This window comes from Poecilia reticulata, chromosome 12 (genome assembly GCF_904066995.2).
Source record: "Poecilia reticulata chromosome 12, P_reticulata-male-v2, whole genome shotgun sequence".
Lineage (NCBI taxonomy): Eukaryota > Metazoa > Chordata > Actinopteri > Cyprinodontiformes > Poeciliidae > Poecilia > Poecilia reticulata.
The window spans coordinates 9422811-9494899 of record NC_088841.1 but is presented as its reverse complement, the minus strand read 5'-3'; the positions used below and the strand labels follow the sequence as shown (position 1 = coordinate 9494899).

General features: G+C 40.1%; 1 protein-coding gene across 2 annotated transcripts; it reads right to left on the bottom strand.

Moving 5' to 3' along the window:
- Positions 1 to 18866: 18866 nt before the first annotated feature.
- On the bottom strand, positions 18867 to 71118 carry LOC103473406 (carboxyl-terminal PDZ ligand of neuronal nitric oxide synthase protein). 2 transcript variants are annotated; one of them, XR_001777173.2, is made up of 12 exons: positions 70478 to 71118; positions 67802 to 67873; positions 43297 to 43389; positions 43155 to 43213; positions 42503 to 42611; positions 41374 to 41521; positions 39601 to 39776; positions 34620 to 34781; positions 33199 to 33403; positions 30638 to 30950; positions 23648 to 23875; positions 20038 to 20132 (listed from the first exon to the last, which is right to left on the bottom strand). XR_001777173.2 is itself a non-coding variant. In XM_008423637.3 (11 exons), exons 1-11 carry the CDS (start codon positions 70580 to 70582, stop codon positions 19583 to 19585), a joined length of 1992 nt encoding a protein of 663 aa, XP_008421859.2. In that variant the 5' UTR covers positions 70583 to 71118; the 3' UTR covers positions 18867 to 19582. The 2 variants fall into 2 exon arrangements, 1 of the variants encoding a protein (XP_008421859.2); XM_008423637.3 differs by lacking the exon at positions 23648 to 23875 and having other exon boundaries at positions 18867 to 20132.
- Positions 71119 to 72089: the final 971 nt, after the last annotated feature.

Here is a 72089-nt window from a genome sequence, read left to right as displayed (position 1 = left end):
TTATCACAGTTCTAGGTCTGCAGATCAGGCTAAAATCTGTGCCAGATTCTGCACCGATGTACAGCGCTGCAACGAGAGACGGCCGCGCGTCACCCACAGTAGTCAGGAGAAACCGCTGTACCTCTCAGTCAGCGCTGCCAGAGAAAATATTATGCTGTAATTCCATCGTCCTTACTTTCTCTGCAGACTATCAATTATCATATCCCAGAGAGGCCCGCTGGATATTTTGCTTTCAAAAAAATAATGTTTGCATTGTTATTCATTTGGCGGTAAATCTGTGCTGGTTTTTTGGGGCCTGCCCATAGCAATGCAGTGACTTCGCAAGGCAGTTGCAAGGCAAATCAGTTACTGCCTCCATGCACTGAATGGCAGGCACCTATTGTTCTACACCCAATAGAATGTCTCTTTCTTTATTGGGGCCTGCCCATAGCAATGCATAGGGAGAGCAGTGACTATGTAATGCATGGAGGGTAAACAAAACCTTTTTTTATTCACAAAGACAACTCCGAATGTCATCTGTGCCAGAGCCCAGCAACACAAAGATATAACTTTTAAATCAACTGCCAACCTAGATAATATTTTATTAAAAAATAAAACTATTTTAAACACATGGCTACAAAGAGACCTTTCAATATTTGGAAGAATTTTACTCTCAAAAATGGAAAGTCTATCAAGACTCATTTATCCGTCTTACTCCTTAGACATTTCCGATAACATAATGAAAAAAGTTAATCAAAATAATATTAATGCCATTTGGAAAAACAAACATCACTACATTAGAAAAGATGATATTATAAAATCACTGGAAGAAGGAGGCCTCAATGCACTTGATTTTGACTCTGAGTCTAAGCGGTTGCTTAAAACTTTGACAAAACTTTCGGAAACATGACAAGAGCTTTCGGTTTGATCTTTTTAGTCTTTGGTGGGGTAGAATTCCTTTTAAAATGTGACTTTGAAATTAATAAACTTCCAGTTGAACTTCACCAAATTTCACCAACAAGTCCTTCAATATTGGAAATTAATCTATAAGCATAACCTTTCTCCTATAACATTCCTATTTGGAAGAATAGATGCAGAAAAAAAAGGAAAATGATGTCTGAAATCACAGCATACAAAGCAAAGGTTAAACATCAAGGTGAATTGAAGAAACTTGAGTCTGAGACGACCCGAAAGATCAATGACATCATCATGAAGAATGAGATTATGAGAGAAAAAGACAAGTACAGCATTCTTGGGGGGAAGGTAGAAGCTCTGGAAAAGCAGTTGAAAGAGGCAGTGTTATGCCCATTAATTTTATGTTAAGAATAATAAGGCTTTTATTTTGAAGGTCAATGTAGGTCTAGGACAGGAAGTCAACCGTTTCGTTAGGTTTCGTTTTGTTTTTAACTCAGTCACACGTGAGGAGGTGAATCTGTTGCAATCAGCTTTTTGTTTACGCCATCGACATCACCGTCTGTAAGTTTTCATTTAATAGTAGATTTTAGTTAGTGTCTTATTTGTTAAGAATGTGTATTTTGTTTTAACTCTTTTGTACTCATAGTAAATGCAGCTGTTTTATTTATGTTACAGTTTACTCCATGTTGTATGAGTGCTTGGGTCACCGGAATAAAACTGAAGTAAAGAACCTGTATCCTGATTCAAGTGTTCATTCCAGTGGAGTTAAGCTTACTGCTGAATTTTGTTGTAAACACACAAGGAGAGCAGAATAGGCGCGCAGTTGGCTGAACAGCATTAAGGCAGCTACATTAACAAATATGGAGGAAGCACACCTCGAAGGAGCAAGACCAAAAGACATGAAGTCTTTTCAAGATGGAGCGTCAGTTAAAAGCAGTAAAAGTGCTGGTTCCATTTCAAAACGCTCAAGTACGTCATCAGTTGGTGCTGCAGCAGCACGCGCTAGGGCCAAAGCCGAAGCAGCTCGTGCACGTGTTTCATTGTCCAGAGAGAGAGATCAGCATTAAAGTTGACAAAGCTAGACTAGAAGCTAGTCTCTTAGCTATTAATCTTGAAAAAGAAGCTGCAGCTGCAATTGCTCAAGCCGAAGTTTTGGAAGCGGCAGCAGATTTAGAGAACGAAGAACACCGTAGTTGGAAAAGTCTTCCCAACGTGGTCCAGACACATGAACGTGTAAGAGACATCAAAGATCAATCTATGCAGCTTAACCAACACAGTGAATTTGTCAATATGTTGCTGATATCAGAGTATCCCATTGAAAATGACCCTCAACCACCAACCAAGGACATCAATAAAGAGGAGAATGCTGGCCTCCAACATTTCAACCACAAAATAGTTCAGAAGCTTCTAACCGATTTTGGACTGCTCACATTTGGACTACACCGGTTCAGCTAGTCGGAGAAGATGACTTTCCAGTTCAAAGTGAGGTACAGTTACAAGAATCAAAGTCCAATATACTTCGGACAAATACCAAGTTAGTTTTTCCACAGTACTCTGACACTTCTCACACCAACCCGCCAGAGTCTTCAGTGGGTGAAGACTCTGGCACGCAAAGAGCTTGTGAGCACTGGTTTAATACACTTTAACGATCGTCCAGAGTCCTATAGAGCATGGAAATCTGCTTTCTCAAACACCATCAAAGATTTGGATCTCACTGCCAGTGAACAGTTGGATTTAACCTCAAAATGGCTTGGTAAGGAGTCTTCTGCATATGTCAGACGCTTAAGAGCTGTTCATATCGACAACCCAAACATTGCACTAAAAATGACCTGGGAAAGGCTGGATGAATATTATGGCGCTCCAGAAGTCATAGAAAGTGCTCTTTTCAAGAAGTTAGACAACTTTCCTAAAATCACAAACAAAGATAATTGCAAGTTAAGAGAGCTCGGGGATATGCTGATGGAGCTACTCTCAGCAAAAGAGGATGGCTACTTACCCAGCTTGGCATACTTGGACACAGCTCGTGGCATCAAACCCATTCTGGAAAAGTTGCCATACAACCTGCAAGAAAAATGGGTCACTCAGGGGTTAAAGTATAAAGAGGATTACAAGGTTGGTTACCCACCCTTCTCCTTTTTCACCTCTTTCATTTGCCACCAAGCCAAAACAAGAAACGATCCCAGCTTTGCCCTTTCTGGAAGTAGTTCTGCTACAGAAAATCCTATCTCCCGTCAGTAATTTCAGAACCCCAGTCTTAGTGCACAAGACCAATGTCTTCTCTGGAGTGATACAAAAAGATGTACCACTTAAAGGTGATGTGGCCAAGCATTGCCCCATCCATAACAAACCTCATCCGTTAAAGAAGTGTCGTGGCTTCAGGCTAAAAACCATAGAAGGACGCAAGGCTTACATGAAGGATCAAGGAATCTGTTTTAAATGCTGCTCGTCCACTACTCATCTCGCTCGTGACTGCAAGGTCACACTGAAATGTGATGAATGCGACAGTGACAAGCACATTGCGGCTCTTCACCCTGGGATAGATGACGGCTGGGAGCCTGAAAAGGAGGACACTATGCCAGGACCAGTCGCAAGTCCTCTGTGCACTGAAGTTTGTGGCGACCGCTTCACTTCAAAATCCTGTTCAAAGATCTGTCTAGTCAAGGTCTACTCAGTAGAGCAACCGCAACAAGCTATCAAAATGTATGCCATGATCGATGACCAGAGCAACAAATCTCTGGCCAGGTCGGAGTTTTTCAACTTATTTAAAATCAAAGCAGACTCATATCCCTACACCCTGAAGACTTGTGCTGGCTTAGTGTCAACCTCTGGCAGGAGAGCAAATGGCTACTAAATTGAGGCAGTGAATGACAGAACTAGTTTTCCACTCCCAACACTGATCGAATGTGATGATTTACCAGAAAATTGCGATGAAATACCAATGCCAGAGGCTGCTTTTCATCATCCGCATCTAAAGAGCCTTGTCAGTGAAATTCTGCCATTGGACAACGACGCAAAGATTCTTCTCCTGCTTGGTAGGGACGTTCTCCGGGTCCTCAAGGTGAGGGAGCAGATCAATAGTCGAGGCAATGCTCCTTTTGCACAAAAGCTTGACCTCATTGCTAATGGATGATGTGTGTTTGGGAAAGGTCCATAAGCCTACTGTCCGGTGTTAATGGATGATGTGTGTTTGGGAAAGGTCCATAAGCCTATTGTCCGTAACTGTAAGACAAACATTCTTGAAGATGGAAGACCCTCACTGTTCAGACCCTGTGAGAAACACATCACGCAGAGCCCCACTATCAAAAGGAAAAGAGTGCTGGCACTTGCCGATGTTTGGAGTCTACCATCCTAGGAAACCTGACCAAATCAGGGTTGTCTTCAACTCAAGTTCTCAATACAATGGCATCTCCCTAAACAACGTGCTGTGCTGGTCAGCAGACCAGATTTGAGTAACAAGTCTATTGGAAATTCTCATTCGTTTCAGAAGAGAACTAGTAGCAGTCGTGGCCGACATCAAACAAATGTTTCATTGTTTTGTTGTAAAAGAAGATTACCAAGACTATTTCCGCTTCCTTTGGTACCGAGATAATGACCCCAGTAAGGACATCATTGAGTACAGGATGAGGGCTCATGTATTCGGAAACAGCCCTTCTCCAGCCGTGGCAACGTATTGTCTCAGGAAAGCTGCAATGAAGGGAGAGCAACAGTATGGGCCAGACACCAAACGCTTCGTAGAGTGGGAGTTCTACGTCGACGACGGTCTTGTTTCCACACCAACAGAAGAAGAGGCAATTTCTCTGTATTAAGAGAGGAAAAATTATTTAAAAACCATTTGACTCGTTATATCCTCTCTAAGCCCGGATTCAGAAGATGGTGTGCGCAAGGACTGAGATCACACAGAGATGACAGCGTCACAATAATCAGCATTTATTCAAGACAGATTCATACTATCACCAGAAAAGCACATCACAAAGCATCAGAAACCTCAGAGCACAAACAACACATGAATTTACCCGAGAAAAGGAAAAAGACAAACAGACAGCAAAGACGTCTTTGGAGAATTGCAAGCGCAAATCTGATTTGTTACTCTGTGTGGAAAGTTTTATCTCCCTTTCTTTAATTTATTCAAATAAGGCGTATCTCTGCTCATCCAACCAGGACCTGTCTCTGACCCTCTCTCTAAAGCTATTTGCTCCCATTGTCTAAGCAGAGGTCTCTGAACTCCTGCTGGTTTATGGCCTTCACAGATCAGTGTGAAGAGCTAGAACTTCCTACTGATTGTTTTCCAGACAGACAAATGGCAGATCAGAGATATTGGCAAACAATCTGCTTTAACTACAGGTCAATAGGCTAAAATAAGTTCTAATTTCAAAACTATAATTAGGCTATTTCAATCAAGTCATGTTAAATTTTAAAACTAGCTTATTTTAAATATATTTTCTTAACATCTGTTACAGAAAACACAAGCATCTCTTTCAGAGTCAAACCTAAGACTTCACAAGATCACATCCAACAGCATCAAAGTCTTAGGAGCCTTTCCAGCTGAAGATCATGCTAAGGGTATTAAAGACCTCTGTTTGGATAAAGATGTAGTACCCACACAGCGAAGCCTTGGCTTGAGTTGGGATGTCAAAAGGGATGTATTCACCTTCCAAGTATCCATCAGCGACAAACCATTTACCAGACACGGCGTCCTTTCCACCATAAACAGTCTCTTCGATCCTCTTGGCTTTGTTGCTCCTGTGAGCATTCAAGGCAAGTCGTTGCTGAGGGGGCTCACCATGGATGGAACAGAATGGGACAGCCCACTCCCACAGGACAAAGCTGAGGTTTGGGAGTCATGGAGAAATTCGCTACAGGAACTGCAGCATCTTCACATTCCTCGAGCTTATGCTACTACTTCTTGCTCCAATGCCAGTCGGAAAGAGCTATGTGTGTTTTCAGACGCTTCGACCAAAGCAATCAGTGCCGTAGTATACCTGAAGACTACAGATGAAAATGGCCAGATAGATGTGGGTTTTGTCTTTGGAAAAGCTAAACTTGCACCTCCAACTGAACCAACCATACCCAGATTGGAACTCTGTGCGGCAGTGCTAGCCGTAGAAATGGCCGAACTCATCGTTCAAGAAATCGACAATCAAGTTGATGCGGTTACTTTCTACTGCGACAGCAAAGTGGTGCTGGGTTACATTCATAATCAGTCAAAACGCTTTTATGTGTACGTCCACAACAGGGTACAGAGAATCCGTCAGTCTACAGAACCAAACCAATGGAAGTATGTGCCTACAGAGCATAATCCAACTGACCATGCTTCTAGGTCAGTGCAAGCCTCAAAGCTCACTAAGATAAGCTGGCTCACAGGTCCAGCGTTCTTCCGCAAACCACAGACAACCATTGAACAGCAAGAGACCTTTGAGCTCATCAATCCAAATTCTGATGTGGAAATCCGACCACAAGTAACAAGCTGTGTTACAAGTCAAAAGGTCAACCAACTGGATCCTCAGATCTTTACAAAGTTCTCTTCTTGGAAGTCTTTACAAAGAGCAGTTACAACACTCATTCATGTTAAGGATTCATTTAAGAAGGAAAGAAGAACCACAGAATGTAGTGGTTGGCATTGGTGTCCAAAACCTTTCACCATTGATGAGTTGTCAAAGGCCACAACAGCGATTGCTCTTGCTGTGCAGCGAGCCTCCTTCTCTAAAGAGCTAGACATTCTCTGAAAGGGAGAATGTCTAGCCCACTGACTAAGCTAAATCGACTGTTGATTCCGAAGGCCTGCTAAGGATTGGAGGAAGGCTTAAACTTTCTGATTTAAGCGACAGAGAAAAGCATCCAGTCATTCTTTTAGGAAAACACCATGTGTCCACGTTGCTTATCAGACACTACCATGAACAGGTTGAGCATCAAGGTCGGACATTCATAGAAGGTCCCATTCGAGCTGCTGGCATATGGTTAGTTGGTGGAACGGCTGAGCAGTTCACCACCTTTCACCTACACTGGTCTGGATGTTTTCAGTCCTGTATTGCATTATAAACACACAAGGAGAGCAGAATAGGCAGAGAAGAAAAATGAAATTCTTAAACTTTCAAAAATTCCAATGGAGGAAGCCATAGGTAAAACTGAGCAAGAGTTTAAAGCAAGGATTGATTTAACTGAGGAAAACATATTAGCTGAGGAAAAACAGCTAAACAGGATATTAGTACAACATCTGATGAGAAAAGAACGGCAGGTGAGTAAACTCGCGGAGCAGCAGAGAGAGGCTGTGGCTGTGAGAGAAAGTTTGGACCACACAAAATCTGAGTGCAGAGACCTGAAGAAAGAAAATGAATCCTTAAATTTTCAGATAAAGGTTCTAACCGAAAACAGGCAGAGGGAAGAAAATCACATTAAAGTCGCCGACCAAGGTGACAGAATTGTACATCAGTGAGAAGATGAAACACGGGAATTTGAAGGACTCCATAGAGAGCAAAAAGGCTTTGGAAGGACCAACGGAAAAAAGCAAAGTCAAAACACAAATCTTCAATCAACAATTCAGACCTCTACCACCGATCCAGGGAAAAAAAAATTCAGCTACCCAAAATACAGTCAGTTCGTAATCGAAGATTTCTGCCTTTGGGTGAAGGCAAGTCAGAACCAGAGTTTAAAGAACACAACCTCACAACACAAGAAAATTTAAAACAGCTTAAACCAAGACCCCCTAGCAAAAGGAAGCCTGAAAGTCCGCCTTTTAAACCGGCAGGCAGGAGGGTTTTTGTCACAGAAATTGAGAAAAAAATAGTCTAAAGTAATTAGTTCTAATTGGTCTCTTTTAAATTGACCTTTGTCTCTCGCTCACTAACTGTTGAAGACGCTCTTTAAATGGACGCACTCTAAACTAAATGCATAGGTTTTCTCCAGGTGCTCTGGTTTTCCCTTCGGGAAAATAAGTGATTATGTTAATTGATCTCTTAATTTTACCTCTGTGTTTCACTGAGACTGACTCACTGACTGTTAGAGATACGAAGAATATGAACTTATCTAGTTCAGATTCTTAATGTGTTTCTTTTTAGGACACACTCCTTAAATAGACTCATACAATGTCTTCCAGCCATAGTGTTTCTGTATTTTCGGTCTCCTTAGTCGTCTTAATTTTTAACTGGTCATAGAATATGACCAGTTCCACTTGCTCCACTTGACTGCTCAGGATTAGGTAACAATTATCAATTGGATGGATGGATGCAAAGTTTTTCTTGGGCACTCCGTTTTTTTCGACTATTCGGGAAAATAGCTGTTTAGGCTAATTGGTCTGTTTTACCTCTGTCTCTCACTCACTAACTTTTGGACATACAAAAAAATCTGAACTGAACAAAACTGTTTCTTTCTAGCACACACTCATTAATGGCCTTATATGAGGTCCTCCAGCCCTCCATTTCTATTTGAAGTAGGCTTCTTCAGGATGCCATTAACTAAACAAAAAATTTTGATTATATCACCAAGCTGAACACAGCAACTGCATTTAATCATATTTTCACTTTTACTGATATTTATTGGCGCTCTCGTGGAAAACACGGTGGTGAAAATAGAAAAAAATAATGTTCAGTAATACTATTACTTTTGTGTGGGAGGGGGTTTTACCATCAATGACAAAAATTGTTCAAAATTCTTACGATGAATTTTTCACAATAAATTATAAACAATATGATAAATGTCCACCCCTAGGCTTTACTCACAGTGGCACATGTCCTGTACAAACATGAGCAGAAAGGCCACTCAGGAAGAAGCCATTCCTCCAAAAGAATCATAAAAAAGTAAGATTGCAATTTGCAAATGCACACAGACAGTGGCATGTAAGGTATCGCTAACATCTTGTCTTACATTGACTTCTTCAATTTAGTGTGCTAAACAAGTCTAATAAATAAGAAAAACTGCTAAAAGCTTATTTTAGGGAAAAGGCTACTTCTAATCCACTGCTAAGGCTAATGCTAAAACTAATGCTAAGGCTTATGATAGCACTAATTAGCAACTGTTAATTAGCACTTAGCTAAAGCTAATGCTAAAATTAATGCTAATGCACTGCCTTGCTTCCTATGCATTGCTATGTTAAGTAGCACTTGAAAAGAGCAGAAGAAATCTTATGTTTTTTGAACAATAACAATATTTGTTGTTAATCAGTTGCTAAGAGATGAACATGTTTTCTGGAGGCAAAGTGCCACAAAGTAAACATCTGACTTTTACTTTTGCAAAATTTACCAACTAAATTTCTTGTGTCTAAACAGATCAACAGTATTTTAAAGGAGCTTATGTTTTATTAACAATAATTAATTTGGTGTTGGATGATTGCTTTTTTCTGGTGACGAACTGCTGACGAAATAGTAGTATAAATCAGACTTTTGCTTTTGTATTTTATAATATATTTACCACCAATGACAAAAAAAGAAAAACTTTCACCTTTCAGAAAAAACATAACTTTACAATTCTTGTTGAGTAGTGTAATCCAGGGTAAAAACTGCCCTTAATCCTGCCTTTGCTGCTCCATTGGTTAGAGTGACAGTAGGTAACAGTGCATTCAGCCAATCAATGCACCTGAGGTGGTTATCCAGGTCTGCTCCAGCTTTCCCAGTCAGGTTTGAGGGGGAGAGCTGGAGACAAAGGAGCTACAGGTTTGTACTTCCAAACAATTAGTTCATCTCTTTGTTTATTATGCACTTTTAAAACGCACAATATAAAAATCATCAAGATCTGAATACTCAGTGAGCCAAGCTCACTCATTCTTGGGTCAAGAAGAATGAGCCAAGAATGAGTACTCGAATTCAGCATTTGAGTACTCGAATTCGAGTACTCGAATTATTTCTGTATATAACTGAGAAAAGTCTAGTTAACTAGCAGGTTGGTAATTCACTGGTCCTGTTAATTTCAATACAGGCCAGGTGACCCTTTTAGGGTTAAAGGATGGTGAGCTTTTGACAACTGGCTGGGTCCAGGAGAACCTGAAATACACTCCATACTGGTCCTATAGGAGGCTGATGGTCTGTACTATTTCCCCCTCCATCTCACCATACAGACACACAATCCATTATCCGTCTCTTCTCCATTGGAAACAAACTGCACATGGACATTTTCACACCAAATATCTGGACAATTAAACCATGAACTTTTCAAATGTGTGTCAGTCAGACACTGTGCTGACTGGTGGGGAAATTTAGGACTTTTGTGCACATTTATATGGAAGATTTGCTGCAGTACTGTGCTGTGTATATATTTTGTTTTTGTTTTTTTCCTTTGGGGTTCTATGTTTTGTGTGTTGTGATGTTCACTTTAGTTTTCTCTTCTTTAAAATACATGGTATTGAAAGCAGTTATTCTTTTGTATTGTTTTTTACTGATTACTGACAACAGCTCCAGTAGATGAATTTAGTCTTCTGAATATCATATGCCATCTAGTTCCTTAGTACATTAAGTAGTGCTACAGTAGTACTTATTGTAAGTTAAGTAGTATTCCAAAAGAGCAGAAGAAATCTTGTGATTTTTGAACAACAATTAGCATTTTGGCTAATTTTAGATTATACACTAATTTTAAGATATTGAACGGAGTAAGTCCATATTACTCAACATGCTCGTGACTCTCCACATGCTATGAGTACATTGTAGCTTACTTTAGCATTGATGCTAATTTTTAGCATCAGAATGCTGTGTTCAACCGACAGGCACTTTGGCAGGCTCCATTTAAATTTCTTCAGAAATTTTCTAGTTTATTTTTGTTCCGTTACTGTTAATGAGGCTCGTACTGCTGCATGCCCGCCCACCCACTAAAAAGGTATCAAAACGTGGGGTTCGATGTCGAGGTGAGATTTATAACTTTTATTGGGGTTTCGAGTAAAAATGGCGACGTAATTAGTGAAAAACGAGCTAAATTTCCAACTGCCGAAACGCAGAGTGTAACTGACACCAACTGCTCCTTCGTTAGAGTGAGAAATGGAGTGGACTTTTGACCCCCAAATAATCTTGAAATCGTTACAGATATCGGTCCATCACTATGAAAGTCGGTCATGACATCGTCTGCTCCCGTAAAATGTTTTTGAAATTTCTCTAGGGCTGACTGTTTTCTGTCAAGGTGCTTTAGAGCAAAATCATGTGACGGGGTAAACTCAGGCTCTCAGCCATTCATTTTCAGCATTTTCTTAAAAATTTCAGTGAGTGAGGTACAGATATGAATTGTGGTACCAAGGGCGTGAATCCCATCTCATTATTGGGGGGGACCATAAACAAGAAAATTTAATAGCAATTTGTTAGTGAAGTTCCATTGAAATGTAACGTAAAATGTGGTTTAAAAAGTTTTTAAACCACATTGAAGCTGTACGACCAAAAATGACCAGTAAGCACATCAAGCATGTTTTATTCTCAGTAAGCAGACTGCAGAGAAGTAAAACTAAAATTCAAATGTTGCTTAGAAAGCAGTGTAAGTTTTGCTAATAAGGCAGCTTATCATGATTCAAAGTAATGAAATAAACTGCAGTCTGATTTTTATTGTTAATGTGTTTCTCCCCACTGAGCAGTGAAAGTAAATAAAATATTTACACGTCTTTCGACGCAAGTATTAACTTGCTGGAGGGGTTTTTATTTGTGATGCAGAGCTACAACTAACAGCTAGCTCCTCAGTTCAGCTGCTCTAACGGAACCTGTGCCGTTCGCAGGACTACTGTTGCTGTTCCTATACTTCGGACTGAACCATTGTTCTAAGAACAGTAGGGGGGGGGATAACCTAAAAATTAATTCTTATTTATTTCGTTTTGGGTTTTTTACTTTTTCATATTGATATTATTTAAATGCAAACGTTTCTTCAATGATTTTAAATGCAAACGTTTCTTCAATGATTTTTTTGGGGGGAACAATTCTAGACTTTTCTAAGAATGGGGAGGTCCGGACGCCCCCCACCCCCTCCCACCCCTCCGGGATTTATGCCTACTATCGGAGACGACAAATAACCTTCCCATAGCTTCAAATGGTTTTTAAATACGTCTCATGGTTCCTGAATGGGAAGCAGTTGTACTTTGGACTGCCTTTTTCAGAAAGAGATTGATTTTCAGAGTTGGCAGAAGAGGGCTGAGTTGGCAGTTAAGAACTACAATGATGGTGGGACTCTTAGATACCACAGGGCTGAGCTGGTATTTATAACTACTTGCTGTTTTGGGCATTATATAGCTGGATTAACCAAACCACTGTTACACACTGTTAGCGATTAGTGTGGCCATTTAAAATGAAGCTTACTGAAAGTTTCAAAATAAAAGCCTTAGGCGGTGCAATAATGTTAGCCTTTATTATGTTTTTTTCTCAGGTTAGTGAACATTAGCACAAACATTAGCATTTCACTGCTGCCCATTAGCATTACTCTTTTCCCTAAAGTTAGCTATTAGCTAATTTTCTAATTAATTAGACATGTTTAGTATACTGGATGGAGCAAGTCAAATTAAAGCATGCTAGTGATGCTCCACATGCTACTGCCAGCATTTAGGCTAACATTAACATTTTGGCTAATTTTAGCTTGTACACTAATTTTAACATACAGAATGGCGTAAGTCAATGTTACTCAACATGCTTGTGATTCTTCACATGCTGTTGAGTACATTGCAGCTTTCTTTAGCATTGATGCTAGGTTTTAGCATCAGAATGCTGGGTTTCATCCGACGGGCACACTTTGGCAGGCCCCGGTTAAATTTCTTCAGAAATGTTCTTGTTTTTTGTTGTTGCATTTTCTCTGTGTTGAACTAGGAGCTTGATCTCTACAATACCATCAACAAAAACTTGTTTTGAAACAACAAAAAAGTTCTGTTTTCCTGCTTTTTTTCTTTTTCATCAACATAAATAAGATGAAGAGTCAAGAAGTGTGAGTCACTTCTTGACTCTTCATGTTTTCCGTTAGTTGGTAAAAAAAAAAAAAACTTTATTTTTTATTTGATTTGGTATTGTGTGAAAAAGCAGCACACAATTTTTTTTAAGTCAGCCCTCTTTCCTCTGACACCCCTTAATAAATAAAATGATCTTCTCAAGTTGTAAAAAGTTTCCTTGTGTGTTATTTAATTGTAATATAAATACTAGCCTTTATGGAAAAGTGACAAGAAGAAAGTCGGTGTCAAGTTAAGTTAAGCGTACAACAAACATGCAAATAAAAAGTTGCTATGGATCAGCTTAAAGAGAATTTGAACTTCTGGATCCACATACCAGAAAACTTAATTTAACTCTGCACATTATCCTGAACATGTCATCCCCATGGTGAAACACAATGGCAGAAGCATCATGCTGTGGGGAGAGGGTTGCTGGTTGAAGGATGGACAGGATTGATGTGCCCACTTTGGAAGCATTTTTTATTTTCTCAGGAAGGTGCATGACTTGCCAGCATGGATATGGTACCCTTCAATTAACCTTCTTCAGCTCTGACCCTTCCTGGATGACTCTGTTTGCTAAAACATCATGAAAGAAACACCCCGTCTCAGTCACTGCAAATTGTAGAAAATTGTGTAGCTGTGTCGAATATCGGAGAGCAAGCAGAGAGAGATGGGTGGCTTTCGGAGGGCATAGATGACCTTTTTTTCCCCCCATCGGGTTCTAATAGTAGAGGGAGGAAACGTTATTACTTCTTCTCCTGACCTCAAAAAGAAACGTTTCTGTGAGAAGAAATATCTTGAACCCGAGGTTATTGTTTCTGCTACAGGGTCAGATGAGAAATAAAGCTTTACGTTCAAGTCACTTCAAAAGGTTCCCAGCAGCACAACGATGCCAGAGGAAAAGCCTGATAGAAATTCAGCTAAGAATATTATCTATGACACTCTCATTCGGCTACAGGTAGACAGGAAAAGTGTATGTAAATAGAAGACAAACTTAAGATGTAGGAGAAGCTTAATCCTCTGATTTGTGCGTTTTTGTTTTAGTAAATTCCTCTTTCTGGTTAGTTTGGTTTCTGGTTATGTTCTTGTTACGTTCTCAGTCGTCTGTTGAACTAGTTTTCCTGCTGCTTAGACCGACTGTCGATCTATATTCAGTTCCATCTGTTCCTCATCAATAATCAGTCTCCAAGTATTGGCTTTACACTACACGGCTCACTTTTCTATTTTTGTTTAAAACCATGTACATAAAAACATATGTACATGTGTACATATGTTGCTACGCTGACAGATGTACATAAAAAAACCCCCAAAAAACAATTAATCAAAGTCTGAGATATCTAGCAGCCAAACCCACATGGAAATGCCATTTAAACACATAGAACTTTTCCATATATTTATTATGCAGACCTGTAGTTAAACCAAATATGTAAGTCCAGAAAAAATAACAGTGGCAAGGGTGAACTAAACCGGACTTGTTGGTTTCAAAATAAAGGTCTTATTCTAAATGTTAATTTGCCTGGAAGTAGCAACAGACTAGTTCTAAATAATCACAAAATTACATTTAAAAAACCCCCTAAGCTTAAAGCATAGCACCTTTTGAATTTGCTATGTATTATATTAATTTATTGTAACTACTGCTTATCTCACCCTTCACTATAAAAAAGTGAAGGATTAACGTTTTATCTGACCATTAAGGCCTTTTCCAGTCATTAAAAAAACTACACCCTGTTTACGTTCTTTAGTCTTGACATTCCTCTGATGTAGGTAACAGAATGTAATTTCAGAGCACAAGCATTCTTGAATAATTAAAGTAAAAAGCAACAATAAAGTCAGCCCCGTTTGCTTTATCTGCAGCCCTGCTGGTAGCAGTTAGAAGCTTGTTGAGTTCGCCCGTGATCACCGGCCTAGCATTAGCTTTGATCACTGGCAGGCTCGCCCCGGTCCGCTCACACAGGCGGCTAATGACTCTTCTGCAGCATTAATGACTGCACAAAGTGCGACGGCCTTGTGTTTTAAGCGTCTGTGTAAAACCTCAGAGCCGAGGTTTCAGAGCCGGAGCTGCCATGTGGCTCTTAAGAGCTGCATCGCATTGATCGCAGATCAAAAAGCAGTCCCGGTATTGATCGGGCAAGCTACCGCTGGAGGAGGAGGAGAGAGTGCAGGCGAGACGGCCTGACAGCATCATCGATTGTCCGGCTGGGGAATACCATGTTGGAAGGTGGCACGAAGAGAGAACTGGTGGTTATAAATAGAGATGCATCGAGGCTTTTCCTCGCTATTACCGATTTCTAGTGTTCTCTTAGGTCTGAGTTGAATATGTTGACCTTTTTTTTGATGACATTTTGCTTTTTAAAGGACTATGACATAAAAGTAAAAAAGAAAAAAAAAATACATGTAAAGATTTTTTTTTCATACAGCTGTTTAGAATCTGACAGAAAATTAAGCTTTTTTAAATTAAACTCAAAATAAGGTACCTCATACGGTGTTGTGTTTACAAGCTGCTGCGAAATAGTACAGATCTAATCTGAATTCTTTTTAATCACAAATACATATTTTGAATCATCAAAAAAAAAAAAGTAACCTGTCGCTTTTAGATTTGAGTGTGTGTGAATGGTTGCTATTCCTGTGTGTCTGTGTTGACCTGCAATAGACTGGCAATCTGTCCCTGGTGTCTCCTGCCAGACACCAAACCCCAACAACCCTGCAAGGATAAGAGACTCTAGACCGGAGGTTCCCAAACTGTGGGGCGCGCCCCGGGAAGCTGGATTTTTACCTTAGAATGGCCAACTCTTATTCCTCTGTCAATTTGATACAGTAGGGGTTTCCGCACTTCCCATTTCTGTGTCCTCTCACTTTTATCAGCAGTTGAAACTGTTTAATCCGTTGTCAACATGTCGTAACCTGTTTTTCCGAGCCGCCTTTAAACGCAATATGAGCGCTACGACGCTCACACTGGGTTTACACACCAGTGCGGCAGTGAAGGAGACCTGCTGCTGCTGTGCAGAGCTACGCAGGTGTTTGTTAGAATCATGGCAGCAAAACGCAAAGAACTTTTCATAGTTTTTCCCCCAAATTAACCGACTGAGTTGAGTAAAGCTGTTGGATGCAGGTAATGCTAGCTAAAAGATGACTAGCTAATATCAATACAGCACCTTAAGCTTGTCAACAAGTAGCTTGTAGGCTACTGGTATTGTTGTCTTTGTTCAGCTACGAGTCATTTTGCCCCCCAAAAAGTTGATTCCTCCTCCTTGTCCGTCTGGATGAAACGGAGACTCTAAGAAGTCTCCGTTAGAGACTTCTTAGAGACTCTAAGAATCCACCCCCTTCGCTCACACACATCGTTCAACCAGACAGCTATTTGTAAGTCATAGGGGGGCCCAGAAATGGTTTGGAAACCACTGCTCAATGGATGGATAAAGATAACATGAACAAATATAAGATGTTTTTGGGTTTTTTTTTAACAATGATTTTATGTATTACGGAGAAACAACGTATCCAAATCACCTAACTGAATGTGAGAATAAATTCTCCCTTGTCAAACCAGCAATAACTGATTTCCACCTTTATTGGTTCAGTTTCACTCACCTCACGTTGGGGTAATTACTGCCTGAGTCTTAAAAACAAACAAACAAACAAACAAACAAAAAAAAACACTTAAATCCTGCTTGGCAACATGAAAGGATCTCAGAAGGTGAAATATTGCCTTTTGATCATTGGATAAATGATCATTGGATCACTTATCCAATGATCATTGGATCACTTATCCAATGATCATTGGGCAAATTGGATAAATTGGTCATTTATCCAACTTAAATGACCAACATGACTCCAACAGTGCATCAACAACTCGCTCATGGAGTCACAAACAGAACATCCAGAGCCTGAAGTCTCTGCTTCTCTCAGCTGCCGTCAGTGTTCAAATTCTCGACTGCAGTTGTCACCAAAATTCGAAGATGACATTTGTTTTCTCACATAGTCTGGTGTGAATATGTTTGCCTCCTTTAATAAATGGAATCCTCATTTTGTATTTACTCCAGTTATATAATTAGTTGGATGGTTTGAAAATTTTAAGCGTCATGAAAACATACTTTTGCACAGCAGTAGTAGACTGGAAATGGGAGCTCATTATTGCCTTTAATGTAGTCAATACTGATCTCTGGCAGATTGATTGGTGCATTTCTTGCTACAAAACATGCAACTCTATCCATAATTTATGCTTGCTGTGCCAAGAGATGCTGCTGTCAACTTCTGAGATCCTAGCTGCTCTGGGACAAATTACAGCTTTAATACCTCGTAGCAAAGGGAATTCCTATTTGCCTAATTTCTAATGAGTGCATTGCGCAGAGGCCCTGAGGGCAATAAGCCGTTCAGCCTCGTCTTAATGCCTGGCGGTGACGGCATGTGCTGTGAATGCATGCTTTTCGGCTTTCGCGTGGCAGAGAGAAGCGCTAAGCTTGAAGACAGCACCTCTGAAAAAAGTGACACAAAGCCTTAATAAGACTTGTGTGGAAAACTAGGAGAATTATAAACAAGGAGATCCGATTCAAATGTTAACAAACCGAGGAGGACTTCTCTGCTGCTAACTCAGCTAATTCTCTAAAACTTTGCTATACGTAAGCTCCTTGGTGCTTTCAGCTCCGTCTGCGGGTCCAATGTACTGCGGTTACAGGAAATTATATAGAAGACTGTCAACAAAGCTGACTTGCAGAATCAAGTACGTGCACAGACAGGTAATTTCAGCAGTACAGTGAACGTAGGCGTCATACACGGCACATTAACCTTTCTATCATTCCGTGTGCAGGGTAATGTAAAGCCCAGACCAACCTAAAGGTTCCCTGAGAATAAATAATGGAGACAAAAAAAAGAGAATAAAGTGCCATAGTTTTCAGCTACACCTCTTTATTGTGTTTTATTTTCAGCCATGTTAGTTTTGTAAAACTCCCTGCTGAATGTGATGTTGGGGAAAAGCCTCATCTTTTGGTGTAAAACGTTTCCCTTCAGGACATTTTACTTCCGCACCCATCGCCTCCATCCCTCCGCAGCTGCTTCGCCTCGCATCTCCCCTTTTATTGCGTTTCTCCGTCTACTAATCAAAGTTCACAACAGAGTACTTTCAGTGAAGTCGTTAAGAATAGCAAAGCAGCAAAGTGAACGCATAAACTTCTCAGCCGTTTATTGCTGAGCTGCAGAAGTTTTTAAACTTTTTTTACTTTAACCCACACTAAGAAAAATAGTCAACCCAATTTTACCGCGATATTATTTTTTACACTTCCGAGTATAAAATCCACGAAATGTTACACCTGAAGTATAATAAAGTGTCGTTGCATTATGTAGGTCTACTACAAGGGAAATTGTTTGTTTTTTTTCAGAAATATTGGTTATTGGCCGTAATGGCAACATTATGGACATTCATTTTTATATTGGTACATTGCTAGTGCTGTGCTGTAAGAAATTCAAAACAAATAAATTTGGCTGGGTTTTTGTTCTATCCATCTTATCCCCGCCAGCATCTGCAAGATGCAGATTTAATCAGCTCCTAGTGATTTAAAAAGCATAAAAAATGGCAGATATGTAATAATCAACATGCTGGATTTATATTTTAAAAAATGAAACCGTTATCTCAATGAGGTCCAGGTTTGAAGGTGAGAGCTTTAATCTCTTTGAATTCTTGTTTTAAGGTATAAAAGGAAGTCGTTCTTGAGTTGTTGCCCTGACATCGTCCGTCGGACAACAGAGACGTCTCCACCACTTTTACATCACATATCTGGCAGCATTTCAGGTACCTTGTAAAAAAAAAAAAAGAAACGGCAGACTGACAGATAACACAATAAAGGATTTATAAACACTGAAAAGACAGCAGCCAACTAAGTTAGCTGCTGTTGTTGGCAAAATAAAAGGCATGTTTCAGATTTATTATTTTAAATTCACAATTTAACAACCATTTTCATGATTTTTGATTGTTTATGAAATCACGGCTGCTTGTGACAACATAAAAATGGAAATTTGCTTTTCGTAGTTTTGATATCGCATGTTGTCTCCTTTTAAGACTTGTATGTATTGCTACACTCCTAGTATTTGCTTTTAGTTTTATATAAAAACCATTTAGATCAAGTTTCAATATCATGATACTGTGGTATTTTACTCATGCATGAATGTTTCATACCAGCGTATCTCTAGACTCGACATAACCAAATTCCACTTGCTATTGACAAAAAAAGAAACTGCGAATGTGAGCCTAACCATAGCCCCAAGAACAACCATAACTACTAAACTGACTGACTTTTATCTCTCCTCTGTCCAATCACTGACTTCCTTGTTTCTTTCTTCCTGTCCGTCATCCTATCAGGTGCAGTTGAGGAGATGAAACTTTTTCCCAACATCACCTCCGTCCCCCGCTCTTGTCTTAACTGTGAATTTTACAAATGATCGTCCTTTTCCACTTCTTTGCACCTAGGTGAAACATCGTACAAAATAACGGCTCCACGTCGACGGCTAGCAAAAATAAAATGTGTTTCCTTTGTTAGTGTTGAATTCTACAGTGAATTCAGTACGACTTCGACAGTGCAATATATTGCTACATGTACTCTGCTTAACATTCTAGGCCCTAAAAAGTAAATTAGATCAGAAATTTCATTACAAAAATACTAAATCTATTCATTGGCTAATTACTGATACAATAGCAAGCGTTTTAGCAACACGTGCACTGTGTCACAGGTGAGTGGAACGACTTAAGATCCTGAAATTGACACCCTGTGCAAACATAGTCGGGTCTGAAAGCAAATCCTGGATTTCTTTTTTTTATGTCGACTGAATAACATTTAAGTCATCCTAACTCCGCTGGGCCGTATTGGTGTCCTCCTGGCTGCTCTCCAGAAGCTCATCCTCCGAAAAACTGATATGAAGGCAGGTGTCGTTCATAGGAGATGAAAAGCACAGCGGCTGATCACAGCCGTCAGAACACGAGGCCATAGTGTTCGACTCCGTGGTCGATGAATCAGAGGACGAAGCAACCGCCCCGCCGTGCTGCTCCAGGGGGCTTCCGCAGCTGCTGGACGCTGTCAAAAATGCCCCGCGGTCAGCAAAAAGGTCATCGTCGTCGCGAAGGGGCGACAGCAGGGACTTGGTCTCGGAGCGGACGCCCGAGTCCTCGCTGGCCGAAGACGAGGAGGAGCTGCTCTCGCCGTTGCTGAGCGAATGGAAATCGGTGGACGACAGGGAGCTGGGGGTGATGTCTGGGAAAGAGAGGCTGCTGCTGCGGCTCGGGGCCGCCGGCGTGGGCACAGCTGGGACCTCTGACCCCGGAGAGAACGTCCTGCTGGATCGCTTGCGGTTTGTGGAAGGTGGAGGAGGGTCAAGTTTGGGTATTATCTGTTTATACCTACAAGTAGAAAAGAGAGAAAAACCCTGTTAATAATAATACTGGTTATTGGTTTAGGGTGCATTCACACCAGCGATGCTTAGTCCACTTTTATTAAACTATAGCTCATTTAAATTTGTCCAGAAAGTTCAGTAAATTTGGGTAGGTGTGAATGTGTAATTGAACTCTAATGTGGACCAAAAGAGTGAACTCTGGTCTGCCTAAAAACCCACATATTGGTTCCATCAAAGTGAACTCTGGCACGGTTCGAATGCATATGTGGATGCAAGCTGACCGGAGACTGCTCCAAAAACAGGAAGCAAACCAAAGGTCATGGGATTCCTGGTAAATGCAACCAAAACAAAGGCGAGAGTCTAGCATTAAAGGGAGAAATGGCTTGTGGTCTTTTACTAAAGACAAAAGAGAAATCTTACAGAATCTGAGGCCTATCCTAAAAAGGAAAGTTGCTCTCAGTGTTCTCTTTGGGTCGATCCCTCAGTACAGGTGAGGGATGAACATGTTTTTTCACTTTGGGTAATATGACAGTGCAGCGTGAAAGCAAACTACACCTTCTGAAAATCTAACAACTTTGGGCCTCACTCGAATCGAGTCTACCAGGCCATCAGATGAGAAAACACCCGTAATTTCCTTTTTTAGCCAATTCCAAGTCAGCATCACTTCCCACTAAAAGGCCTCAAGCCACTTTTACTCTCCATTATTCACATTATACCTCATTAACCTAAGTGCGTGGGACATAAGCTATTCCTTCACGAGACACTGACTCCTCTGGTTCGCCGTTGTTCTGTCTGTCAAGGAACTTATCTACAGCTCACAGGCTCACTGTTGTGAAAATAGAAAGCCTCTGGGGAAGAACAAGAGCCAAAGCCTGGGGGATGCGGCTAAGGAAGCGAAAAGAAACAGGACTAGCTGATTTCACCACAATAAAGCCTTGACAAGCACCAGCGCACGCATCCGCACACAATTATCGTCCTCCTCTTGGAAAAATGACTCCCGATAACAAGGCCCGCTTCCTCTGAGGATCCTCGCGGTTATAAGTCTAACTTTGTTCCCCCGACAGATCCGGTCTGTGGTTAAGTTCATTTCTGAGTAATGAAATCACAGAACTTGATGATGCCTTCAGTGTCTGATTCAACAAGACGGCGACCAAAGCTGGGGGAAATCGTCTTTAGACGCGTTTAACATTTATTTTCTGAACTGAAAAAGGGACACCGCACTTTCTAGATTTTTCTTTTTTTCACATTTTGAAAACATGTCGTGTTATTTCCATTGGCCAAATATGTTTCTCTTTGTGTTGGTCACATAAGATCCAAATACAAGACAGTTGTACTTGTCACTATACTGATTACTTTTTACTTTTGGTGGAGACTACATTTTGTCAGCCATGCAACATATTTTACTCAAGTAGGAAGCGTGGTACAGTAAATCTACTTATAGAAATACATTTTGTTCAAAATGTTGCTCAAGTAATCTTAAACTTCCCCACCTGAGTTGATGAAATATAATCACAGCAAATGTCTACACAGCTGCTAAATTAAGCAGCACCAACATTTGTTTGAAAAGAAGAGGTTTCCCCGAGTCGAGGCGGATGATTGCCCGGCGTTGACGGATAATTCATGACAGTGACGTTTTTCAAAACAAGTTGACATGTGGTAATTTGGATCAATGCTGTTGACAGTGTTGCTGGTGAGCTATATTTATCATTTGGTGACTGAAAAGCATCATTTTTGTCAGAAAACTGTCGCTCCAGACAATGGCACAATTCTTAATCTATTAAACAAGTGGACCTGCTTTTACACTTAGTGCCTTTATGAGGAGAAGTAATAATAAAAAAAGTTTGCTTGACTTTCTATTCCAACAGGAAATTGCCAGGAAATGTAACTTGGTGAAGGAATGCTTCATACGTAGGTCTGCCAAAGTGAAATGATACTCAGGCATACCTAAAACGGTCTGTTGTGGTTCCAGCAGTGAAAATAGCTTTTGATGTCTTACAAAACAATTACCAAGGTAATATTGTTTTATTAAAATCATAAGCTCATAGCAGTGGAGCGAAGGAGTAAATCGCTTCTTTTTGTTCACCGTCTTTGTTCATTGCCAAGTCGAAATGAAGTCAGTTTCTGCCTCACTAACCTGCTTCTCTTCCCAAAATGCTTCATTCCCTCCTTCATTCTGCCTCCAGAATGAAAAGCAAAATGTGTTTGCATGCATCAAGTCTGCCTGGATAAGTGCAGGTGCAGCAGGGAACCTCTGTTTATTGTCTGAGAGTGATAGTTAATTCATCTGTTAGTGCGGCAGCATTATTTGACAGGTTCTTTTATTTTCTATTTTATTTCCGCCAACTCAATCAGCGGAGAATCAGCGGAGAAAATACTTAGAAAATTGGTACATTTAACATAAAACAACTGTAACCTGCATTATTTACTTGTTTAAGTTGATCAGAGGTTTGATAAATATTTCATTAGTAATTCCTGTTTCTTTAAGGTGTAAAGAAAACAGAGTGGATCTGTTGACCACTCTTTAAAAATGTGAAAAACAAGAAAGCATCTTGAACTAAGATGGATTTAAAAAATGTGGGTGTCTTTGGTCCATAATCCACATGAACACAGGGTAAAAGAATCTGAGATTATTGCAAAAAATAAAAATCTGCAAAGGATGAGCTTCAAATATGAAATCTACAGAAGTGAATGGATGGATGGGTTGGACATTTACATAACCGGCTCTGCTTTTACAGATAGACAAAAATAACAAGTAAATCTAATTTATTTTAACAGGCAATTTCACTTGACAGAACCTAACATAATATGTTATGTAATCTAATTTCTATGTCTTCCCATCTGTGTTTTGCATGACAGCAAATATCTCAGACATACATTTCAGAGAAAAGTATGGGATTATTCTTTTAGCCAGCTGTATGGCAGTGTGCAGGAGGAAATAGGGGGCAATAGTTGTTACTCTGCTTCTCATTTAAATAACATTACAATCCTCAAAAGAGTTTGTATTCATGTACATCTTTCAAACTGTGTGTGTCGTTGACCCCCGATGCAGGGCAGGCTTGACATAATCCATCTGAAAGGGCGCAGAGTCAGCAAAAGCTAAGCATGCAAGTGACAAAGACCCATTTTAAATTGGATCATAAAAAGTGCGAGGGTAAAGCTCGCACACGAAGACGCGCCGCTGCCTCTGCTACGACAGCTTCACCCCTGGGCCTGACAAGAAACCTGGACAAGAGCATTTATTGTTTGCAAGCGAGTCCGTGAAAGAGGAAACCCCCACCCCGAGTGTTGAAGAAGGAGCCGCCATGCACCAAATAGCACCGCAGTGACTGATTATCCCCATGCTAATGTGGTTATTAATCTGCAGGCGCAACGTCTGCGTGTAAATGGAAGTCATCATGCATTGGTTAGCAGAAAAATGTCTGGTGAGTCCCACACTCGAGCCCACAGACACCCAAACCCACCACATGCCCGGTCCCATGCCTGTGCCACAGACACATGCTGCTTATGATGAGTAATACTCACACAGAGGGAGGAGAAGGGAAAAAGAGGAGGAAGGGGAGGAAGAGGAAGAGGTGGCAGAGAGCTCCCCAGACTCCTGGGGGGAGAGGCAGCAAACGATGAGAGAGGCGATAGTGGGGACAGAGCGATGGAACGCATGAGGTTTTGAGGCAGCGGCTGCTGGCCGGGTGGGTTTTTGTGGGGGCGGGGGGTTAGAGGAGGAGGAGGATGAGCAGGAGTGGGTCCTCACACCTGTACCAAAGAAAGGCAAGAGTTAGACTATGGCTGATCAGGGGAGGAAGGAGTTTTAAGGCCAGTGAGCGTCCAACCATCTGTGACTTCAGAGCCTCTTTTGTGTTGGACATTTAAAACCCTGGCTCCCTCTCTGGCAGAATCTAAAAAGGACACAGTGGGAGACGGGAATGTAATTAAGTAAGTGGGCAGAGCTGCTGGTTTGGTCGGTATTTCTCGCTAATATGAATTCATGCCTTTAGTGTTACACAACGCTAAAAGGACTCTCCAGTTAGCACTGCTGATTTGACCAAACTGGAAATATTCCCACTGTGACCAGTTTAAGATTATCTGCTTGTTCAGTCCTCCATTTTCTTTAAAGTTGATTAGAACATTTAGTAGTGTTATAATTATTAATCCACGCTATGTTTCAGTGTGGTATGAATGAAATGCGAGAAATAAATCTATTTTTGGATGATGAACCATGTTTATCTTGTCACTATGCACAATGAGCTGGACACTTAGAGACATAACAAAATCCCTAAAGGAAACTGCAGCAAAGAGAGGTGGCTATAACAATTATTAGACAGACTCTTATCCAATGCTCCCATTGGAAAAGAGTCTGTCCCAATCAAGTACTGTTTGGGAGGAAAGCTTGCAAAAGAAGCTTTTTCTATCGTAACATCGCAAATGCAAACTTGCAAAAAATGTCTTTGGCTGCTGTGTGCTTTGGCCAGACAAAAGTCAAGTAGGACCAGGCATCAAGCGGTCCAGGAAGGTACCCTCTGTACAGTATGGTCCGAGCTATGATCTAGTTAGGAATATGGTAAATGGATTGAAATAGTACAAAGATCCCTTTCTCTGTATATGAAATGCTGCAGAAAAACAGAACGACAAACTTTCCAATGACCAAAAAGTATTATCAGAAAGGTGCTAGCGAGAGTGCTGTAGCTGCATATTGTTCTACTGTTTGTAAAATTGTGCAGAAACTTGCAAGAGAGACTGATCAGTCATACGGCGAACGTGCTGCGATGGTGGAAGAGAGACGTGCAGAAGATGGCAGCAGCCGGTATGCGGGAACCAGCAGCAGTGCGCAACATGCAGCGGCGTGCAGCTATACAACAGAAATAAATCGGCCAAATCAATAAGCTACGGCTGAAATAGTCTACAAAACATTTGTGAATATTTAACCTTTGTTGTTCAGTTCTTGGCGGGTGTTTGCGGTGGCACGATTATTTCTCAAGTTTGAACATGTCACGAGTGTTCCTTCAACTTAGATATTATAAATATGCAAACGAAGAGCTGACCTAATCCCAGACCTGTTGTGTTTCTTGTGCTATTGCCAGTAAAGATTTGTTCATGACTGGAAGCTCACAGGACCTCTGGCAGGACCCCGTAAACCAGCGTCATTTCAGGCTCGTCACTGTGGGGAAACTGTTTATTTTTGGACTAATTAAATGCCACCGAAAAGTCAATGAGGAAACCAGAGCAGCAAAGGTGCTACAGAAGCTCAGACGAGTCTCCCCTCCCCCCCACGGCGTCTGAAGTCAAAATGACACAGAGGCACAGCGTGTTTGTCTTTCCCCGCTCAATAAGCAGGAGCAAAGCGGGCAATCAAGAGGGGAGTGTGAATGCTTCCTGTTAGGAAAAGAATCGGCAGGAGCTCCGCATTTCAACAGGTAGATGGGAGGAGATGCCGCTGGGCTTCTAAAAAGATGTGGTGCATTGTCCCTTTTTTACTCAAGTTTTAGACACACACAAAAAAAGAAACAGAATTATGGAGGCAACTGAAAAGCAGACAGCAGGTGGTGGATTCGACTCCAGATAAGGGACCGTGGGTTTTTTGGCTTCGTGAAGAATTGATCACACTTGTGCTTTATTTTGAATGTACGTGGGTGATCAGGACACTCAGCAGAAGAATGACAAAACTTCCATCAGTGATTTTCTAAAAAAAATCCTAACAATGCCTGAGTCCCTTTCAAACATTATCCTAACAAACCCTCCAGCTTCCTATAGAAGATAATTTTCAGACCAGCAGCAAGTCCAAAGGCACAACTGATAGTATCTATTTCCGAGCGAGCTCCACATAACTGTGTGTAAATCTAGCTGACGGTACCGGCTCTGCCTAAACGCCAGGAAGCATCATCCATTACACTCCCATCGAACCCGTGCAATTGGGTTATCGGCCGACGAGATCTGCTGGTGCAGCTCCGGCCGCGACGTTAAAGATGAGGGGGTAGGACAAAAGTGACAGAGGGAAAGCGAATATCACAGCTAATTTCAGGAAATGCGATTGTGCACCGTACGACCCGGCTGGAGCGAAAGGGGAAGGGGGGAGCGGTTCTTATCGCACACGAAGAGCTCATTTGTGAGTGAGATTGTTAGGGATTCTCTGGACTCAAATGGTGAGATAGGCAAAGCTTGTGTTCATATTTGCTAAGTGTGGGCAGGGTGCAGTTTTTAGCTCAGTTGGCTCAAGGGATTGCAAACTTTAGACGGTGAAACATCACTTTGTTTCGCGTTAATGTTTAAATAAAATGTCTTGGAAGGATAGACGTTTGGTACAGGCAGTCATGATCCTCGGAGAATATACTGACTTTAGTCGTCATCCTACGACTTAGTGGAACCTCTGGCAACAGAAGTATTTTCTGACTACTACAACATCCTTATTTGATGTTCCCGTGCTACATATAACTCATCCATCTGTTGTGCAAAGTGTGACTCACTGCATGCTAGGCTATAGCTATTAGTAACTGAACATATGGTAGCCAGGATCGACTGGATCGTCAAGTGTTAAGTCATTTTTTGCAGATTTTGCATAACAACAAGCCTGTGACGATAAATTTTGCTGAATGACAGATTGTCCTAGAAGTTATTGTGATAAAATATAGTATTGTTATTTTGAGATCACTTTGAAGTAATATAATGATATAATGGTAATGGCATAATAATATGATGACGCATTTTCAAAGATCAACTAACTTTCAATTCTAATGAACGTTTAACACTGGAACTGGAAGACATTTTAAATATCCAAAAATAAATAAACAAAAAACATAGAGCCAACACCTTAAATGAATCATTAAATCTCTGTGAACAAAATTATTCTTCAAAAAAAAAAGAAAAAAAAGAGCTATTTGAGGTCAAAACACCAGACTGAAGACTTTTACCATACAGATTTTGGTTGAAAAAGAAATCATGTTATTATTTGATTTTCTGCTTATTTTGACAGGCCTATATAGTAATTGATTTTGAGCATTGAAGATGAATATAAGTCTCCGTCTTCCACACGTTGGCTATGTACCCTATGTGGTTTGTAGCAACCATTAAATTTGACGTCTTACGACAGGTAAGTCTTGACTCAAGGGGTAGCTGTACAAGTCAAGATTTTGCAGAAACTACCTTTACTAGTTTTGTAGCTTCACAATTGGAAAAGGGAAAAAGTAATATTTTTCTGAATGTTTCTCTTATAAAGCAGATGACTGCACGATGTTGAGATTGCATGCTTTTGCTTTAAACTGACAGACTTGGATTATTTTCTAAGTAAGAGAAAAGACCAAAGAGAGGTAATTTGGTTTTTGATGCAGGCATGTTTGGCTAGAAGCAAACACTTAATTTCAACTGACAAACATGGTGGGAGAAGAACGATGGTGATGCGGCGCTAAGAAACCTGTCCAGGTGACGCTTTGCTGAGACGGGATAGGTCACCCATCAGCTCAGTATAATTTATTCAGCAGTAGTAACGCTCCAAAATAGAACAAAACTTAAAAGAAGTCAAACAGCACAAACGTGATTAACTTCTTAAGAGTCGTCTGTCACATATTTTATGTGCGACACCATATTGACCCCACTGAGCTCCACTCCGTGCCGCTTTTGGCTCTGTAAAGCTGGAGTCTATTTGCGATGCGAGTACAACCAGGGTGGAGCCCAGAGAGGTCAGCATCACAGGTTTACGACTGAACTGCATTTTGATGTCAACTTAACCACACACTTTATCTGTATGACAAAGCAGACACCGGTCACACACGGCTGTTTGAGTTCTTCGAGAGGACGCATGTAGATCACAATGGGAGACGAGTTCGTAAAAGTGAAACGAATGATTCATGCGAAGTCTAGATCCACTGCTTGACAAAGAGGGGCTGGGTGAGAAAGGAGACTAGAGCAGTATTAGTCTGCCGGTTTGCAGAACATAAAATCTGGCCACTCAAGCTGTAAACAGTAATCCACTGGGGGAATCAAGGAAACAAAAGAAAATAAAAGCAATAAAATATGCGGTGGGGGGAGAGGGCGGTCTGACTGCAGCAGACGTGATGCAAAGGAGTCAGGCAAGGCAGCAGAGTAACATATTGGATTTTCCCCAAACATTTTTCAACCCAACTTCTTTTTTTTTTTATTATTATTATTTTTTAGCTGTTGAGTCACTGCTCTACATTACTTCTAAAAGGTCACCTAAGTTCAGCTGTTTTCTTTTTTTTCAAAGCTGAAAATATAGTTCTCCATTTTTCACTCTTTTTTCTTTTAGTGCAAACTAAACACAATGTTTTATGAGTAAAATCTGCATAAAGGTGATATAACTCGGGGGATGAGGCAAGCAGACGTAGACATGGGGAAAAAAGGGAGTAAGGCTACTTTATAATCTCTCCAGTGAAAAATGCGACTTCCTCGTGAGTTTTTTTTTTTTTTTTTGCAGCTTTTGTAAAACACTAAATGGAAATATGGTAACATACAAAGAGACGAGAAAACGTAGCTGGTTACATAATTTTAAATCGTTTGTAGCTCCCGCTTTGACTTTCCTTTGTGCACAAAGCAAAAGAAAAAAACAAAAACACAGAGACGCATGCTGTTGCAGGAAAGAGGTTCAGCTTGTAAAGGAATGAGAGCCATAACTGCCTGGGAGTCAGTGCAGTAGGAAAACCACAGCATGGGAGTCGGGCTCGGCTGCAGACTGACAAACACACACACACACCTACGCAGAGGAGACATATGGAATTACAGCATGCAGATGACAGTAACACACACAGCTCTGATAAGTCAATCCCAGATCTTTTCTCCTTTCTCAGCTCTGAAATCAACTTTACTACGCTGCCCTCTGAGACGTCTGCAGAGAATTTTCTGAGTAGAGCAAACCCTGGGAGTGAGAATGAAAACGGAGTGAAGAAAAAAAAAAAGAACCTTTGTGTCCAATAAAGTTTTCATAATTTCATGTTGTGCATGCTTTTTTAAGAGGATTAAAAACTCGTTAAAATGTGATTATGAGCCTTGGCTCCATAGTTACAGTACGAGTCACGTATTCCACACATATTCCCAAAAGTACAGACGTGGAGGTGCTTCAAGTGCAAAACAAACAAAAAAAAAGTTCCCATATCCCTTAAAAGCTAGATGCATTCATTATTAATCACCCCCATGAATAAAGAGGCTGTTTTTCTCTTTAAATGTGCTTTAAAAGCTGTTTAGAGTGAATTATTAGATACAAAAGACACACAGGAACAGGAGTTAAAGCTGACAGCGTAACAATGTCTTTCTTAAATCTTCTACTCTTACAAGCTGTTCTGATCCCTGCTTTTAAGCTCAAATCTCATCCCCTCTTTGTTCGTCTTTTTTCTTTTTCTTCCCAAAATAATCCATTGATTACACTTGTTCTTTCATTAACTGCAGGCGATTTCTGCTGAGCTGTGCCGCTCTCCAGCAATAACAGTAAAAGCGACTGGATGTTTTTTGTCGCTGTCACCTGGTTACCCCCGAACACAAACCGACACGATTCACACATTCGAACGGCTTAACGTATATATTTGGACACTAAACCGTTCCAACACTCTTCCAGAACTCCGTATGCGTTTGGGTTGACTTGAAGATACGCGAGAATTAGCCCAGCTTTGCTCCAAATAGTGATATTGAGAGGAAAATGGCTGATGTCCTTCAGTGCAAAGGTAACAGAGTTGACCTATTAGAATTTTCTAAGTGCTACGGATCAAGTTCAGCCTGGTTCAGGCCTTACAATAAAGGGAAATAGGTGCATTATACAGTATTAACTTAAGTAAAAAGAGCTACAACAATACCTCTATAGCACATCTCACAGGATGTGCTATAGAGGAGTGTGGAAGATGGCTTGTCGCGAGGATATGTTGCGATTTATCCAGTTACACAACAATTTACAACAAAATTATAAAACAAACTGAGAAATTGATTTTATAATGTATGCCAAACTCACAAACTACTGTTGTAAATCTCAAGTTTTGTTTGATTGTTCAGGGACGTCTGCTGGGTATTTTTAGCTGTTGGTGATGGTAACCTTTCTGTCTGTCAGTAAAGTAGAAGTAGGAGACATTTAGTTTTTAGCCTATTTGCTAAGCTACTTAGCTATACAGCTCCTTGCAGTAATTTTGACACCATAGTTATTGTAATGAACACAAACGTAAAACAAATGACACTTCTTAAATGTATCCCACATTCTAGGGTAGCATATCTTTTTAGATTTTAACTATTATTTACGTTGATCGTATCTTTTTAAAAGTACAATCCTAGACATGCGAAAGGAGTACAATTGCCCCTCTCCTAGCTCAGAGTACTTAATTTATGCTAGTCAAACATAATACTCCAAAATAAGCAGGATGCTTAATGTAAGGCTGTTTAGTGCTGGGTCTCACATAAAACAACTAAAAACTCACACTGTGGTAACATTTAAAGTTGCTGCGTCATCCTCCTGCATTTCTACACCAGATTAACGATAAGATCCAAATCTGCATGGACCTGTGTGTGTTATTAGCGTGAGATCTGAAGTCTTACTTTTCATCCAGGTTGGTAGAGTTTCTAGATGAGAACTGGACAATCTCGCTGTTGGAGCTTTCCTCGTTATCCGCTGTGCCACTGGCTCTGATGAAGGGGTCCCGCTCAGCAAACGAGGCTGCTGGTTTACTGCTGTTCTCCAGGTTCAGCAGGTTCAGGAAGGACTCGGCGCAGTCCACCTGGTTTGGGGAGAGGGGCCACGCGGCCGTGGAGGAGAGGAGCTGCTCCAGGTTCTGATTGTACTGATTCTTCAGATTCAGGGATAATGATTTCGCTGATGACGACTGCGAACTTTGTGCCGTCTGTGGAGCATCTGGAGAGAGACAGAGAGTACAACATGCTGCCCTCAGACTCAACGGGAAACACAAAAGGAGGAAGTTGACTATAAATTGAATGTAGGTTTTTTTTTATTATTATTTGCTTTGTAATGATCCCCCAAGGAGCTGAATCAGCCCAGAGGAGAAGCTGGCAGGGTGCCGCCCACCCCACTCAGGTCGTTTTCTATCAGAGGGGATGACATGATTAATACAAGCATGAAACACGACGTGACAAATTAAACTGCACACACACACGCACACAGAAAGAAAATGTGCACAGACACATCCATGCACACTGCACAGAGTGAAACGGTGGTTATTTCTGGCAAGATCAGCCATTTTCTTTCAATCTGGTGTAAACACAGATGTATAAAAGAAAAAGTTATGAGGGCCAGAGAACAAGGTCTTAAATCTTACAAAACTCTCCCTTAGGCAGTACAAATTTACTCTACACAGTTTGAAATGTTTGAAATGTGAAATCGTGTGAGAAAAGATTGGCATATAAAACGAAGAGCGAGTCCAGGAACAGTTCTTCTCGCACTCGGTTATTAGACCTTAAAAAAAACGGCAACGTTGCAAAGTAAAACTCGGCTTTAAAGCAACGCCTTCTCAGCAGATCATTTTGCTTGTGGATGACATCAGCCTGAGCAGCAATCTGTGTTTACTGCTTAATTGATGGATGTCATCTTGCTAACATTCAACTAGCACCGTGTTCTCTGTGGCTTCAATTACAGCCTTTCTGTTGCTATTATGGTGCACCAGCTACCAAAATCATAAGCTAGTGTAAAAATTTCGAGACCTTGATTCAGTTCAGACTATTGGAAACCTTAGTGTCAAAGATGCAAGGGATATATGAGACTTCTACATGCCCAACGGGGACGTTGCCGCTCACCTTGCCAGATATCATCTACATTAGAGCTGTGGCTTTGTGCCAATCTGAAGCATGGTTTCTATCAAGAAGTCTCTGTTCTCGCTTAAAAATAAGACCACCAAAAAACTGGGTTAAGCAGCTCACTGCCTCAACTAGATCTTGTGTGTTTTACAGCAGGACGTAGTTGTTGTGATTTATGGTTTCCCCAGAAATAAAAATCAATTGAAGCGACCTTTAAAGTCAAGTTGGAGCCGATCTCAAGATTTTGTTACCTTCTGTTCCATCAAGCCATGCTTTTTGTTGGTAAAAGAGATTCTATCCGTTCTTCTTTTTACAGAAAACAACTGAACTGATTTATTTTCAGTATTGTCTTTTAGTTATGTTGATTTTTTTTTTAGAAAAATATGTTTTTCATCATATTCCTTTTGCATTTTAAATGTGAAACCTTGCCAGCTTTTTATTTTAAGATGCTGACTGGTTTCAATAATATGCTACCCTGTTAAAGATCAGTCAATTTCTTGGAAAGTGAAACAAATTAATTTGAAACCATTGACAAAAATCCAACATGACAGACACCATAGACCAGCCTCCACCATTAAGCCATATTTGAATGGTATTTGCATTATTGCTTATTGGGATTTTTCTGTCAAACACTGGATTAATGTTTCTTTTTGTCTAAAATGCATCTTATGAACATGGCTTCCCTAAAACGCTGGGTCAGGATGAATCCAACATTTGGCTTGCATCAAAATATTTTGAAAAAAAAAAAGTTCAATTAATAAATGCAATTGGAAGGTTTATGGAAGCATATGAGACAGAAGTCTATCCAATAGTACAAACGTGAATTTAAAAATCTAATCTGCCAATTCAAACAACGCCTCTGCTCGGCTTGAAGCTATAATCATCTTCTGTTTCATTTTTATTATACACTAAAGACCCGCTTTTATTCTTTTTGTTTACTTATGAGAAAAATGAAAGACTGTGCCACCTCTGAAGAGATATTTTTAGCAAAAATAATAGTAATAAAAAAAGCCCAGACCGTCATCAAGGATTTATGGGATTGCTCTTTACTTGTACCTGGAGGACAGTTTCTTTCTCTTCTGAACTGATAAGTGGAATCCTGAAAGTAGCACTAAGGGAAAAGCCTTTGGAAGGGTGGACTCCTAAAACAGCCCTTGCGCCAAGAAAACCCTTCCTTCAAATCGGCAGGCGGCCACAGAAAGCAAGTGAGGCTTGTGTTGCTGCTGTCTGCTTCACTTGCAGGCGAAGACGGGAGCGAGCAACGACGACAGCAGCACCTGAAGAAGCTGACCTGACAGTGTTTGCGTGACAGACTCCCACAGTCCCTTCCAGTCGTCCGTCAGGTCACTTACTGTGTCCGTTAGCCTGAGTGTCCTGTAGCGACGGCTCTTCTTGCGCTCTCGTCGGGGAGCGGCCCTCCATCTCTTTCAGCTGCTGCACGAGCAGCGCCAGGTGCTGCAGTAGGTCCCTGTTCTGCAGCAGCAGCTGGTGGATGCGGGCCTGGGCCTCCATGCGAGCTGCAGTCTCTGCTGCCATCTGGTCCTTCAGCAGCTGCACCTGGAGCCGCAGCAAAAGGCAGAACGAATGTGCTTGTGTGTGAAGGTTATCCATCGAAAATGGCCAGTTTGATGATCTTCCCTGATCTCCTGTTGCGTCTCACCTCCCACCGCATCCACAGAAGAGCTGTATGGCTCTAGAATTGGAATGTTGTAAATATCTGACAATTCTGACTGACTTAAATTTGGTACTTTGACATACAAATTAATTTATTGCAGCTTTCAAAGATTCCATTACTTGGCATTAATTATTTTCTGTACTTATTCTTGTTTCAGTGCTGCCCCCTAGGGGTATAAAATCAACATCTGCTTGTTTTATAATTGCAGGTGAAATAAAACCTGAAAGATTTCAAGTGGTAAAACAGATTCAACTGGCAGAATCTTGACAAAAAAATTTAAGTCTTTACTGATGATGCACATAAACAACTTCTCAAAAGATTCTGATGTTTTAAAGTTACCGGCACAGAGATCCCACTGGGCATGTTTTCTACACAAAAAGTGGAGGAGGATGCATCAGGCCCTTATTTCTTATTGCTGTTCAGATTATTGTTATATTGTTCAGCACTTTATGCCCTTCCAGTTTTTTTAAGGGCTCTTGGATTGGACCAAATCTTGGAGCTACAGGTTCTGCAGGAGCATCAAAAATATTGCTACTCTTTCAGAGATGCATGCATCCCTCTTGACTCAAGGCCACATAATTAGTCAATATCAATAATTATTGATTCATTCTTCTGTTTTAAACATCTGAAATACTGCCAAACTGGTGACTTGACATTTCCTGGTTTATCTGAAGCTTTAACTCCACGCCATTGTTTTTTACTCTTAAGCAGTTACGAGGTGACTGCTGCCAGGCAAAATACTCAACAGGTTGTTGCTAGGTAACTATAGACTGAGTGAGCTAGTTGATGCCACACACCTTGCTTAGTTAGCTGTGAGATGTTGAGCGGCTAAAGTCTTTCCTCTGCCTACATCCCCCAGAATGCTGTGGGTTTTTGGATCGGAGTTCAGTGAAATATTGAATCTTCTATCAGAAGTATCATCTACTGATATTGATCATGTCTCTATCATTATATATATTATTACTGATTTATTATTCAGCCCAAGAGTCACACTTACTGCAAAATTTCTAATCCCCAAACCAGAAAGAGCAGAATTGCTAAATTGTTCCTACTGTACACAGTAAGCAGAGTGTGTGTGGCTGCTGCTGTGTGTCCTACCTGCGCGACGGCCACCTGAGTGTGCTGCTGTTGCTGCTGCAGCTGCTGCTGAAGGAGCTGCAGGTAGTGCTGAGAAGCCAGTGGAGTGAGAGACGAAGAGCAAGGGCTGCTGGGAGTGATGCCTTGAGACGTCACAGTGAAGACGGACCGTCTGTCGATGTCCTGACAAATATTATTAAACACAGACGGAGATCATGAGTGGTTTTCAGTCTTCTCTTTTCAAATCCCACAACTATTGGATACACTAACAGCAGAACCTGAGGTGTCTAATAACAATAAACAGCACAATTCAGGCTCGGTTTCAGATCATTCGCGTAAATACTCTGGTTCGTGCCTCTCCCGGTTTACCCCACGGGAATTTCAAAGTGATTTTCCAGATGATCTCCAGCAGCAACATTTTCCCTGAGGAAATGGTGCAGTCACTAAACTTGACCAGCCTTTTCTTTCGCACCGCCAAGACGAATGGAGAAAACGAGTAAATCAGCATATTGTCTGGGATCCCGCTGAGAAACATAAGTGTGTAGTGAGAGAACATGTTTACACAAAAACACATGGGATATATATTTGCACCTTTTCTTCTTTCTGCTGGCACACAAAATGAGGCTATGCAATTATGTAATGCCCCCATTCCACCACTAGAGGGAAACACAGCACAACAAAAACTAAAGCAAGCTCAATGTGAATGACTAAGAAGCCTCATACTAACACAGACTCCTTAGCTTACTGAAAAAATAAAAATAAAAAAAAAATATAAACGCGTTTTTGGAAAATAAATTATAATTTTTGACTAATTAAAATCACATATCTAATTAGTGACATAAGTGTCATTGACCATAAGACATTTCCTTAAAGAGCCTGAAAGCATATTTTCCAATTAGTCTATATAAAACAAAGATGGGTTAAAACCACAACTTTAGGCCAAATGTCTGACACATGCACAGCCTTCTCAGTGAGAAGTCCTAATTAGGATATCTTACTGTTCAACATATCTTTAACAGGCAGTGATTTAAAATCCTAGTCCTGAGTTATCACTGCACAATTTTACTAATCCTCAAGGGCGGATCTAGAAAAATATTGATGGGGTGGTAAGAGGGGGGCAGGGATTTTTTCAGGGGTGGCAGCATAAGCCAGTATGTATAAAACATCTCATTCTCACGTTTAGCTTACACAAACCTAACATTGGACTTAATTTACTTGTTGCAAAATGTTTTTAACTTGCATTGTTCCAAAATGAGCTTCATGTAGCACTGAGAATTAAATATAGTTTCTTAATATAGTATAGTTAATTATTTTTATGTCTTTCATACTCTTGCTAATTGATATGTATTACTGGATTGGACAGCGCCTATTAGTCGCTATGTGATTCATTGAGTTATGTCCAGAATCCATTTTATCCCAATGCAGGACAAGGAGAAATCTGTCACAAAAATATTCATAGCGCCATCATTTGTCATCAGATATATCTACAACTTAAAATAAAGAGGAGAAAACTGATGTTTGATCAATTCTCTGTGATACAAATCTATAAACAATTTTGTTTCCGTTAGTTGCAAGAAGGGTCAAATTTCTCTTATATTGGTTAATCGTTTTATTTTAAATATGTTGTAGGAACCGTAGTTTGATGATTAGTTCAGTTTTTGTCGCTTGTTTAACTTTTAGGAATTGCAGCGGCCGCAGACAGTGCGCCACAATAAAGGTACAATAAAGCTGATAAACAGGTGAAGAACCAAACACCACTTCTATTCTGCCTTTTCTCGCTCTTTGTGTGTCGGCTTTGTTGCCATGACCCATTGTCATGGCAACCAACAGACAACAGCTCAACGAGCACATAGGGCAGAGATTACTGATCAGGGGAATCAACAACAGAAAACAAACACAAAAAAGTAGCAAAAACACCAAAACATAACATTCTGTCTGTTACATTATGCTGTCAGGCTTGATGTCTATATTGTGATTATTAATAAGTTTTCGCCTGAGCACAGCGGTGGTTGATTAGCAGTGGCGGAGCTAGACTTTTAAAGTTGGGGGGGCCAAGGGGGGGCCAGGACTACCTCTCGGGGGGGCAAAATTTTAAATGTGTGTGTGCACATCTATATATATATATATATATATATATATATACCCTTCAGATGGATTACTGTGACGTTTCTGAGAAATCAAAGAGAGCAGACGGGGGGTTTTGGGATTAGGTGTCCCCCCCCTTTTTTTTTTTTACAAGGCGAGCAGGAACATTCAGGTTCCCCGCACTAATCCCTGTCTGTCTTTTTGCAGCGTAATAATTCCATCTCCCACAGGGACGGCGTCCCGTCTGTTAGCGCGTCAAACATTTACACCTTTAAATACAATGTCATCTATTTATCGGATGCAACAAGGAGCGAGGCGTTTTGTGCAAACGTTATTTGGTATTAATCGATGGAGAGCTGTGGGAAATGATCTTGTCAGATACTCTACAGTTGCTAAGCTTAATGAGCCATCTGGAAGCTCTGCGCTCAAAAAGCCGAAACCCAACATTGAATCGCAGGAGCGGAGTCAATATCCCACAGCGACAAAAAAGCAAAATGCAGCTTGAGGCCAGGAAACCTGCAATCATTCAAACTAGGAAGATTGTGCTGCCTCACACTGCCGACGTCAGAACTGACGGGAGGTGGAAGTGCGAAGGGAATAATCTGACACCAAAAAATGAACTTTGAGTCATTTTACTGCAAGATTTACGGACTAGTGGGATTAATGAGAAGTACAGACCTGTCAGATGCTCTCTGTAAGAAAACTCAGAGCTGAACAACAATGGAAAAGATCGAAAGACCATAATAAGCGAACAAAAAGCTTTTCGAGAAAGTGACAAGAGTTCAAAAATTGGGAAACAAAAACAAATATATTTAACCTCAACTGCCAGATTTCACACCACAGACAATACAAATGTTAAAGGGTTTAGAACACATCGATTCTTCCAGTTTTACTCAAATTCAACTTAACTTAGTTATTAGGTAGGTTGACCAATACTGAACATACCTATACAAATATGTCTTTTTCAGGGAACAAGATATAAGTTAGTGACTTAAAAAGGTTAATTAAGCCGTCAAAGGTGATTCTACCAAAACCTACAAGCCAAGCTGTGCCAGAACTACCTTTGACCTTACTTACTACTTAAACCTGCAGGTAGTTTGGGATGGAATAGACAGGAGAGTGAGAGCAAAGGAACTTACAAGAGCCACATGTTTACAGGAAAATCTGCCAGTAGGTTTTATTTAGGGCAGTGTTTCTTAACCTGGGTTCGGTCAAACCCCAGGGGTTCGGTGAGTCGGTTTCAGGGGTTCGGCAGAGCTTCTGCCGCGGAGGTAAAGACACACTTGTGTAAAGTCGTGATGACGCGCACCGCTTTGCCATCACTTGCTGCAGAGGATCACATTACATTGCTTAGCCAATCAGAGCTGCGGAGGAGCCCTGATTGAAGGAGCTCCACTCTCAGCATGGATTTGAACTTGTGTCTTTATTTACTTCAGCAAAGCTCACAGTTTTTACCAAATTCTGTAGTCTAAATCTTCTCCTTAGTCGTGTCTTTTCGGGGTTGGTACTGCCTCTAGTGGTGTGGGGGTGGTAACACAACTAATATAATTACATTACTAAATCAGAATACCGCAAATTATTTTAATTATTTTGTGTGTCGAGGGCGGGGGATTGGAATAAGAAGGGTTCGGCGAATGCGCATATGCAACTGGGGGGTTCGGTACCTCAAAAAAGGTTAAGAACCACTGATTTAGGGGTATCGGAGTTACAGGTGCAAAATCCAAAGACAGTTTTTGTGTCTTTGGACACAAAAGACACAGTATTTGTGTCTTTGGACTTGTGAAAAAATATTCACAAGTCAAGAAAGGATTAAACTGTGTATTTTTTTGTTGCTCTATCTCGTAAATCCCAAATAAATTACCTGTAGTTTGGTGTTGCAACATGAAAAAGGGGAAATGTTCAAGGTGTATGAATCATTTTTCAAGTCGCACATGGCTGTAAAACTCGGTGCAGAGCCATAGACGAGCTGAAACTATCTACAGCACATATAATAATACTATATTAAAAATGTTTGAGTTTTAGCTGAATTCTGTTGAGAGCAAATACTTTTTAGGAGTTTTTTTTCTAGCAGGTTTACATTAGTGATGTCTTTTTTTTGTTGGCCTACAGTTTTCAAGGCATTTTGTTAGAAGCAGGGTCTTTAAGTGCGAACTAACATGGTTTGTAACATAAAATCAATTCCAAACTTTACTGTCGCCAGTTTTCCTACTTCGTTCTATGATTCAGCAAAGGTTATATCTTCCTAGGGATTTTTATGGCAGACTAAAAGGATTTTCTTTGGCAGACTATTGCTCTGTTGCTTTAAAAGTAGAGCCACATATCTTTAAAAATGTGCACTCTTTACTGCCTGGAGAGCACCTGAGAGCTGCTGTGGCTGGCCTGCAAACAAATGCGCTTTAAAAACCTGTTTCAAAATAAAATGCTCCGAGTTTTAAACGCTTATCACAAGCACAAAATATATAACTGTTTATTCGTTTACAATCTAAAGCATAATATTCCAAATATTATGTGCTATTTATTAAAAGCCACTCATGAAATTCGTGTTACTGTTACGACTAATATATAATGAAACTCTCCGATAGACAAGACAAGGTTTCATTTTGGTCAAGATGACTTTTCATGGAAGAAATAGAAATACATTTGCAACAAAAAGATGATTTAAAAATTGTTCAATTCATTTAGAGGGACACCGAATCCCCAAGACCATGTGTAGTATCTGAAAATACAGTAAAATAAGTATTGATCTACAACTATCTGCTCAAATTACAAAGCACATTACAACTACGGAGCTTCGTAATTCTAAAGCACAAACATTAGACCCGCTAATACTGAAGCATCAGTATGACACACAGCTCTTATTTCAGTTTACGTAGCTCTACTGGTTCAAGGTGCGACAGTGCGTCCTTGAGCTCCTCACCATGATTGTCTGGCCTGGTTTGACCATGTTGAGTTCGGCCAGGCTCTGCAGGATCTCACCAACTGCCTTCTCGCACAGCGAACCGTCAGTCGAAGGATCTCCTGCTCCTCCTCCTCGCCCTCTTTCGTCTGTATCCTCGTCCTCTTCATTACGCTCACTTCCTGTGAGCTCACGAGCTGCGGAGAAAGAAAAAAAAAAACACACACACACACAATGCTCCACTTTAGGTCCTATACGTGCAAATGTCTGGCCATAAATTATTAATTAAATTCGCATTACACATAGATGGTATGACGACTGAAAGCTATTCTTGGAGCAAACAGTAATTTATCCAGACGTGATGAAGAGCTTTTCGATCCCAGGGAGCTGTGGACTCACTGCGTAAATTACAGTTATTAGCTCAGATGAGTTTCAGCCCACAGAAACTGGTCTGTTGTTTTCTTAAGTTTGTGCCATATCCTGCTTTACCGGGCCCCGGTGCTTTTGCTGTAGGATAATTGATCAAAATTTAAAAATCTGGTAAGGTTTGATGGTGACATCACCTATAATAAGGCATGGAAGTCTAATCTTAAAAGCCGCAGTCAAATTTACTTACAGAAACTAAATATTTAGAGGTTGAAGTGCCTTGTTGTGGTGGATGCATGGCAATTCAATCAATCTTATGTTAATCGTAAATTGTCTGGTTTCTAGTACCACAGTGTATTAATTATAACAACTCTCTTGCAGAGTCATCTGCATTTAAGATTTGAAATAACGTAAAACATAATCGAACGCAAAAAAGACCAAACACATTTGGTTTTCTCTGCTGTTTGTTTTGGTCCACTGAGCAGCTGGAGTTTGAAGAAATGAAAAGTAATTTAATCCACAGCTTCTGAGGTTGCAGTAACCAGAAAAATAACACTTTAATAACACCAACATCTTCTTCTTCTGTTTCTGCCTGAGACTGAAACAAAAAGTCGACTTTTGCCCTCAGGAGGCTTCATATCCAGGTCAGATCGCTGCAGCAAATTATGCACAAACAAGAAACTTTGGGCTCATTCTTACCACCGACACACCAACAAACAGCAGGTAGATGCCAGAGCTGACAGATTCGGGATTAATCATTGATAGTGAATTGGATGAGAGCTAATTGTGTCACCACATGTTGTGTCAGATGTTCCCAACAGGTGCCCGACATCACAACGAAATAACCCACAAAGTTTGACAACTGCTGCACTTCTTTTCTCGTGTGACGAAAACAAATCCGTAAAATAAAAATTTAGTACGCATTACAAAAGCAAATCCTTCAAATGAAAGAGAGAAACCCAGAGTTAGACTTCAACGTTTCCCAGCTTTGAAGTGTCTCTTGTTTGTTTTAATTATAAAACGTCTCCAGCAAAGAATCTCTTTTTTTCTTCTACTGTTAGATTCGCACAAATTCTGAGTTGTGTTTTAACTAGTTGCTGCTCTGCTATGTACATTTCAAGTACTGGCTTCTTCCTCGCTAGGCGGCCTGACAGCCGGTGTCAGTTCAGAGAACAACAAGCCCGCAGGTGGAGACACTCATTCACCAATCTGCACACAGACCCATCCAGAAATTTCCAGTCACCCTCTTCATAATATAAACCCTTCTTGGCTTCTCTGTCACTTTCCTCCTCCGCTGGTAATTTCGCCAGATGAAGTTAATCTTTCGGCAACCGGAAGAAACATTACAGTTTTCAGCCCAAAGGGATTCACGAGATCTCATGGTCAGTGTGTTTTTTCTGTGCCCTGCTACAGAGAGCGTGTCCTCACCGTGGCTGCTGGGCTCTTCCGTCGACTTGTCGCTATCGCCGTCTGCCTGTCCGCCGGCGTACTGCTCCTGCTCGGCGTGCTGCAAACTCAGCTTATGGCAAACCTCAAACGCCTGACCCACAGTTCGCACAATACGCATGGCCTGAGTCTGAGTGGGAGGGAAGAGTTAGCTAACGTGGAGACAAGTGAGCAGAATATCTGCTGCTTGCACGAAAGAGAAGCAACACAGAAACACATTTTACAATTCGGTTATCAATTTTTTTGTCAAAAAGAATATAATATCACTTATGGAACAACTGAGTCAAGATAATGTATGGCAGACACAAAGGAATGTCTCAAAAGAAGAAAAGGACGAGATGGTTTTCTAAAATGTGCATTTGTACTCGTTGTCCTTTAGCGCAGCTCGTTTGTATTCACTGCAGGCTATAATTCTAAGTGGGTGAATATTAACTAAGCCAATGAAAATTGAATTCAAGATCCAATTTAAAACTCAAAATGGATAGCCGAACCGCCATAAATAGAAAATGAATTTCGAAAGGAATCCATTATTAAAATGAAAGAAAATTAAGTGCCGTGGAAAAAAAGTATTTAACTCTAACAGATTTCTTCTATTTTTGCCTTTTTCCTCAAACTAAAATGTTTCGGATCATCGAAAATAATTATAACATTAGAGAAATAAATATATATAGATTTCAAATGACTTTATTTAATCGTTTAAAAGAGCCATCCAAACCAACATGGGTTTGGATGATGTGATTAATCACATTTTTTGGTTCAAATTCACTAGCAGTACCGACACCTGATGACTGACAGACAATAACAATGAAAATATCACCTATATATAAGCTGACTGACAACATAAACAGGATAAAAGATCTCAAAAAGAAACACATAAACAAGTAAGGAAAAAAATGGGCAAATAGTTTATAACTAGACTGAATACGGTGCTTTTAATGAGCAATTTTTATCAGTTTTTCAGTATTTTGGTGAATTTCCGTATACTGCAGTCTTCTGCAGCCTGTGGATTAACATCTTGACAGAGCATCATTCATTTTTGTCCCATCAATAAGCACCTAAAGGTGTGATTTCTCTGCAATCTGCACTTCCTGAGGAATAGACCGAACTGTACCTTCTTTTTAGATTTGAAGACATTGCATCTGAATGAATTACTGGAGCCGTCTCTTGCAATGTAGCTGAAGATCTTCAAGTCCTGGGAGTCATGCGATACATAGAAAATCCTGGAAATGACAGCAGACTGAAGTGAAATAAAATTGTCAAGATGATCCGCAAAGCTCGTTGGCACTGACTTTTAAAGTGTTTGTCACTAATAATAATGACTTAACCAACAGTGAGGAAAAGTGGGAAAAGTTTAACTTTTTCACTTTACATAAAAAAACAAAAAAACATAATCCTGTTTAGCCTGCAAGTTGGTCCCAGTTTAAAGTCTTTGAGGATTGACACCGGGTTAGATTAGGTCATGTTCATGCATGCCCAGTTCAAATCTAAATCTCATTCAGAAGCTACAGTAAGACATAAACAAATATTAAGTTCAGAAATCCTTTCCATCCAGTCCGATTGATATTCAGACGAATGGACAAAATCCAGTCACAAGATACAAATTCAATCAAAATAACTCAGGGAGGGATGAATGCAAATAAACACGCCAGATTTATGTATTGGCATATTGTTTACAGTAACAAGTCCAGGTCTTTTTATGTTTCTGACCAACTATGTAAGCCATAAGAGGAGATCTTTAACCAACAATTGAGTTTTCAGCTTACCTGTATATCGGATCATGCATGATCAACATCTTGTTCTCATCCCATGTCCATTCTTTTCTCTGTGTTAGACAGAAATCAGCACCGTCAGACATAGATACAAAATTATAACTTCAACTAGTAAAGTTTTCCGGGGATGTGAGACCTTCTGTTTTTTCTTCAGTGCCACCTTGACTCCGTCCACAGACACCACAATGCTGACCTTTTTCTTCTTGATGTTCTTGGCTTTGAATTCATACTGGAAAATAAAATCAAAAAAGGCGCGAGTTATCAACACAGGACAATTATTGGTTGCACTACGTTCTTTTTAGGGGCCCCAGAGTACAGGAGAATAAACACAAATCTATCCCTTCCTCTTTGTAGTTCTGTATTGGTCTGACACATAAATCCCAATAAAATACATTAGAGTGTATGCTGTTAGTGGGAAAGGCACCATACGTTTGTAAGCAGGCATTTGCTAGAAACTGGACACATTGACACCAACACTTCTTACTGGACGGAGTAAAATCCTGGTGTTGCCAGGAGATCAATCAGGAAAGCAAACACTTCAAAATAATATATTTGCTAAGAGAACCGAGTTGTTTTCACAGAAAACTCATAAGAAAAGAGGCTTTAGAGCTACCTAATGTTTTCTCATCTAGTAAAGTAAGCCATCCAAGCTGTGTGATTATCCTTGTTGTGCTTGCTTAGTGCAAAACAAAAGCTGTGCATGCACTTAACACGTTTCCCTCTCGTCAGCTAGCCTCAAGGTCTGCTGAGGCACCTTGCATGTCTGCTCTGTCGCCTCAAATCAGTGGCCAATTTAAACAAGAAGCACTTAGGCTCCTTCTAGTTGCAATCCAGGAAGGCGCACAGCGGGACTATCGGAAAACATGAGCTAAAGCCGGTCCAATTCAGCTGAGAGGAGACTGCTTTGCTTGGGGACTTGACTCCTAAATGCGCGTTTAATGAACATGTATTTAATGTGATGAGAGGTCGGTTTGTTCTCATGTTTCTGCTGTTTGCTGGTAGCAGCAAGTCAATGTTTTAGCTTCGTTGTGAAAAACTGGACAGAGAGAAACTAGTGAGAGTGTGTATCTATGCGTGTATCAGCATAAGTCGTAGCCAAGCTGCTCATGAAGCGAGTGGGAATGTGCATTACACCAGGGAGCATCATTACAAGAGCAAGATGAAAAGCGCGGAGCTTAAATATTAACCATGATGCACTGCCTCTGCTGCAACACCTGCACACCCAAACTAAAGTTTTAGAACAAGTGAATACACTTTGCAACAAAAGGATAAAATCCTCCAGTTAAAAGGCGAGCTGCTGGGAAAACAAAACAGGCCCATATTCTTGGCTGAACTCTCAAAACTACTTTTAACAACGTTTGCTAGGGTTTGTTTTTTTTTGAGCAGCTAGTGAGAAGATATAACTTGCATCTTTATAGCTAATAAGGTTTTAAAAGGAGCTTCAAACTTTTATTTTTTTTTTTACTTGAAATGGCAAAGAAAAAGTGATTATCAGTCGCTATGGCTGTTTTAAGAACAAAAAGCCTGTATTACAGTGATAAGGCTGGGTTTCCAAAACAGAATTTCTTCTGAAGGCTTTGTGACCTTAATTCCATCAATTTGTAATTTAGTTGCAATATGACATCAAGCTACATAATAGTTTGATGGTCACCTTTGGAGGTGGTAGTAGACAATAATTTGCTGTTGCAAAAGCTGCTAGTTTTCAAGTAAAGTAAAGCTAGCTGTTAGCTAGCTTATATTGGGTGAAGTGCCTTGCCTAGGGGCACATTGACATGCAACCGAAGGTTGCTGAAATAATCCCACAACTTAAAAAGACAGGGACACTTTTAATTTATTTTTAAGATTAAGTGGCTGCTTAATTGCCTGCCACTTTTTGGTTTTACACTGATTATGATATGACAATGGTAATATAGTCATACTGCCACCGACAACCTTTCTGATCTCCAAAGGAAAGCAAAAAAAACCCCCTGCTGTATTGTAAATGTTATGAAATGACAATAAAAGACTAATTTGAAGGCTCGGTATCAGATGCGACATATATAGCCGTTCCATCTACAGTAGCTTTAAAAAGAAAAGTTCCACTTGGTAAATTTGCACTGTACTGTGCTGTCAAAAACTGCCAATTTCGATTTCAGTTCTTTCACAACAAAAACTATGCATGGCTTAGTTTACAAAATTTTTTCAGGACTTCGAAATAAATGCATCTTACATAAAGCATATGGAAATACAATATTCTTGTCAACCATTTCATAACATTTCCAATGACAGACTGCTTTTTAAAATCTGAAAGAAGGAAGTAAGTCATGGAAACTGTCAGTGTCTGCAGGGCCTTGTTGGATATCTGTTGTTGTGGTGGGCGTTGTGTCTGGGAGAATAGCCGGTGCTATAATTAACAGGTGCTATGCACACATACTGTCTGTACTGTATGTTAAAATGCGCAATAAATAGTTGGGCCGTGCTGCATCAGTGTGAATAATTTTCCCAGGAGCTTTCCTATGCAAATGAGACGTTGCAGCGAAATAAAACAAATGTCATCACGGAGACCACGACCGGTATAAGAATGAAGATTAAAAGCGATGACTGGAGGTTAGAAGAGCTGACAAAAGAGGCGGGGTACCACCATCATCATCATCATCATCATCATCATCATCATCATCATCATCATCATCATCATCATCATCATCATCATCATCATCATCATCATCATCCATGGATCTCCTGGGAACGGCAACCTTCCCATTCAGCTGCGTGATGCTGCTATGCAACAATTAGCTCAGCATTATGTCAACAAGGCCCGTCAGAAGCCATTAGAGACGGCTATTGTTCTGTTTTCTTGTGTAACGCTTGGATATGCACACTCTGTTTGAACAGACTGAGAGCAAATAAATGGCTTAATTTACCAAAGCAGTTTTGTAGTTGCACAGTGTTTTGCTTGCATGTTCATCATCTGCCCGTGTCCGCTTTAAAAGCTGGGCTCTCCCTGGCCTGAATCCACAGCGATTAAAGTTTCAGTCGCTAATTATCCAGACCTGAGTCCTGGGAGAGCTGATTAAACGGAAAATAGGCGGGAGAAGCAGAAACACACCAGAGACACTAAAATGGAGTTAAAGTGAGAGCTAACATGCCGAGAAGTGAAGTGCTGTTGCCGTAAGATGAAAAGGAAAGTTTCAAAAGTGAAATTCAGATTCGTTTGTCTTTATTACTGGAAGCTCATAAAGCCAATGAAAAACACACTTCCTGTGCAGATCCGGTTCTTTACCTGGAGCTGCTAATGAACTGACCTAATTCAGAATAATCAGTATCGTTTGTGGTGTCAGCTTCCAAAAAAGATGACAGAAACATCAATCTATTAAGAATCTGAGTGTAAAAAAAAAAAGACATTTTAAAGCAAGCAGTGCTTTGGGGGAAACCTTTGATCTGTATCCTTTGCACTTTAAACAATTTTCCTGCACTTTCATCAAGTATGCCACTTATAAATCCCCCATTTTGATTTGAGGGTTGGCTCACAAATACATCTAAAATGGTAATTCCATTACATTTGAAAGAGGATAAGAATCTAAACATAAACAACTATTTATAGTCAGTAAAAACAAACGGAACAAGTAAGACAAATGAAAAATTGGTGTTGGGATTATAAGTGTTTTTACATACTTTTATTTTAAAATAATCATTAAGGAACACTGTCCTCTTTGGTCAAATAAATAAATAAATAAATAAAAATAATTAAGACATTTTGACAAATGTGACCTGTGTAGCATTTAAAAATAATGAAATAGAGTGAAGCTTTTGTTTGTGCTGGCACTTGATGTTGACATCCCAAAGTTTGACTCATAATCTTCGTCTCTCCAAGTCTCTTGGCATCTTATGAAACGTTTCCAACATTAAATTTTTCAACAAAATGTTTCAATGCCCCAAAACCAAGAGTGGTTATTTTAACCACGGGGGGAAAACAACAACAAATAGCATCAATGTAATTGCTAAATGGTTTTCATATGAAAGATAACCCTCGCCATGTTAACGTTATGTAAACCCTCAAAGCTGTGCCAGATCTGTGGCCTGGTCTGAAGTCAGCAACAGCAATGAAATGTAAAATATGGTGTCTTTTTCAAACAGGCGAATGTTGCTATAATAGTGTCTAAATTTACTTCATAACAAAAACGCAGCTTTTCCATAATTTAAGCTTCATTCCAACGCTACACAGAAGCAAAATTCAATTTTCAAATTGCATCTGAAAGTATAAAATTTTTATCTTTGCTTAAGTGCAAACATTTGTTAAATATTTATGCTTCTGATGCAATTATAGTGTAACAACAACAGGAATGCAATCGGCATTTGATGAAGGAGAAAGAGAATTTTAATCCCAATGGGCTTTAAACCTGGTAAAATGAAGGTTAAATAATTATTATTATTATTTTTTTTTTTAATGACGTTAGCAAACCCACGAAGAAATAAATGGTAGGTTTAAGCAGAGCTCCACTGTGACAGTTGAAGAAACCCTCTGAACTGCAATAAAAATATTTAGGGTGGTAATTACAGGCATGCAAACGACTTTGGCTTCAAGTTCTAAATTGCTCTCTTTAAAAGATTTGTGCAAAAGCCGCAACCTGAGCCCAAAACCCACGGAAGTGACTCTTGCATGAGTGCAGGAGCTTAGTGGAAACAGACTGGAGGTATTTACTTCAAATGCTGGCTGTCACCATTAGGGCCGTCAGCCTCATCAGTCTTTTGATGCATTTCCATCACTGCTCCTCTCTACAATGTATTATAAAAGTGTCAAAGAGAAAAGTGATGACTGCCGTTGTGCCCACTGAGTGAGGAGAGAAAACTGGCTCTCACTACAGAGGCCTGGGTTATGAGTTATGGCCTGGCAGTTTAAAAAGTGAGACAAACATTTAACAGGAGACCATCTATTTGCCATTCTGAAGCAAATTTATAAAAAAACAACTTGGAGAAGCTTATTTCTGCCTCGTGAACGTCATTGCTTGCCTGCTGTCCAAATGTTTCCGATGCTTTAAACGTGCGCAGCATGTGTTTGCCTGCATCAAATTTTGCTGAGCAACAATTACCCCTGACACTTCATAGTGGATGGATGCTCATGACTGCCCCCCAGAGATGAATATGGGGTGTAATACTGGTTTCCAGTCCATGTCAGGACCTACCAGTGGGTTCCACTGTGAAATAAACATGTGTAATGTCATGGAATGAAAGGATGATCTGAAAGGGGCTCGTCTTTACAGCACTGATTACTGATCAGAAATCAGCGGGGCTGCCAAACATTCACAAACACCTTTTGTTGCCTCAACATGATACTGATGTTAGTGCCAATATATCTTGCATCCTTAAACCAGAATGTTTAACCATATTGTGTCATATGTGATGCAATCTTTTGCAACCAAAGCTGACACTGATGCTGCATTATTCCTGAGTTACAGCTGTTAATAAATTAAGCCAGTTGCATTAGTCCTTTTTTGGAGAGTTAATGTCATAAGCAATCCAATTTGTGTCGTTAAAGTGTCTGAACGCGAACCGGTCCTCCACAAAATGTAAAATAAAACCAGTGATTTAATGGACAAGACATAAATAGATGTAACAGTGTTTCTTAGGTTGGGGAAAACCAAACTGTTTTATTTTAATAATTTGCTTTAGCACTAGCCAGTTTGAGGTGGAAAATCCTTCCAAGTGTCTCATGCTGATGTGAGAAACGATATTCCCACAATAGTGCATTCACCAGCAGAGTTTCCCAAACCTATCCTTCAGGGCCCGCAGCTCTGCATGCTTTGCATAATGACTTACTCAAACATGCCTTATTCAAATGAACGGGTTACCTCTTCAGGCAGTCAGGAAAAGTTCTGCTGAAAATTGTCAAAACCCAATCAAATGGATCGAAATAATGGAAATTAACTCGTTCACATGTGTGACCCAATATCCATGCATGATTTGTGAATGCTAGGGAACTCCAATTCCTGTATTTTGCCATGGCAACCATTCCATGACTCTTAAGCCATTTTCACACGGCAAGGAACGGAACGGTTCCACCCGTACTGCAGCCCTGTTGTGTTTGCATATACACTGAAGTCGCCATCAAAGCTGTACCTGACGCCATTATTTTTTAAACTAAATGGTTTCGATGTAGCGACCGAAGCCTTTTCCCCAGAGATGCAGCGGAAAACTTTCTCTTTCCTCGTTGACCGATGTAGCTCATTCTGTACTCGTTCATCAGCGAGTAAGCGGAGGAAAAAAACCCCCTCATCATTAGACCAGGTTATTGCACTATATTGAGACAAATCCATTGCTAATTAAAACTAATAATAAAAATATTGAAAAGAGCAGTCTTTACAAAATAAAATACAGTTTAGTGAGAGCCAGCTGTCAACGGAAAATCAACGTCTGACTCCATAACAACCAGCGGCCAATCAGCTGCTGATTCTAAACAGAACCGCTTGGCCGGCCCGATTGGAACCACAGCTCTTATGGTTCCAAGGGGCCGGGTGGAACCTGTCGGAAGTTCTAATGCAAACATGGTCAGCCCTACTTTGAAACCGTTCCCTTCCTTGCAGTGCGAAAACGGCTTTAGTTCTTGTTGGTTTAAAAGCTTTAAATTTCTCAGTCAGTGAAAAAGCTATTTTATATTTCACCCATACTTTGGTTTACACCAACAAGTAGCCATTGAGTAAAGAGTCATCTTCACCCTGGTAAAGTACTACAGCCCTGCCCAGCAGATCCAAACCTTCCAATGGCATTAAGGGTTTAATATTAAGAATCTTTGCTTTTACAGTGTAAAGTAGCAAGCAACAGTGGACATAACTCAGATCAAAATTTTACTAAAAAAATAAAAATAAAAATTTTCCCCAAGTGCAACGGCATGAACAAGCCTCCCATTAGGTTGAAGTGGTTCTACTGCGGCTACGGTAAATAAACCCTTTGGCTCTAATCTGTCGCTGCCAACAACCTCTTAATCACAGGCCACTGAGTCTTACAGTCATTGTTCCTTCATTTGTCTTTGAGAGGTCTTGCTTGAGAGAAATTCAAAGGGTAAAGCTGAAAAAGGACTAGTGTGGGTCCACATGTGCTGCTAATGGACATCTTTAAATTGGATAAAACAGGCGGATTTAGCAACAGCAAATCACAGAAAGAGAAATCCAGGGGGAAAGTGCCAAGAGACCGAATGGAAAACAGTGGTGGAATGTGGATGCAATGTGGGTCACCGATGCTCCCTGTTCAACCATTAAATCCATATAGGAACCCACAATAGGCCCTATAGATCGCAGCCTAGCAACCCCTTCATTGTAATCCCAAGGATTTGGGGAGTTCCAGGGAATTTTAATGCTTTTTCCCCCTGCAATTCAGTTTACAAGGAGCTGACTGTGGGTAACAGAAGTGACAGGGCTACTGCCCACCATCTGAACGTAGAAAGATGGAAACAAAGTCTTGCAGGTCAACATATAGCCTTTAAATCATTTGGTTCATGATTATTTCATTTGCTATAAGTGCATTTCATTTTCTTCACAATAAACCCACTCAAGCAACTGCTTCCCAGAAGTTCAATGAAATAATGATAATAAAATGTAAAAAAACAAAAGCCGAGCTTTGATCACAGCTGCTCTGCTAGTCTCGGATTAATTTAATTTTCCTGCTGGCCATGCAGGGAGAGCAGAATTACTCCCATGACAGCGGAGATGAACAAACCTTCAGAGTGAATTGGCTCTTTGTCGTCATCAGTGATCAGAAAAGCGTAAGAGGAATATTGACCTCGACCTTCACCACTGATCATGACCTTAATCTTTATGACCCAGTACAGAAAGTTGTTTTTTTTATGAAAGTAACAAATCTGTATATGAATACAATTTATTTATTAAACAAGGAAGTGAAAGCTTTGTGTAAATAACAAGCAAATGCAGCAAAAGAAATGTCCTCATAAATCTGAGAGAAAAAACAAAAAACAAACAGATAAATGTGACCTGATCTGCCCAGTGTGTTCTGGTGTCAAACTGAAGCACTTATAAACACCTGTGAGAACCAAGCTGAATATGGAGCCCCTCTGGCAAACCACCAGTTTCAGATCTTGTCAGATGTATCAGCTTTGCCCCGCAGCAGACCCAGGCAGGCACTCCGAAGGCAATGACGGCCTTGGAGTGAGAATGGACCAACGCTTGAATGAACCGCTGAGTGGCACAGCAAACGGACAGCCAGTCCCAGAGCGCTGACGGCAGCTACTCTCGGCTGGTCACATGGGACACGGAGGAAGTACAAAAGAACAATCTGAAGACGCCAGAAACCTGCTTCTAATAACAAACAACAGAGAGGTTTGCAAGGGGTTGACGTTGGTATCTATAATGCACACTGAAAATAAAAGTAATCAGTGCTGGCATAAGCCTGATAATGTTACCAATGCTAAATCAATTCGACAGTTTCTAACGTCTAGTGAGATGAAAGTTTAATAACACCAACATATATTTCAAACAAGCCAAGATCCACAATGAGAAAGTGGGTGTGCTTTTTACAGACTCATATCAAGCCAATATAAAGCAGTTTTTAAGGTCATCCATCTTCTTTTTTGCCTCTAACAGTAACTGGTGGAAAATTTGGTGATCTTTTGAGCAAACTCTACATGCTTTGTGAATGTCTGATACCGTCTCTTAGTGCACGGAAACCGACACAACGCATTGTGTTCATTTCCTGTAAAGGTCAGAACATGAGAAAACTTTACAGTCAAGTGAAATATGCTTAATAAAATAAGTTTCCTTTTTTGGATGGATGGATGGACCAACCGGGAATTAATCTTACAATTGAACTCAACAGATTTCAAATTAAAATAAATAATTGAGAGCAACATGGAACTGAAGTCAAATTCTTGTTTTGCTTTCACAATCTTGGCCACTAAAGCCAAATCTCGTTTTTACTAAAGCTTTTAGAGATGGAAGTGTGAAACAATGCGCTAGTTAAATCACAAAACAAACTGTGTCTAAACGTCTTACAAAAATGTGATGAGTATAAAGGCAAATGAAATGTAAAACAATGCATGGTGTAATACACGGCCATTGTTGTATCCTTTCGAAGTGACAATGAGATTAATAGGATTACTGGGACAAATATTGTCAGATCAGAGTCGCTAAAATCCCCTTGTCCTATAGAACGACAACTGGTACCAGCACACATCTGTACCATACGGTGCAACCTAATGCTTTACACAAGTATGAACTCGATAATGTGACAATTTCTTTCAAGATAAGGCATTAATCCGCTACTATTGAAATCAACTGTTGTGTTTTGGCGCACCATTGAGCAACTAATCTGCAGTTCCAACAGTAATAACACAACCATGAGCAATGATAAATTGTGTTACCAGACAACTTAGATAAGCTGCTGGGAAATAAATAGACCAATCAAGGATTATGATCTTAATTCCAGTACTTAGATGAGTGATTAAAGACCACCAAGGACCAACAAGAAATGGCTCGCATGCAGAAATCTGCAAACATGTCGGCAAACATGTCTGGGGCTTAACATAGAAACCTTCACAAGACAAGTAATAGGAAAAGATAAGACTCAACGGACATGTGAGGTGAAGGATGCTCAACCGGGACAAGCTGGGGAAACAGACAAAAGGCAAAAAAAAATTAATAAAGTTTGGCACAATGACAGGCATAAGGTCAGTGCTTCAGCACACGCTAACCCTGTCTTAGGGGGTTAAACACTGGGCGTGAATTGGGGCACCATCTGCGACTCACTTCCAAATTTGCTGTGAAAAGCCCGTTGATAGAGGCTTCGAGAGGCCAGGAGGCGTTCAAAGACCTCAACCACAAGTAGTTTGAATCTGTGAAACACTCAGAAACACTTGTGGTGCAATTCAGTAGCAGAATGTTGAGCATAATCTATCATAGTCAGCCTTTTCTAAAGCCTCCAGTCTAAATACGTATACATGTGACATATTTGCATAAAGATTTAGTAGATTGCTCCCTCCAGGTCAGGGCTCAGCCTTTGTCTCAACTGTAGCAGTTCAACTGTCTTGTTGACTATATGATGATAAGATGAAGCAGACGATAGTTAGATGGATTCAGGTGAAAAGGGGATCAAAATGGGGGATTGCTGAGGGTGTTTGGGATATCTGCATGCCTTTACTTTGAGGTTGTGCAGGTAAATCCTAGTGGCAGAACCAGAACATGTCGGAGAGCCTTTATACCCAAAATCAGTCTAAAAATGCCTTAAGGTCCTCCTGACTGAGCTGGAAAGTGTCACTTTGTAGAAGAATATTCCTTTCTGGATCCTCAATGATGTCTTGAAAAAGTGAGACAATGGATTGATGGATACTGTACTTGATACTGTAAATCCCCAATATCTTGCCTACTATCATACATTTACACAAATTGAGCAATGTGCTTTCACTTTCAAAATAAGTGTTGGATATTACCTTGCTAAAACCTGCGTCTGGGTGCGTCTTACTGGAACGAGACCCTGCGGCACACCCACAGCGAGCCCCACAGAATGAACTACAGGAACTCAGCGTTACTTCAGATAAGTGGGAGACATTTGATGGCTCGATGGATTTGGAGTATTTTAATTTTTTTGGTAACACTTTATTTGAAGGGGTGTACAGAAGACTGACATAATATTGTCATAAACATGATAGTACCTGTTATGAATGTGAAGGAGTCTTGATGAATGGTTATGATTGTTGTCATGAAGTGTCATTTGGTAAATAATGACACTTTTAATGCAAAGTTGACACTTTATGAATGTTTATGGCTCCATGTTCATGACAGGTGTTATGTCATGTTATGACAGTGTCATGTCAGTCTTATGCACGCCCCTTCAAATAAAGTGTTATCCTATTTTTCTGTACCATTTACATTTTATTGAAAGAATGATGAAGTTGAACTACAGCGTGTCAAAAAAAAGATGCAGATTGGCACAAAAAGGGTTTGAATCAACTAACTCTATTCAGTTAGCTGAAAGAGTCAAGTTGTTTTCTTTGTGTTTGCATTTGATGGCCCTCAGAGGGCATCCGATTTCCCATCCACAAACAGCAGCAGATTACAGACATTCAAAGGGATCACGCTAGATAAGTGTCTTTGGTGTAGAATCCAAGGACTTTCTGGAGATGTGCAGGACTCGGGATGCAGAGGGATAAGCGGGGATGACCGCTCTGATGCTTTCCTGTTATTACTGCGAGGCAAGAAAAAGGTTCTACATCCACACTATGAGATCAGCTAAATTTAAAGGTCAGCTAGAAAATGTGCCCACAGTAACAAAGTTGTTTTCCAGCATCAGTGTTTCTGTGTTTACCGCCTCATGTTGGCGAATGACCTTTATGGAGTTAGACGTTTCAATCATCTGAAGGCAGTCCAGTTTTTTTAAGTGTGGTGAATCAACCAACAGCTGTTTAGATATTTAGCCTCAAAGGAAATTATGGCTCTAAGTATCCTGTGACCCAGGCATCGCTACAGCTGCTGTCAACACCTTGCATCCAAGAATGGCATGGGAATTTAATCCAAGGACGAATGCTGCCATGTTTAGCTGAAAAAAAAAAACTCTCCAATCTCAGGAAAATGAGACTGAATGAGATTCAGTTGGAATAAGAAAATATATTTTAAGGTTCTAGGAGGAAACCTGAAAGCAGAGATTTTGGGTGAAACAGATTCCACTTTGGTAACATGGAAATGTCTCCGGCGAATATGATTCAGGTCTCCTTTCTCATTACTCATTCAGTTTTTTCTTTCCTGATTGGCTGATGTAATGAGAGGAGATAACAATAAAAAGGAAGAACAGAGGTAAATGTTCCCTGCAGTAGAGCTCAGTACACAAATAGCACCAGAAGACTATCTACAACACAAACTTCACAGATTTCAGATGCAAGTTCCAGACAACAGTCTAAGTTTTCCTTAAAATCTTACCGTATGTAGATAACAGAGTGACCAAAGGATGGGCCAAATTGAATGACAGAATGACAATCTCAACCTCGTCATTGGGTCAACGAAAATTTCATTCACACAGCTTAGAAAGTTTAGGATTAGCTGTGCTTTATCATTCACATAGTGACATTAAAGAAGAGAAAAACCAACTGACTATAGAGAACAAAATTTCTAATCCTGGGAAATTCAAATTTACACAAGTTCAAAATCATAAATACTGACTCAAAAACACATACACAACCCCACTCATTTTTAGACCGATATCTTTTTGCAAGTTACAGAGAAATCACAAACTCTTTGTAATTAACAACAAGCTTCATAATTCTGGCTGGATCTTCGACTACTTCTCTTGCCAGAAATGATGAAGCTCATATAACTTATGCTGTGAGTCAGTTAAACTGTTTAAGTGGAGCAAAGAAGAAAATTTATTCCTTTAACTCATATAAACTTTTATAACTCATAAATCTTCTGATTTCTTACAATTTTTTTCTTTTTAATTCCTTACCTAATACCTACATAAAATAGTTTCCCTATTTAATCCATTTTTAGAGTTTTACCATCATGCAACATATGACAAAACAAACAGGAGCATATTCCAAGGTTTCACTGTCATAGGGGGGGAAAATGATTGACTTATATGGAACGGCTGATAACCAGATGAAAGGTATTTAGTCATTCCGAGTGTTAAGCAGGGAGTTGTTTGAGCTACAGCAGCTCTGTGTAGGTAAGTGTTTAATGGAAATTTTGACATCAGGATGTCTGCAGGGATTTGAACTTGAAGCTTTTAAAGCTCATCAACTTCATGCATGTTTAAATGAACACAAACCTGAGTGAGGAGGAGAGCAAACGTTTTACGAAGAGAGAGAGATATAAAGTTAAGAAAAAAAGCAGAGTGAGGAAGCTGGCATCAGCAAGAACTAGAAACTTTCTGAAGAAATTTAAATGGGGCCTGCCACAGTGTGCCCGTCGGTTGGACCCCATCGTTCTGATGCTACAAATTAGCATCAATGCTAAAGTAAGCTGAGATGTACCCAATAGCATGTGGAGAGTCACAAGCATGTTGAGTAACATTAACTTATGCCATTCAGTATGTCAAAATTAGTGTACAAGTTAAAATGAGCCAAGTTGCTAACATTAGCCTAAATGCTGTCATTAGCATGTGGGGCATCACTAGCGTGTTGTCTTACTTTGACTTACCCCATTTAGTGTAGTAAGTGTGGCTAATAAATAATAAAAATAACCAAAAGCTTTTTTAGAGAAAAGGCTAATGCTAATGGGGGGCAGTGAAATGCTAATGTTTGTGCTAATGCTAATTCACCGCCTTGCGCTGTGTTCCTGTTTCTCCCCGTGATTAAACTCATAATTACAAGCCTCTGCTCTCTGATAGCAGACAGTGTGTCCATAAGTTTTACTAAATACTGTACAATAACCAAAAAGAGAGATGTAACTTCTATCATGAATATAGATTTGCCAAAAATTCTACAAATTACAATGAAATACTGCTACCTCCGGTGGGCGCCGGAAGTAGCAGTATTTCATTGTAGAACAATGAGTGCCTGCCATGCAAGTCAGTCACTGCTCTCCCTGTGCATTGCTATGACAGGCCCCAATGACACCTTCAGGTTTTCTTTAGGATCACTGGAGGAAGATGAGAGAAATGAGATGAATGAATACACAAACACACATACTCACAGGGGCCTAAATTACATTTAGAAGTAGGGCAGCCTATGCTGGCAGCTCAAAGGCCTGGAGCACTTTCCTGAATCATTATCCAACAAACGACACCATAACACAATGAGCTTAGTTTATCTGCCTACTCATGCTTACAGAGCGCTCCCATGCCTGAAGGCGCTGCTTACAAACCTGACGTCTTAAGTGATATATGAAAAGAACACAAGTCTGGTGAAATGAATGACTTCATTTGAAATGAATATAAAAAAAGCTATATGAACAGCAATTATTTAACAGGAAATGAGGCTTTGCAGAGTGTAAACATCACCTCATCGCAATTAAAGACTACCCTGGTAAAGATGTGCAAAAAGGCTTCCGGTAAATTTCTAGAAGCAAGAGTTCCCACTAAAGAAACATTTATTTATTATTCTAAGGCAACATTTTAAGAGATTCGTATATAGTCATTTCTGTCTTCTTAGTTCCATAAGGGAATAAGTTATTTGGGGAAACAAAACGGAAAAGTCAAGAGTGATTGTCAAAAGTTAGGAAATTACAACAGAAGGAAATCTGCAACTTACTACTAACTACAGGCTGTGTGATAACTAAGAAGTTTATTACAAGTGGAATTGTGATAAACAAGGCTGGATTAGGAACAAAGCTCATCTCGCCAATCTTTGGGGGTCAATAAGTCTCCATGACAACCATTACATACTAGCCACAACTGCCAGCTGGCTGTTCAAAAGAAAAGCCTTTTCTAAAGTACCACTAAAGTTATTTGAGTTGTTTCTTGTGCATGTTTTCACCATCAGGTCCATACTATTTAGGTAGATTATGTCCCCTCACAATAAAAAAATCCCCTCATACTGCAGGAATGCTGATGCAATCTGTGGGACACGCAACAGCAGAAAGCAGAATGTGATTAAAAACAATGAAATTAGACCAATGCAGCAATATTAACAGATTGCTTCATAGTAGTTACATTTCGAAAACCAAGTACTGTCTGTAAACTTCGCAGGAATGTGCAATGACGACTGCACAAGAACAAGAACTGGAGAAAAGGTCATGGAAATGGTGCAAGCTGTAAAAACCAGGAATGACTTTCAGAGTGCTTTATGTTTATTTACCATTGGAGAAAAGTAGAGAAACTGCAACAGCTTTAACCTAGCTTAATAAGTTTGTTACTTTCAAATGTAAAAATTGGTAAATGAGCCACAATCTTGGGGCGTTGTGATTTGTTTTCATTTGTTTCTTAGAACAGAAACGCAGTAAAACAGGATGTACGTTTGACCTGATGCTGCTGGACTTGTCTTATGCAGCACTGAGAGCAGTTTATTTGTATTATTAATTAGCTGTTTTAACAACCACATTTCTTGAACATTGAACTTTCTGTAATACGACAGTAAATAGGACCACATCTAAGTATTTTCATTCAAAAGCAGACTTGGTACCAAATCAAAAGGACAAACTTTAAGGGAAGAGAAGAAGTTGAATAAATCTAATAATTCTGCAGGATTATCCAGGATGGCCATACTGAAGCTGAAGTTCTACACACTGCACAGAAATTGCTTGGAAGAAATTTAGATGGAGCCAAAAGGGAAAAGGGGTGAAAAATGCAAATCCCTCAAGTTAAAGAGTTCCACTTCCTTTCTGGCAATATAAGATGCTCAGAGCACACAAAGAGAGGACTAAAACACGGCTCTCGTAGCCACAGCAGGCATTGCAACGTCATGCTGTCATCATAGCACTAATTTTTAAGGATTACCATTCACATTATCTTTCTATGTCAGCATCATCAAACACTGATGTTCTCCAGTAACTGATCTTTAAGAAGAATTTTGACCTGATTAAACCACAAGATCTTAGAGGACCACTACATTTCCTTCACTGGCTGTTGCAGGAGGTTATACAAACATCTGTCCCTTCAGAGCAGAAAAGTGAACGTAACAAAGGTGACCTAAGAGTGTATCAAAACATATCTTAACTGACAGGTAGGAAGATTCAATGATGTCAAATTTAAATGAATAACATAGTGGGGGAAAAAGTATTCATGCCCTGTAAATGTTACTACCATTTATTACATTATAAAATTATGTAGACTTCTATGTATTTTATTATGATGTTTTGTGGTAAAAATAAAGTATTGTGAAGTGAAAGTTAAAAAAAAAGAAAGTAAAAGTAAAACTTTCCTGGAAACCAGAAGAGTGTGGCATGCCTTTTATATTTAATTACATTACGCTGTATCTTACTGCCTTTGCAATTTATTGAATAAATAAAAATACTCTGTGGTTTATAAGTGTGAAATCTTTATTCTGTTTGGGGAAAACGGACATCTGCAGCCAGAGATACAATGAAACGGATTTGGATCAAATCCTTTTCGTGTATTAGAATGATCCAGTCTCGTTTTGTATATGTAAAAAAAAAAAAAAAAAGCTTCAACGCGCATCACTTACTTCCATTTCTTAATTATTCGCCACTTTGTGTCGGTCCATCAGCTAAAATCCAAAGGAAATACCCTAATGCTTGGAAGTTTTATTCCCTTTTCGTGACTCGTGTTTACAAGCTATTTTGTCCACCATGATTTATTAGTCTAGAACCTATTTTATGGGTGCTGACTCACACCAAACAACGCACGCCAACAATATCTTTCCAATAACGGCACAAAAGCGGGAGCTCTTCAGCTGCCAGTATGTTGACTTTGCTATATTTGCACTTTAGATTAGCTGCGGCAGACTCTGTGGCAGCCAGAGAAGGCACAAACAAATAGGACTGTTCACAGGAAGTGCGCACTGTAACATAGCTATGAGTTTGTATTTGCAGACATTCTGAAATACCTCTAAAAATGGAGCATAAATAACAGTGCTCCCCCCGCTGCTGACCTGGTTTAAAATGTCACAGGTGATCACATCTGTCGAAATTTCCTGATATATATATATTTTTTCCTCTTTTGAGAAAACTCACTTTGCACATCCTACATTCTTATAAACACTGGCGGCATCAACTCTTATATAAGAGACGTGTTTAACATTTTCATGCTGTGGCTTTATAATGGTTAGGGGATGTTGGAAAAGCAAAATGTAGCTTCAGGGTGTGCAGCAGGATTGAGTTTTTGCCTTTTAGAAAGGGTTCTTCCACAAGAGAGAGGGTTGTTTTTATTGAATGTGATGGCATCAGCGTATATACACATATAACCTGAATTACATGTGGCAATAAAAGACAATACAAAGCCTTTGGGTGGATTACGAAAGCAGAGACGTGTGTGCTTGTATACTCCAGGGAAATAATAGCGGCCAAGAAGACTGAGCCAACCAGATTGTGAGGTCACTCCGACGTCGGAGCGACAGACTTCTGACTAACCTCCAGCATCCCTCTCGAAGAGAAAATAATTGTTGGCGTTTCAAACTTTTAATGAGAGACATCCACTTTCTCTTGTTCTAGTTGGGCTTTATGAAAATAACCTGAAGGTCTACAAGGAAAAAAACAAACTATTTTGAATGTTTTCCTGCTCCAATATCAATCAGGTGGCAGCTGCAGGACGGCAAACGTTTCCAGGTCAATGGCCAAATTTCTTTTGTGATGCCAAGCCTTAAAATGATTGAAGTTTGCAAATCTTTTACTCTTCCACATCGCAGACTTTATGTGAAATCCCAAAGCAAACCGACAAGCACCTGAAAGCTGCGGTAAACTTAAACACATTGCCTTAGGAGTGATTAAAAGAGAAGATGTAGGATTCACATTACTCGCATATCATCCCAGTAAGATACAAGGAATTTGTTGGTTGTAAAGTGATGAAATGTGAAGAAGTTAATGTGGCATAAATACTGTAGAAAGGCACAGTCATAGTGGACTCACGCTGGTCTTTATATCATACATTATTTTGTGTCAATGAAAACTGTGAAAGATCCAATTAACTGAATTGGAAAAAAGTAATAAACACAGCAGTCATGACTCAAAGTTTCTCAGCTACAATTCAGCCAGTTGTCAGATGATATTATTGTTCTTCATAAAAATATGCTTTACACTTTGAAGCTTGTGAGAATTCATACATAACACTCACTCAGAGACTGTTTTTTTTGTTTGTTTTTTTACCATCTGTCAGTCTAGCAAGTTATTAAGCATGAACACAGCAGATCCTGCACTGATGACACCTGATTGTAAAATCGCTCTTAACAAAGAAGGAAATAATCCTCTTTCTTTTTTGTGTTTGCACAATGAAACTGCACCAGCATAAAGCTGAGATCACATCTAATTCAATAAGCATTTAGGTCACCTACTGGACTTGTGCATCTGCCATTAAGCCAGCATGAACCCAAAGTGAAAACAAAGCCTCCCATTGTGGCTCATCCCTTTTTTAAAGACCGTATGTGATGAATCACATGTGAACCGTCCAATCACCAACACTTGAACAGACAGACAGACAGACAGACAGATCTGTCCACTGCGATTTTTACATGTAAAAAGTAACAAGATGTATCTCACCAACATGAACCTCTTACTCAAACTCACCACCATCAACACTTTGTGATAACTAGTAAGGAGTTTCGTACATCCCTGTGTGTTACGCCTCTCTTCCAAGCGGAATAGGTTAATTTTAGCTGTGTTAGAGATTTTTCCCTCTTCTGATCATGAAAAATCTGTTTAGGGTCATACCAATTAGATGTAAGTCGAGATTCAAAACCTTCCTTTCGTTTGATAGTGCTTTTGCTCTTTGTCCTGCTGATAGCAAGCTACGCTAATGCGTTTGTAGAATGGAATAAAAACCTTTAATCAAACTGTTTCTCCAGTTTTTTCCAATGTGCCAATACTGAAAATATTTCTTCTTGAGATTTCTGTGGAGCACCAGAACTTAAATCGCGCTCAAAAGATTTAGTTGGGGAGCCCCGAGGCGCATTGATTAGCACCGCAAGAAGGTTGCTGACGTAAAAGTTATCCGGAGTCTCTCTGCTCAGAGTTTAAATTCTCTGTCCTCGCCTGGGTGGGTTTTCCGGTGCTCCAGTTTCCCTCTGCTGTCCAAAGGCAGGCTTACGTAGGCCTGTGATGAGCTGACAAACTGACAAGCCTCAACTCCTGCCCTTTGGCAGCGTAGAGAGCATCCACCACCCCCATGTTTCTAACAAAGATAAAGAAAGAGACTGGAAAGTTAAAAATCTTCTGCCCTTCAAACAAACCTGACCATATTTACTAGCATATGTCATAAGAAAACTTTTTCCCGACCTGTAGCACTATAATAGAAACAGAACCTGACAAAAAGAGAAAAAAAAACACTCTTTTCCCCAGTCTGACAGGTCCAGAGTGACTGTGACTTCGGGACACATTAGCAGTCAAACATCTGCATCTCACCAAGTCGTGACAGTTCAATGAGCTCACGAAAGACTGACACAGACTCAACAGATTGGTGTCGAAAGCCAATAAAAAAATGTCTTCCCTGCACAGTCAAACAGAGGCCCGCTCAGAAAAAAAACAACAACAAAACAAACAAAATCTTCCTCCTGGCAGACCGCGCGAAGCAGGCTGCATCCTGAAGGACACGTGAGGGAGCCTTAAAAATCCCATTAGAGCTGCTGAAAATTCAAAGAAAAACATGCATAGCCTGCTCTCAGCCCCAAAATCTATTCCTGTCAGCACTGAGTAGATAGCCAGAGATGGGCTAAATTGAGACACTCTATTTTGGTAGGAAGAGAGTGAGGGGATGGAAGAAAAATAGCAGGGGAGCAAAGGAAAGAGTTGGTGGGGTGGGGGTGGAGGATAAGAGACTAAGAGGGAGCTGGAGAGATAGGCAGAGGTAGAGGATTGCCTTCAACTTGTTTCTCTTTTTTTTTTTGTGGAGAGACACAGGCCCTCCTGTAAATAGAACATGTTCGTTTCCCAAAGAAATTCCACAGCACACCCTCGTGTCCCTTAGAGAGCCAGCGAGCCGTGGAAGACGCCGGATCTGTCCATGCGCACGGAGCAACACCAGCCTTTGTTGTCCGGCCTCGTTAATCGATTGAGGAGGTCGCGACAGGTCTCGCCATAATGGAGCGGCCGCGGCTTTCAGAAACACACACACGCGCGCCCACAGAGCATGCAAAAACATCTCTGTGAGCGCACGCTTTCTGAGCCACCGGTCAAACTGAATGTATCAAATTCTTAAAAACCAGCCCAGTGGGACCGGTCGGTGATGACCGGAGGTGGGTGGGTGATTAAACAAAAACAGGCTGGCTGAAAAGAGCTGCAGGATGCAGACTTGTATATTTTCACTACGCTGCCAGGGAAAGAGTGGGCACATGGGTATGAGAAATACTGACACAAATGTCATTGGGATTTTATGTGACAAAAAAGTAGCATGCTGTAAAATGGGATTAAAATGAAACGTGTTCTTTATCATTTTCATAAAAATGGAAAATGAGTTGTGCATTTGGATTCAGTCCCTTTACTCGAACACCCTAAATAAAATCCGGTTCCATCTTTCAGTCTCCTGAACCGTAAATAGAGTCCATCGCTGTTCCTAGGCTTTACTTTGTTTTGCTAATTCTATTTTTCTATTTACTCAGTATTTTTCTTCAGTAATTCAGCTCCCTGCCTCCCCAGTTGTCTCTCATCTGCTCATTAGCTCACCTTTCTGGCATTCCAGAAATCGAGCTCCTCGACACATACTTGGTTTTCACGGTTTGCGTCAAATTCTCTGATGCTGCCACCAGCCTGGGGATTCCCAGAACTCTCGTTTTTCTGTGCGCTTTTGTTTTGTTTTGTACTTAGGTGACCTTTATGATGTTTCAATTATAAATACGTACTCTGTTTGGTGCACTGTATACTTGCGTGCCTCTCGGTCAGGTCTTTCTTGTAAGAGATAAGGAACAAAATGTCCCTGTAGTCCTCAAGTGCCGGTATCCTGCGACTTTTAGATTAAGCTTTCACATAATATGATAATAAAACCCACAGGGACAGAATGTGAACGTGAATGTGATACACTTTTGCAATAAACCTCACTCGACAAGCACTGAACTCCTATGCTCTGTCACTCTGCCGTCCTCTGTTGACGCCTGCCGCTGTTTTCCCACATTTACTCGGAGTACGAAGATTAACTGAGGGAGAAGAAACCAGTGCAGCTCTGGCCAGCCAACACACAACCTCTCTCCGTTCCACGACTTTCTCGCCAGCCTTTTCTCCCACCTCCATCAAGCTCAACTTTCAGCCTCTTTAAGTATACACAAAACTCCATTCGATCTCTCAGTTAGAAAGCTCTGCTTCCAAATGAAAAGGGAGGCGCATCAACTGCACATGAGAAAGAGATGAAGGAAAAGTCAGAAAGGTGAGTCAATATTCATCTATTGCGAAGCTAATTGCATTTGATTTGGCAAATAAGCTTCAAATGAGCATTGATGCCCTTCATCGCTTATATATATGTGTGTGGACTCCGAGTACGTGAGAGGGGTCGTAAAGATCCGGCAAAGAAATTCCTCCCACGTGGATGAAAACAGAGGCTGAACAAACAGCTCCTGGAGCTGGCACTTTAATAGGAGGTGTTAAAAGCAGACGGCGAAACCTCAGAAGGAGGAAGTGACTCCAACTTCACACACCGTAAATGAAAATTTACATTCATTTTGATTCATAGATTTTTCTTAGTCATTTCTGATTAAAGTTGTTTGAAACTCCAACAGCAACTTTGATGCCGATGCCTAAATTTATATTTGTGCGTAAGCACTGGAATCAAAACAACATATGTGTGTTATACATACCTGTTAATGTCAATTATTGCTAATATTTAGCAACAGTGGAAATAATTGTTAATTTTTTTGTTGTTTTGCATAAAAATATGCAGATTGTTTTTTTTTATGTATATTAAATTTTACCTTCAGAATCTGACACAGCCGTACACAAGTATCAAGGTGTTAGTTAGGTCTGCGGATTCTCGTCACCATAATTGATGATGCCAAATATAATTTTTTAAGATTTTATCTTCTATGTTTTCCCAAAGATTCTTGGCAAAAGTTGTGCATTATTTTAATTGTTGGATGTGCAAAGACTCTCTTCCCTGCAGTCTGTAGAAGTGTGTGTGTGTGTGTGCGTGTGTGTGTGTGTGTGTGTGTGTGTGTGTGCGTGCGTGCGCGCGTGCGTGTGTGTGTGTGTGTGTGTGTGTGTGTGTGTGTGTGTGCCTGTGTGTGGGTGTGTGTGTGTGTGTGTATGTGTGTGTCTGTGAGTGTGTGCCTTTAAGTTCAGCTTTGGGTGCACTACTATTTCATATCACCTTATTTGTTTATTGTTTTTTTTAAATAAGATAGAATTTAAAAGTTTTTCAAAGTTTTCGAAGGCCTGAGGGGGGGTCAGACGTATTGTGCCAAATGTTAAGTCATAATAAATGAAAATGTGGATGTTCTGTAAGTTGCAGCAGTAAAAGAGTTTAATTGTGGCTAAATGAGATCTCCGTCTTCACTGAAGGTTGCATTGATTAGCTGCTTGCTTGTTTTCACGTGCTGATCTGTCAGCCTGTGCAAAAGCCCAATGTTAAATGTCTGAATCCCATTTTTATCACACGTTTAGATAAAAAGAATACCTAAAAAGGGCTAATAGAAACAAATATTCTCCTTTTGAAGTTGAACTTATCACTAATTCAGCTCCACCGTATTTAGAATTTAAAAAACTCATACTTGTTGATTTTACATATGAAATCCATACTTTAAAGCACATCGACTGTGTGTTTAATACTTTTGGCCCAATTGGAGCCATTGTGATGATATTTGAGTGTTGTTTTTTTATCTAAGTGTGTTGGGAAATGTGTGCATGGCTAATGTTCTGCTGAGAGTCAGCTAGATGTGAGGATCTGTGCCACTCTCATATTAAACCATGAAATATTAAGCTGACACTTACAGACTGCAGACTGAGTGAAGCAGGTGGGCCGACTCTCCTCAAAAATAACGAAACCCAACCGCCAGCTCTCTTACACTCACTATAGAAGATCAAATTTATAAGCCAACAATGTAATCAGAGCGTTTCTAGTCATTTTTATTTTGAAACAAATATCACCCAAAAGATCTGTTCAGGTTTCATCTTTCTATAAGCTCAGGAAAGCTTCCTTGTTCCTTTAAGGAGAAGCGGGAAAGCTTCTCCTCACAGCATTATGCTGCCACCACCATGCTTCACAGTGGGGATGATGGAGCCTAAAGACATTGTAAAATAATCAGAAAAAGATGTGCATAATTGTCTTTCCACTTTACAATTTTCACATAAAATCTCAGTAAAATACCTCCTAGCACTATTTGCTATGCTTCGTATTGCTGATTTTTTTTTTTATGTGACTAAATCCAACATCCATCCAAGCCTTTTAAAAGGAAACAACATTAAAAATTAAACAGGTCAACTGATCAAAGTAAAAAAAAAACCTCATCCATAAATAAGCAGCTTTGATCACTGCCAGCAGAGATCATGTCAAACACAAATGACAATTTAATAAACCAAAAGGCTGTTTGTATTAACCAGATCTCTTAAACTCATCACATGACCTTGCTTCTTTCATCAGCTCAATCAAAACCGAATTGTTCTAAAATCGAATTGTTCTGCACTGTGCATTGAGATCTGATGTAAAAAAAAATAAAATAAAAATGTGGGATATCAACCTCATAAACAAATGATGAAGACGTGGATTTAGTCTCTCTCCGTCTGAAGTTTTTCAGCTTATATTCCTACATGTATAGCAGTCTTTAACGAACCAATTTAACTGGCAGGAAAGGAAAAAGAGAGGAGAAAATTTGGTATGTATTAAATGATTCATCAAGGCACAGCTGCCAATCAAAAGCAAACCCACATATTTCTTTTCTGCGTGTTTATTCGGTCTGATCTGGGAGGCCTGTCATTTCTGAAGCATGTTAGCCCAGTGAGTCACACATAAATTACAGAACCGTCCGCGGCTTCCTGTTTAGCTTTTGGTTGAAATAAATAACCTAATTATCTCTGTGACAACAGAGGGTAAGTAAAAACTTCATATGGCAAAAAACCCCAAAACAAAACAAGATGAAGCCTTGAAATAAGCCCAACCATCAACTCATCTGAGTGCAATAAAAATAAGCATCACTTAGTCTAATCAAAAGCAACAATAAAAAGCGACACACACTTTACGCGCTTACCCAGAACAATCCACCTCACTCCTTTAGCCGTTTCCTTTCTGTGAAAAGGCCTCTTTGGATTGCTTTCAAGTTTTGTGATCTGTTGTTCAGCGGCCAGCAAATGCACCACTGCACCGCCTGTACAAATTGCATCTGACAGCACGCGCTTTTTATTCTGTGTGATTACAGTTTTAATGGCAAAGGCGTCTCCCTCCTCCATCACTCAGTCGTCCACAAAGGACTTCAGACGAGGGAGAAAATCCCAGCGATGTTTGTTCTTAGCAGCCTTAACGACAACACACGTTTTATCAAATGCCAGCTGTAACCCAGGTATGTTCACGCCAATCTCTTACAACGCCGATGACTGTTTATTCTTTATTTAAAGCAATGTCTATGTCTTTAACAAAAACAGTCAGGTAATAAATGCCTGGATTCAGCTTCAGGACTTCCTATAAATATAAAGTCATAAAAAGTTATCACCTGCTTTGAGTGTGTTTGGTTCAAATAGCATCACAAATGGACAAAAATCGAGCTGATCAGCCGGCGTCGCAAGGCGTTTAAAAAAGGACATTCAACATATATTCTAAAGCAATGGAGTTGCGAAAAGTCAGAGGATTATTTAAAATGAAACTCATCGTAGATGCGATGGGTAACCCAAGCGTGTCATGATCATTAGTTTTTTTTTTTTTTGTAAATCATTTCCTAATCGAGAGAAAACTCTTGATGAGAAAGCTTCCTTGAGCACACACTCCTGATTAGTAGAGCAACTAATCAAGTTCTGAAGACGATCGTTGTTCTCTCTATTGTGGTCTGGAAATCATCAGAACCAAATTCTGGCACAAATCTGTAAGTTTAGATCTGCTGCATTATCCGCCAAGACATTTACCAATGCCAGCTCGTCATGTTGATTCCTGTACCTCTTGTGATATAACCCATCTAGGTTTCACTTTTCTTTGTAACCTGACCTAATAAGCTTTGACCTTACCCTGATTCTCCTCATGGCTGCTACAATCTCCATCCGACTGTTGGGCCTGGGCACGTCAAGACTCCCCACATACTGTGGCAAACATGTACACGCACATGAAAAAAAAAAAGAAGAAAATAAATCAGTCATCTATGGTGCCACGCACTGCAAAAAGACAGTTTGACAAAATCAACTATTTCCATGTGAAAATGCACAGATTGTTTGACGTGAACAAAGTTCTGCTAGTATTTCTTATTGACTGTCACTCAGATTGGTACCATAGTAGCAGAATAACACAACGCAATCCCTACAACTTCTCTTCCTGCACACTGTTAGTCAGCAGGAAAGTTAGTCATTTCTTCTTAATTACAATTAAAAAAAATTGTTTGTTTGTTTGTTTTAAAAGTCAACTTTGAAAATTACAAGTGACATGCACTTAGATTGAGCAGATAGATTGACTACTTAACCAGATAATCAATTTGGTAGGCCTTTTGTGTTATTCTATTAAGAGCAGAATGACTAAAAAAAGAGGAAAATAATTGTGCAATAAGCTCCTTTACTAGATGGTTACGTCATTTTTTGTGTACTTCAATGTATAAAAATTCTATCATGACGCATGCAACAGTAATAATTAATTTAACTAAAGCATAATGGCCTCTTATTAGCAGAAGAAATAACTTATGCATAGTCCCAAATATTGTGCTAGGTAGTGAGACTTATTTAATTATGAAAATTTATCAAATACGTTTAAAAAATTTTACCTTTTTTGACACACTAAAATGTGTTGGGCAAAAAAAAAGACAAAGAAGACATGGTATTTAAGTTTTAAAGTAAGATAAATTTTTTTATGGAGTCGCTGTCAGTTGAAACGACAACTTACAAATGTTGAAAAATGGAGCCAATACAATACATGCAGAGAATGTATTGTATGCATTGTCTGCATACAATACATACTAATCATTGAAGTGTCAGCATGTGGAGCAGATTGTGCCTTCGAAAGAGATCAATGTGCGAAAGACGCCGCAAAACAATGATTTTTCTTGCAACGTGTCAAATCTGCATGGCTCTGTTTCAAAGATGAGTTTAGTGTGGCACAGATGACACAGCCTTCCTTTATTAGTAAGCTCTTTGCGGCTTGCATATATTTGAATTCGTGAGCGGCCCTGGGGAACACGCCGCCTTTGATGTTGCTCTTATTTTGATTGCAGTAAACGGTCTGGGAGCAGAAAATCCGTACCGCTGACTTGGTAAAAAAAAAGATATGTCTTTGGTTTTGCTGTTTAGAGACTCGCTGTGTGCACTCATTCAGTTTTATTCATTCATAATCCTCGAGTCAATTTATTGACTGAGATGTTTTTCTTTCATCAAAGAAAAAAAAAAGTGATGCTTATCACATGCACTTCCTGTTAGATGGAGGATGGCTCTGACGCACGTTTAAATGGTTCATTCGTTTTATTTTTAGTCGCTGAGAATCTGTAAAAGAGTACAACAGAAAAGTTGGGCATACGTGCATAAGCTTCAAAGTTTACTTTTTAGACCTTGTACATCTTAACTTTTTGTTTTCTGAAACAGTTTTTTTTTTGTAGTTGTCGTTTCTTCATCCACTGAAAACAAAAAATGTTCCACAATCTGCAGTGTCTGATGTGATCGTAGGGTATGTCTGTGTTTCCAACATCATAGTTATATCAGTTTTCTATTATTCTTGCACTTAAAGAGCAGAACATATTACATATGAGTCAAAAATAACAATAATTAAATAAATAAATGTCCTCTTTATTTTTTATATGGAACTAATAAGTAAAAATATATAATGTATTAAGACAGTGAAAAAGGGCAATCTTTAGGAATTGCAGTCCAATCAGAGTTACTGTTATGACTTCAGTCACAGGGATCTTTACTGTTGAACAGGAAACAGCACTTTGTTAAAAACTGTTAAAACAAGGGAGTGGCATAAGGTCAAAGTTCAACAACAGCAGCACATGCCTGCTTTAATCTTCTCAACTTTCCTGGTATCTTATTTGCCTGGCTAGACTATATATATGTATATATATGGCTGTCTTATATTCAAGGATGTTTTGCAAAAAACCTAACCTTTGACCTTGAGCATGTCAACCATAACAGAAACTTTAAACACACCCCCTAGGTATGAATCGTTTTTGTATGAATGAAGACATTTCCAGAAGTAATGTAATAAAAATATACTTTAGAAAGGACCAACCCAAAAAGAGTTTCATCCTGTCTATCAGTCTGAGATAACTTGAGTATAAGAAAAACTTTTAACAAAAAAAATTCCATGTGTATCTTGCAATTTGCATCCATAACAGAAATTATTTTAGGCAAGGCATAGGAACCGTCCCTGACTCTTGCCCGGGGCTCATATCAACTTAAATTCGGCCCTGGTGCCAGTTTGTTAGTTGGCTTCCAATAAGTAAACGAGTAGGGAAATCTTGCCAATATACAGTACCCATCACTCAGATCAGCTGTTGGTTTTATCTTTAGAATCTCAAAACAATCAGAGGAACATTCCTGGGATCAACCTGGAATAAATGTCGGAGCAGCTGCTGCCATGTGTTTCAACTTTATAATGGATCCCAGCTGCTCCGTCCAGTACACCTGCCACCGCCACATGGTTGGGGAGAGGGCGGGTTGGAGGGAGCCAGACTGGCTAGAAATACTGAATGGACCAGGTTATTTCACCTTGGCTTGGAAGTAAATCCCGTGCTGGTAAGCCTCCTCGTTGTGCAGCGGCAGCCGCGAGTCCGCCACATCGTCCACCAGGTTGTACCTGTTCCTCACGGGCATCCCGGGCTCCCTTTCCTCCTGAACAGTAAAAAAAAAAATCACTGAACAGAAGCTGAGCGGATCGATCCAGAGAACGCTACAACAAGCCGGGTGTGCGCGCCCCGCACGGCCCCGTGAGGAGGCACTTCCCGGTGGGAACGCGTTCCATCGCCGCTGCGCGCGGCTCCAACCCGTCCCGACCTCAGGAAGGACAAAAATGCGCGGCTCTTTTCCTCACACACAAAAACAAAAGCAAACACGCACACAGGGTGTCCCCTGCACGTTCTACTTGCCAGTAGGGCAAAAATAAATAAATAAATAAATTTTAAAAAGCAGGCATTGTGTGTGGGGGGGTGTGTGCGCGCGCGTGTGCTGTCCCAGGGGAAATCCTCTCTCTCTCTCTCCTCAGGTAATGAGTCCCGTTCCCCCGGAGTCCTGTTTGAATTCCCGTCCACTTGGTCGGATTCAGCACTGCTCTGCAGACGATCAGAGTGGCTCCCCCACTCCTTCCCTCCCTCCGTAAAGCACAAAGCGACTCCCTCATTGGAGCGAAGTTCCCAGGCATGATGCAACCAGGAGCTGGGAGGACAGCCAGCAAACAAAGTGAGCCCACCCCTCAGGAGGTGGGAAAAAAAGGGGGGGGGGATACAATCATTTCTGACGGTGATGATTTTACTGTGGGAAGGCAAATTCTCCAGACATGAGAAGAAAATGAGTAAATTAAGTCCGGGAGCTACAGAGCCTTGCAAAATGCATCTTAGCTACACATATAAATCAGATTTTTTTATTTTATTTTTTAGATAGATCAAAGTAAAGGGAACATTATATTCAACTTTGTTTTTTTGTTTGCTTGTTTTTTTAAAATATGAGAACTGTGTTGCTTTATCCACTCCCTTTACTCTCATACCCCTAAATCAAAGAACAAACAAAAAAAAAACTGCCTGCAGACTCAGTAACACTGCAGACAGGTCAAGGTTAAAGTTGAAGAGGTTTAAACCATCAGAAATTTAGTAATCTGCTAAAAATGACAAAGTTTAGAGGGGGAAATGCCTCAGTTTGAGGCCAGAAAAGAGCAGCAGTACTGAGAAAAACTACCCAGAGGCCCATGAGACCTCTGCAGGAGCTTTAGAGGTCAACAGCTCAGGTGGGAATCTATTGACACGGCAAAAACAAAAAGATGTAAGAGGTAACAGGAAAGTTATTAAAAGTAAGCAGTAAGACTTCCTTATGAAGTTTGACACAAGACATGTTGGACACACAGCAAACGGGGGGAAATAATTGATCAAAGTTGAACTTTTGTTGAGCACAACATTCCCACAGTGAAGCACAGCGGTGGCAGAATCATGCTGCGACAACTTCTTCCTTGACTGGAAGACGGATGAAGCTGAATACCGGGATGAAAACCTATTGTGGGCAGAAAACAGAGGGTGCTACAACGGAACAGCTCAGACAGAATGGCCTAGTCAAAGTCTGGTGCATCCGGTTGTTGGTTTTAAAACGTTTGTGAAATTGTACATATGTGCCGTAA

Excerpts from the sequence above, each read along its gene's own strand:
- LOC103473406 (XM_008423637.3), bottom strand. The coding sequence starts at position 70,582 with ATGCCCGTGAGGAACAGGTACAACCTGGTGGACGATGTGGCGGACTCG. Across the intron at positions 43,390-67,801 it reads CAGCCATGAGGAGAATCAGG|TATGAATTCAAAGCCAAGAA; the intron begins GTAAGGTCAAAG and ends TTTATTTTCCAG. Across the intron at positions 30,951-33,198 it reads CACTCAGGCTAACGGACACA|ATGCTCCACAGACGGCACAA; the intron begins GTAAGTGACCTG and ends GTCTCTCTCCAG.